The 72,089-nt window shown below is 35.2% G+C and overlaps 3 protein-coding genes across 4 annotated transcripts; 1 reads left to right on the forward strand and 2 right to left on the reverse strand.

Annotated features, from left to right (window-relative positions):
* Positions 1 to 19,642: 19,642 nt before the first annotated feature.
* LOC148802985 (cell division cycle 20.6, cofactor of APC complex-like) lies at positions 19,643 to 26,918 on the reverse strand. Of its 2 annotated transcripts, XM_088896502.1 has the most exons (6): positions 26,715 to 26,918; positions 26,460 to 26,596; positions 26,071 to 26,119; positions 21,902 to 21,960; positions 21,041 to 21,121; positions 19,643 to 20,088 (listed from the first exon to the last, which is right to left on the reverse strand). In XM_088896502.1, exons 1-6 carry the CDS (start codon positions 26,769 to 26,771, stop codon positions 20,004 to 20,006), a joined length of 468 nt encoding a protein of 155 aa, XP_088752628.1. In that variant the 5' UTR covers positions 26,772 to 26,918; the 3' UTR covers positions 19,643 to 20,003. The 2 variants fall into 2 exon arrangements, with proteins under 2 accessions (XP_088752628.1, XP_088752629.1); XM_088896503.1 differs by lacking the exon at positions 21,041 to 21,121 and having other exon boundaries at positions 19,912 to 20,088.
* On the reverse strand, positions 26,854 to 31,077 carry LOC104590483 (cell division cycle 20.2, cofactor of APC complex-like). Its single transcript, XM_088896501.1, has 4 exons — positions 30,753 to 31,077; positions 28,027 to 28,293; positions 27,626 to 27,895; positions 26,854 to 27,519 (listed from the first exon to the last, which is right to left on the reverse strand). The coding sequence occupies exons 1-3, from the start codon at positions 30,780 to 30,782 to the stop codon at positions 27,704 to 27,706; spliced, it is 489 nt and encodes a 162-aa protein (XP_088752627.1). The 5' UTR covers positions 30,783 to 31,077; the 3' UTR covers positions 26,854 to 27,519; positions 27,626 to 27,703.
* Positions 31,078 to 57,575: 26,498 nt separating this feature from the next.
* Positions 57,576 to 58,478, forward strand: LOC104590485 (uncharacterized). Its single transcript, XM_010249169.1, has one exon. It carries the CDS (start codon positions 57,576 to 57,578, stop codon positions 58,476 to 58,478), a length of 903 nt encoding a protein of 300 aa, XP_010247471.1.
* Positions 58,479 to 72,089: the final 13,611 nt, after the last annotated feature.

A 72,089-nucleotide genomic window follows, 5' to 3' on the forward strand; every position in this document is an offset into this window, starting at 1 on the left:
GCACATCTGAGATCACCGGCTCACCTGATTTGGTGGTGGTATCACACTTGGAGATGGACTCCATGTAAGCTAATAATGCTTATATGGTCACATCCGAAACAGGCAGGACGGGAATCAGCTCCATCGACGTGGCATCGTGATCCTGGGGGATTCAAAGACAATAATCTGTTTGAGAAGGAGGTCACTCGTCACATTAAGCAGTTCTCTAGCTGAATCTAGGCTCGATTGGCAGAGGCAAGTCGCCTCTTACGCTGGCCTGATATCTTTCGGGTTGTTTGTAGGTTGGCCTGCCGAGATGGGTCCAAGTAGGTCGAGATGGGTGTGAAGTGTCCGAAATGCTCCCAAAATCTATTTACATGGTTTTGAAATGTCATTTGAGGGTTCTATAGTGCCATGTGTCATGATGTCATTGGAGGGCCAAATCACCCTCCATCAGTGACCATGGTGCATGGAAGGAAATTCTATTAGTCATTGGAGGTTATTAGTTATAAGTTATTGCTTAATGAATTTTATTTTATAGTTTTTTCCCTCAAACATAATTCGATGGTCTACAACTTATTTAGGATCTGCAAAATGGCTAAACACACAAAGGTCTCATTTCTATCTCTGAAAACGTCCTAAAAAAGAGAGCATCAAACTTCCAATTGCTTTTTTCTTTTTTCTTTTTTTTTTTTGTCTTTTAACTTCCAATTGCTTTTTTCTTTTTTCTTTTTTTTTTTTTGTCTTTTAACTTCCAATTGTTCATCAAAAAGCAATATAATGGACAAATTATTAAAATAAATAACTAAGAGCTTACGAACAATTTATGTTGATGATTGCCAATAATGCAACAGTGGGGGTTAGAAGTAGAAAGAAATTTAACTTCTCTTTATTGTTTCTTAAAAATGATGAGATAAAGAGAGAAAAATTAAAAGATAAGTTGATATCTTTAGCTTTTCTAAATGGTCTTCTTAGAAAGACTAAAACGGTCTTTCTAAGAAAGTTATTTTACTTTAACAATTTAAACGCTATATATTCAATTTTATAATGTTGCTTATTCAATATGTATATAAATATTTATGTATAAACTTTATGCTAATATTTATCTATGAACAAATTTATATTTGGTATTCAATAATACAATTTTGTTTCTCAAAGTTTATTACTTGATAGATAATAGAGAGTACTAGTGTAGTTTTTAAATAAAAATTTTGTTTTAATTATATAACACATTCATCTCAACAAAGAAATTAATTTACTATTGACTATAAAAAAAATGGCATTACCCAATGTCGCTTAGAGATGTCTGGATGTCTGGAGTCTTGGGCAAGGTTGACTGGATATGATCCTAACCTCTGGGATTTTTTTATTCACACTTGAACTTGTGTAGGGCACTACAAGAAAAAAGGGCCAAAGCCGGTGATAATTGAATTGCCGGCTTAGTCATTAAGACCGTCGGCTTGGATCTAAGGTGGTGGTCATGCATCTGCCCCCTAAGCAGCTGCTGCCCTAGATCAGAATTGCCGGCTTAGGATAAAATGACCTCCGCCTTTGATGGCTGGTCGAAGACGGTTCAAGTTACTCTAAAGCAGCGGTCCATTGGGGCCGCCAGGTTAGCAGTAATAAGGCGACGGTTTTGACCATCAGCTTAATTCCTAAAAGACTGCCACCTTAGATTTTTCTCAAATGTCCCTCCCATCTTTAGGAGGTGGTTCGAACCGCCGGATTATATGCTATATGACTGCCGCCTTAGGTCTTGTCAAATTTTAAAGTAACAGTCTGAACCACCAGCTTAGATGTTATATGGCTGCCGCTTTAGATATTGTTTAGCTTACCGGTGATTGGGTAACTGCTGGCTTAGATCTTTATTTTTATATTTATATCAGGTTTATTCTGACAATTTTTTTTTTTACTAACTCATCACTTTAATACATGCTTAGTTAAAATCTCATGACAATTTATACATAAAAATAACTTGAATAAAAATGTAATTTGAAACAAAATTAATGTATTAAATTAAAAAAACTAAGTATTATTATTTCCAAAAGAATTATTCAAATACAATATCCAATTGACATAAAAAATACAAGGACTTTAAAAAAATTCAATTTGTCAAATAATATAGCACATCTTCCGATTCAAATCCACTAAACATAATGGCCAAACATAAAAATCATAACATATAAATGGTTAGAAATAATATATTAATAGAAAAATTGTATAAAAATATATATTTACCTGCACAAAATATTAAAATGGGCCCACTCATTCATTTCCCTCATAGTACAAGGACTTTAAAACCATCAATAATGGTACTTCTTTCGGGTATCTTGAATTCACTCACCAATCCTTGTTAGCAATAGATGTGCTAAATTCATAATTTCTTTCAACGCAAATCAAATAGATACCTTGATGGCTTCCTAGATGAAAAGAAATAACTCTATATTAACACGCAAAAAAGTTCCCATGCAATCCTTCCAAATCTAGTGATCACAGTGCAAGCATTGAATATGACAAGGAGAAACAAGGAGAACGTTGTCCAGATGCAAACGCTGAAAAGAGAAATTATCTTAGTAAGATCAATATGTTATATAAAATTCTCGAAACTTTGGTATGGAATTTTGAAGAAATTGCTTCCTATTACCATCCAACCCTAGCCAAGTACAAGGCAGTAGTTCTCCTGGGAAGCCTGGGCCAATCGATCATAGGGGGAACCATAAGGGACAATGATGTTAACATCTTAATGATCTATTCAGTCCCAGTTGAAATTGGTAACTTATTGGGAGCTGAACTTCTAGCACTACTATAAGGGTCATTGTGAGGAACATTTGCAAGAGGGACCTCTGTGCCTTAGATCTCTGCATAGAGAAGGATTAACTTTTTAGCTTACAACCTTTAATACTTCCTTTAAGAAGTCCCTGTAGCACCATACAACTGAGTCCGGATCTGCCAACCACCCCACAATGACTCTAGAGTCTCCTTGAATTAGAAGATTCTCCACACCAGGTTGATTTGAGATCCAAATACCTTGTATAGCTGTTAAATAATTCATCCCTATTAGAGTCTCCTAACCCCACTATGAATTCAGCCCAACATTTTACTATTACACCAAACAATGTCCTCTATTACATATCCATTGATGCACATCAATATTTTATTTCAATTATATATGGTGAATGGAATTATCTAAATCTGTTACAACCACTAGTAGACTACAACCAGTAAATAAGTTGAAGGCCAACAAATTAATAACCATAGAAAACGTTCTAAAAGCTAAGAAAAAAAACTGAATGTGTTCTCTTGATCAAAACAATTCAAAGAAGCAAGAATTAAACATTAGATCAAACAGTTATGATTAAATATGAGTTGAGCCAATTATTATTATCACATCAAAACCCTTAACAATGTTTTCCCTTGGAGATCTCCCAATCACCACCAACCTTTTGTCTCCGTTGTGTTTTGCGAGAAAGGAAGTATTCTCGTCAAAAGGTTCCTGCTGTATTAATGTCGAACGCTGGAGGTTAGGAGTTTTTTGGCTTTCCAGTGTTTTCCCTCCCCTGGCCCCTCTCTCTCTCTCTTTCTCTCTCTCTCTATATATATAGATCCGTTCAAATCCAATTTAAAGATTTAACCGCCTTATCTCTCAATATAGTGGTGGTCTTTACTTTAAACCGCCGGCTTAGATCATTTTTTTTGTAGTGGGGCCTAATTGGATGGAATTGAGATCTCATAAATTTCCATTCGTGGTGGAAGGGCATTCCCCCATTTGAGGGAATGGTCATTTCCTCTCCCTTTTTTGGGGATGAGATTAGGGGTGCAAATTGGGCGGGTTTATGGTGAACTTGGGACTGGCCCTAAAATTTGAGCTTAAGGCCTGAGCCTAGACCGAGCCTGAAGTCAAGTCTGATTTTTCCAACCTGAGCTTAACCCGCATTGTAATTTGTAATTTGATGCACTCGAGTTGGTCAATGAACCCACTCTAAAATTATACATACATACATACATACATATATATATATATGTATGTATTTATGCAAATATGTATATATATTTATGTATATATGTATGTAAATAGGTAAATATGTATACAAATGTATATATACATATATACAAATATGTATATATATATATATATATATATATATATATATATATATATATAAATATGTATGCAAACTTAAGATATGTGTGTGTAGTTGAGCCGGGTTTGGGCTATCTAAGGACTAGGCCCAGGCCTAGCCTGAAAAATAAAAAGCTTGATTTCTTGGGCCCGAGCCCAACTTGAGGACCAAAAGTCCAAGCCCAACCCATGTTGCACCCCTATGAGTTGGGCCTGCCCAAATTGCACCCCTAAATGAGATCTCATTCTAGTTGATTCCAATTCCAATACTGATTCTCATCAGAGCCAAACAGACTATGGAAATAAACCATTTTAATTTCAATTTTAAGGGATTTCAACTCTGATTCAGGAAGCAAACCAAACAGACCCTACCTTATCTTCTAAATGAAAAATCGACCATTTTTATAATCACAGAGGTTTCCTTGGTAAGCAATAAAGTTACCAAAATGCCCCCAAGTGATTTTGCCATGTGGGGAATCCTCTATCTAATTGGAACCAGTGTTTTGAGATTTGGACTGGACCAGACAATTGAACCACATGAGATCTGCTATGAACACAAACGTGAGAACTTTGCTAAGTAATTATGAATGGACACAACAATATTCTTTATGCATGTGTATATGTACCATTGGCGTGATTGATTAATGAACAACATTCCCACACACACACACACTTGTGTTTGTGTTTGTACTAAATCTGGACTCAAATTTAACAGGTGATCCTGGTTAATTGATGATTTTCATGGTCAGAACGAGCTGACTGCCTGACTCTGTGACACTCTAGATGTTGTTTCCATTGTCAACATCTCTTCGTAAGAGAAGAGAAGATACACGAGTCACGTTCGATCAGTTAGTTTGGCAAAATGCCATTTTGAACTAAAACTTGTCTATTTATTTATTTTGGCATCATGGGCTATACAATGGGGATATATGATGAGATCTGGATCTACCGGCAACAATGCCATGATCGACAAGGGGAGCAAACTGGGCGAAGCTTTCCTGCGGCTACCATGGAACCCATCTCTCTCTTTAATTCTTTCTCGGCTAGCTAGTTCTGGAGTTAAAAAGGCTCTGTTTTGAATTAGAAGTCTCGCTCCTTAGTTAGATTGGCCTCAAATACATCTGAGTTTGATGCTTCAGGTTCTTCCAACGATTCCCATGATTGGATTGATTCGTTATACAGAGGAGTTGGCTTAAAATGACTTTAGCATAAAAACAACAACAAAAAGTCCATAACTACTGAACGAAGAAGTCAGGAGCATCCCACTGAGATCCAAGAAATTGGGTTTATTGCCTTAGTCTATAATTCTCTCCTTTTAGAGAAGTTATTTATCTATTTTCTTTATTATTTTGTATTTTGTATTTTTTTTTGTTTTAAAATATAAAAAAAGTAACCATTACCTATTTTGATTAGATCAATAAAACTACACATTATTAGAGACAAAGAGAGACCTTTGAGTTTTCCATGGCATCTTATTTTAATGCATGTTATTATTACATTTAAAAAATGTATTTAAGAGAGCGAGAGAGAGAGAGAGAGAGATAGGAGAGGGAGTGGTAATAATAATTACTGTATTTTAAAATTTACAGTATTAATATTTTAATAATTAATAGTATTTTTGTTAATTAACAGTATTTGTAATAATTATAGTATTTTTATATAATTATCAGTATTTATTCAAAAATAGTATTAAATAATGTATTTATTTAGTAATATAATGTAAGTTATAATTTATTAAAAGCAGTACTAACAACTACAGTATTTATTTTATTAATTGACAATATTAATTGTACTTTCAATTAATATAGTATTTTTAATAATTACAGTATTATTAATTCACTAAAAGTATTTATTAAAATACTGAATTTATTAATTAACAATATTTTTAATTAATATAGTACTTTTAAAATTTATAGTATTTTAGTTAATTAACATTATCTATTAAAAATAATGTACTTTTTTTATTAACAGTATTTTTAATAATTACCTGTATTTTATAGTATTTTCATTAATTGTTGTATTATTAATTAAAATATTTATTAATTAATAGTGTTTATTAAAATACTGTATTTATATTAATATTTTTATTAATTCAATAATTAACAGTTTTTTAAATATAATTAGTTCATAATGTATTAAAATACATTTATTTTTCGTATAAATTATAAATTATATAATTTAAACATTATAATCCTTGCCTATGATGATATTAGTTCATAGTCTTAGATTGGAAAATAGAAAGAAATGTGTTTACTATTATGTATTTCCATTACTTCCTTTGAGAGAACCTATTTATCTATTTTCTCAATTTTTTGCATCTTTCCTATTTTCTTTCGTTTTAAAATATAAAAAAGAAATCATTGTTATTTTGATTAGACCAATAAAGTTCTATATACTGTTATAAAGAGAGAGAGAGAGAGAGAGAGAGAGAGAGTTTTGGGTTTTCCAAGTCCTCTTATTTTAATGCATGTCATTATTACATTTAAAAAAGGCATATAAGAAAGGGAGAGTGTGTGTATAGAGGGGGGAGGAATAGTAATACAACATAATAAAGTAAAATATTAATAAATCAAATAATATATGTAGATTGAGGTTAAACAATCAAACATAAAACAACAAAAATAAAATATATATATATATATATATATATATATATTTTTTTAAAATTATTAATTTAAAAATCTACTTATAAACTTCAATTCCACTTTAACAAAACTTAGTAAAAATTAAAAAATTTCAATTCCACTTAAAATTTAATAAACACTAATAAAAATAACAAATATAAATACAAATAGTATTAATTGATAGTTTTAGTAATATTATGATTTAAACATGGGTTTGATATATTGCAAATAGAACCCATGTTCTAATGTTATATTTTTTTGTTTATTCTTTTTATTTTATTAGATAACTTTGTATTAATACATTTTTAATTAATTAATTTATATTATTATTAAGATTAATAATTTTTATGAGTTGAGACCTTTACTAAGCATAGTTCCTATACTACACAAGAGACTTTTAAATTTTAATGAAAATTTAAAATGTAGAACCCATTTTATCACTCAAATAAAGAAGACAAGTTAAATGGGTCTATATTGACCCATTTTCGAAAACAGTTCCAGTTTATCTATATAATAAATTTATAAAATATTAATAATAATCATCTATATAATTTGAAACTTAATAACTATAATTTATAAAAGTTACTAAAGTTATTAAAAATATTAAAATTTAACAATTTTTTATCTAGAAACTATAAAAAGTTAAGAAATTAATAAAGATTAGTAGTTCATAAATTAAAAAAATTTAAATACAATATAATTATATTTGAATATAATTAATATTAATAAGATAATTAAAATTAATAATAAAAAGTAAACAATTATGAAAAATAATAAAATTAAACCATTTGCTTTGCATATAAAAATTAATTGTCATAAGACTCCTACTTAGGGATGACCATTTATAACTTAGCCCAACCTTGGTCTCAAGAAAATAATGTGGGTAGTAGGCTTGAAAAATTAATAAAATTAAAAAATTAATAAACATTAGTATTGATAGGATAATTATAATTAATAGTAAGAAGTAACAAATTGTTTATAACTTAGCCTAACCTAATTTGATCTATAAATTTCCATGCTCAAACAACTTTTTTTTTTTGAGTTAGGCCTAGCTCAGAGATGCACCAAGCTCACACATAATGTGGGTAATAGGGTTGTAAACAGATTATATACAAATCAAATCTAGCTACCACATCAACATCTGATTATGAAATTTCTAGATTTGCATCCACATCTAATTATTATTATGTTGGATTTTGAATTTTAAAGTATAATGCATATATTAATATCTATGTGTGTACAATAATTATACAATATATACAAAATAATAATTTTTTATTAGACATGGATTTTAATCAAATTGGATGGGGTTAAATCTACATCCAATTGAATTATTTACCAGATGCAAGTTCTAACATCCAAATCTAGGATAATCGGATTCGAAGTCGAATTGAGTATTGAACTTTCAAAGTCCAATGCTAGCCCTAATAGATAGGGCCCAAGCTAAACAACCTAGAATAAGCTTAACGTAAAAGTTATATGCACATATGGTAAATATTATTATATAATTCTTAGATAATGAATTTTATATTAATATATATATAGAAATGTAAAAAAATATTTTTTAATTTCTAAAAAAGTCATAGTTTTATAATTAAAATGGGCAAGCTTGTAGGCCAAGACAAATATTATTACACTTAAGGTGTGGGCTGGGCTAGTCCAAGCAACATTAAAAACTACTAACGCACTATCAAAATTTAACCCAAGATTTTTAGTTGTTTGGTTCATTGGGCTACACAATGGGGGTAGCCCATCCTTCATAACTACTTTAGCTTCAATGTTATATAAAAAATAGTTAAAAAAAACCCAAAAATATTGCATGCATGGATTGTACTTGGTTTGGTTCAGTCTAATTACGAATGTTACGATGCATGCAACTTGGGTGGGTTGGGTCAGGATGAGGATAAATCCAAGTCTAATCCAAAGTCTTAAACCTTAAGTTTGGGCTTAGATTGATTTAATTATTACTAAAAGAGTTCACTATAGAATAATTTTATTATGACTATGGCCTAATTTTATACATTTAGTAATATTCAAGTATTTTAAATATTTAAATGATATTTACAAACAATTGAAACATTTAATCATTAACAAAGTAAAATAAATAACATAGAACACTAACAAATAATATGGAAAAAATAATTATTTTATTAAGTAATTAGCAATAGTTTAATTTTTTGTTAAAAGTATTAATATAATTAATTCAAATAACTAAATTAGTAAAATATTTTTGTCACAAATTATTAAAATAAAGATTTAATTATTTTAAACAACATTGCATTCTTTCATTAGTTATAAGTTTTGGTTATTTCACTTTACTTAATAAATTCCATGCATTACACAGGTCCCCACTACTCTCCACTAAAAAGTATCCATTATTATTAATTTAATAATAATAATAATATTATTATTATTATTATTAATTTAACAATATTTTATTATTCTATTAATATTAGGATTTGGGGGGCCTTTTGTCATGAACTCTTTACTTATTGATTGGGGGACCATTCCCTCATAGGGGAATCCCATTCCCCCAATAATAAGAATCGGCATCCCGTTCCTACCAAACAACTAGTAGGAATCGGAATGGACCATTCTACTTCCAATTCCAAGCACCTACTCTTGGAAACCAAACAGACCCTAAAGCTATGATTGGTTTGAAGGAAAAGGTAGGGAAAGGAAGGGAAAGAAAGGGAAACCTATACAAGTTTTGTAAAGGTTTCTTTACCTTTCCCTTCCTTTCTCTACTTTTTCCTTCAAAAGCAAACATAGCCTAAGAGTTTTATACGGCAAATATTGCGGGCCCTGTATGCTTATCAGCATTAGAATGTTTCGGGCCATCTAGGTGCAACTTGGGTAGGCTAACATGGGCTCAGGTAGTCTTTTCCACTGCTTGGTTTGGATTTCTGGGCTTCAGTGGACCTAAAAAGATTGGGTACGTTTGCTTGGATAGAGACCTTGGGTAGCTACCACGGTTCAAAATTTTGATACAATATGTCCTGTATCAAGTGCACCGCATCGTATCTTTTGGATCTTGATACACCTGTTTATATGTGTTTCAGGACCCCCCTTTGTTTTAATAAAAAACACTTAAAAAATATGCCCAAAAATCAAGTTTTGAAAAAAATATATATATATGTGCATAGGTTTTCCTATTGATACACCTCTATTCCCTCATTTGGCATTGAGTCAATGACATAGAGACGTATCGATATTTTGAACCTTGGTAGCTATATAGTTTATGTCAATGACTCAATGCCAAACGAGGGAAGTTATGGACCCCTTGCCCAAATCTCCAAAGCCTCTACACTAGGGCTATCAAGTCTGAAATCCGATTCAATTATATTATAATATATATTGATTTTAATATCTAAAATTTATAGAATTATATATATATAACGCATATAATTTATATATTATATTATTAATAAATTTAATATTTCCTATTTATATTAGTTTATTATATATACGGCTTAAAAATAATTATCTTTATTAATTTTTCTTTATTTTAAAAATAAGTAAATTGAGTTGGATTAAATATGAATCTAGTTCGAGATCTTCAAATCCAATCGTATTTCAAATCAGATTCGGATTTTGCTAAATCTGATTCAAATCTGATCTCTTTAAAGCCCTACCCTTTACATAGGGTTGTCAATGGGTCAGGTCTACTTAATAGAATTGAATCAAACCAAACCAATTATAACAGCTCTGGTTCTGTGGTTTGTGTCCTAACTATAATTGGGTCAGAGATCGATTTGTTCTATTCCAAATCAAGGTTTTTAAAACCAACCTGGAGACCGAAATGGTCAGGGGTCTGGTTACTGGGTCGAATGGTCCGATTGTTCGAACCAAACGCTCGACCCGTTCTAACAAAAAAAATAAAAAATTAAAAAATTAAAAATGGTCAAAACCGTTCGAACGGTTCAAACGGTTAACCACCCGGTTCAGCGATTCACTGACCAAAATCAACAGTTTTAGGGGAAAGTCCAGTTTTTGGGGAAAATAGAACTGGTCACCTGACCGGTTCCCAGTTTTTCTAGTCTGACCGTCCGGTCCAGTCCAGTTTTGAAGACCATGTTCCAAACCATTTAATATATGATTAAGGATATATGGAGGTGTCATCATTTATTTTTGTTATAGTTTATGCCCGAGAGGGTAAGTTTCTTAAATAGTATATAAGATACCAATTGGTATCATAAAAATCAGCAGCCAATCAGTTGGTATTCATCAAAATTCATGGGTTTGATTGGTCAAATCTCTTTTAATATAGCGTTATAGATTTTTCCTAATTTTAGTTAAAAGATACCTATTTTATTAAAAGGTTTAAGGTTATATTATCGCAGATTAATAAAGTTTAAAGTTGATGTAATAGATAAAAGGTCCAAACCCGATTATCCCTATTAATAATCGGTTTGGGTTCTGGGTCTAATTTTACAGAAGAAATAGGGTCTGCCTAGTTTTCTTACTGGATAGGCAAGTCCATTTTGTCCCAGACCCGATTCGGTACGACCTATTGACAGATCTAGGATCTAGCTACCTAAACTTCTATGATATTTTTACACACTCAAACCCAATCAACTAACTAGCTTCTCAGATCCAAGGATCCGGGGTTAGGTTTGGGCTGGACATCTCATGCTTTTCCCGGGGTTAAGCATAATCCCTGGGCCCACAGGCCCATAATGTCCCAAACCTTGTTACATCTTGATTCTTGCATCTCCGTAATTGGAAGCTGGGTGTAGGTGGTGGTGAATCTGGTGATCAGGTGGTGGACAAAAGGAAGGCAGGAACGAAACTTCGTTGAGAGCCAATGCTTAGCCTTTAGCCTTAGCCAGGGTAGTTGCGTTACGATTGAGGATGCACAAAAATTTCCGTAAACGGTCGTTATTTTGTCCGTTATTTAGAGGCGTTATTGCTCACTATAAAGCATTCAAACTAGCTACCACCGACTATCCTATAACTGTCGTTCTCAGCAATCTAGGTTTTAGACCTCCATTAGTGGAGGTGAGGCTGCTGTCATCATTTTTCCCTTCTTCGATTGAGAGAGAGAGAGAGAATGAGCAACACGGGAAAGAGAGTTTACGACGGTAGAGACGATAATAGCAAGAGAATTCATGCAGAGAGAGAGGACGGCACTGGTTACCGAACTTACACTAAGGGAGTTCGATATGGTGAGGACGACAAAGGAGTACTGCGTACCGAAGGAGTTTCAAAAGGAGACCACGCCGGCCAAGCTGTCGGCGCAGAGGGAGAACGAGACTATAAGTACGAAGTCGGCAAGCGGATCGCAGGAATCCAAAGCGGTGCTGGGGACGAAACTGACAAACGAGTTCTCAGTGCAAAGGCTCTTGAAAACGGTTGGAAGAACAGCGGTAAGCGAGTGCAGAGAGAGGGAGTGCGAAAGAGTGGGATCTCAGTGAAGGTGGCGACACCTTGGTGTGTTGCTTTGATCCTTCCTGAGGATTGTCGGAGCTTGCCACCAAGGAGAGGGAACGTGAAGAGGAAGATTTTTGCTTGCATAACAAAAGCTTTGTGCAGTTCTCTTCTGCGAATAAAGTAGCTATTCTACTACTGGTAGTTAGCAGTAGATGTGTTCCTTAGATGCTTCTCTTTAATTAATTTGCTTCTAAATTAAAGTATTGATCATAGTTGCCGATCTTATCATACTTGGAGACTTTGAGTGCTCGTGATTATAAACTCATTTCAAGATCAACAATTATACCTGCAGCTATATATACCAGAGAATTAATTTTTTTTCTCTGTTATTTTACTTGAATTTGAAAAACATATGGGGATTAATTAATTTGTATTATCATCATCTAAGCTTTGTGCCAACTACATGGAGTCGTCTACATGAATAATCCTTCTTTGCCATTCAATATAAATTATCTTCGGTGCTATATCAAATTATGGGCTGCTAATGGTATCCAATTGTCTGAATTCGAATTGGAATTTGATTTGTTTATATGTGATATGAATTTGATTTGTTTATATGTGGACCAAATATGGATTCACCCCTTATGATCTGATATAATATAATATTTATCCGGTTCAATTCAATTTAAATGTATACGTTTATATATACTTTAAATTCATATTATATCTATCAATAAGCTTGGTTTGAATGTTGAGTTTTCACTAAATTGTCATAGGTTCAAGTTTCATACAAGTAATTTTTAATTCATCATTTTATTCATAAAATATATTATTAAAGTCATTTTTAGTTCATTTTATTAGTAATAAATGATATTTTGATTATTTCTACTGTTTATTATCTAATTATAATTTGAATTCGATTTGAAAACACTAGATATCCAATGGATACGATCCGATTTAAATTTGACTATAAACAAATAAAATTTAGATCTACCAATATCAAATAGATCCATTTCGAATTAACTTGTAACAAATCATCTTTTCCAACAAGTGATGTAAATAGCTTTTTATGCAGTAGCTAAATGATTTCAATCTACTTTCTCTCATTTTATTAACTATTGCTATTCCTAGGTTCCTGGGGTTTTGTACTAGCATTTGAAATTGAAATGATGTTGTGAAATTTCATTACATCTGATAGGAAATAAGTTATTTATCTAAAATGGGTCTATTTCCAGTTGTTAAAGGCAGGTCTAGTTGTTGATCTTGGACGTTTCAGGATCAAGAAAGTGAAGGATAATAACCTGTGGGAAATGAAGAAATGTGGGTTCTATCCTATGAAGGACTACACCATTGAATGATAGTTCCACAACTGTATTGCACTCGAATTGAACAAAATCCAATAATTGCTTCCAACTTTTCGTTGTTGGGTGATTCTAATAAAAGCTTTCGACTAGGTATTCTCAATTTCATCTATCAATCCATAGACAAATGTGGTCATTTTATGTTCTTAATTAGGGATCATATTATTGTTGGAAGGGTTAAGATCTATCATATGGATGGCTGAACCATGCTAGATGGTTAGGAAAATTTTCAAAAATTCCTTAATTCTTCTAGGAATCAAATTCACTATGTTTTGAAAAAAAAATTACATTTTTTAGGATTAGTCTTGCATTGAACCGGACCAAATTTGAAATCAAACAAAAAGGGAGATTTATACCTAATAAGGATACCAGAAATGCAGATCTAAAGGTGGAAGTTCATGCACGGATCAATCCTAAAACCAACCTCCATTGAAAATGGTGCAATATATAGGTGAAGCAGATTCAACAACACAGTTTTTAGCAAAACTGCAACCCAACTGCTTGGAACGAACTAGGGAATGTGAGCTTGAAATTCCTCTAAATTTTTTTTCAAAAAATCATAAGAAAACTAATCTCTATCAGTCCTTGAAATTCTACGCTGTGATAAGGTTTCTTGGAAGAGAAAAGAGAAGAAGAGAGAACAAGAAATAGTGGTATTCAAGTCTGATTCGCTCTCTTCGTCTTTTATCTCCTTATGGAGCACTCTCCTAATCAAATTAAAAGATTATCCAAATCTAATTTGGATTTAGACTCTAATAAGAGATAATCCTTATCCTCTTAGGAGGATGGTTGCTCCATACCCATTTCCAAACCTAGATTTGGCCTTGAGCACATGACAACTCATGTGACAGTTTACTTAATTTTATTAATTATGGGCCTTAGGCCCATTTCCTTTAAAGGCTCACGACCCAAGATGTTGCATGGTCAACTTAGGCCTGATTTTTATAGTGTGGGACCCCACAATGACCATACATAAATCCACATGGGTTCGGTGCAGCCTCTATGAAAAGGCTTAGCTAAATTTATTGCTAAACGTAGTAAACCCTTGAACACATCACTATGTGCTCAATATGGGCCCAACATTTACACTTAAATGATCATTAAATTCAACCGTCCTATGAAGACATAAGGATAATGGACTTAAGTAAGATAAAGCCCATTAGGTAATCAGCCCTGTAATGGTTTCATACACTTAACCTCTTGGCCCAATAGGAAATGACATCTCCTTGGGTGCAATGTACAGTGTCACACTCTTTGCTTGGATGGATCATGGGAATTAAAACCTTTTGCAAGCATTGTTTATAAAACATTAATATATATATATTGCAAAACCAAATCTCAAACATAGTTAAAATCCACTACTAGTAGTTTAGGTTTCCATCAAAGAGAGTATAAGCCATATCATTCGCTTTGTTCGACAAAGGGGCCAATCCTATCACTATGATTACCCACTCAAGTGAATTCTCAAGCTGCCCCAACATACTAAGTTTTGACCCTTAATGGATCTCATTGATTGACATATCAAAGATAACCCAATCTAACACCTAATGCAATACCATACATAATCAAATCTAGGGGTTATGTGTAACTTTTTAGTTTTTCCAATCAATCTCCAAGGTCTAGGGTATAACCGGAAAATGGTTTGCGTTTAGTGTTTCATCCAAACACACTGCATGTTCTTTAGGTCTAACATTAGCAGTTGAGACAAGTTGCCCCAACTTCTTTGGTAGCACATCAATGTCAGCCTTGGTAGGATAAACTCCCCAAGTCTATCCAATGATTAAGAACATTCTAAACTAGCACAAGTCTCATAAATATCCAGTTTAAGGGGTAGTTTCATAGAAACATAACAATATCAACATGAAACAATAATGTACTTTTATTCATTTACAATAAATGTACCTGTACATCAATCTGATTGGAGCTAAGGGCATACACCGCCTAACAATTATGTGAAACTTCTTGTGTATTGTGGGATTATATGATATTAATGGATTTATCATTTATGTGCTGGTTCTTGTATTCTTTTGTATCACAATGGGTTTAATCTTATTCTTTGTAGTCTAAATATATAAGATTAAATCTTAATATCATTCTTGATGCATGCTAGCTCTATATAGACACCAAGATATAGTGTGTTGCTGGCGGAATCGTGATTAATAAGGAACTTGCTTATCCATCCATTAATTCAAACAAAAGAAGATTTAAGGTAGATTATGTAGGTATTTGGCATCGGTGCTGGGAATATAGCACTGTGCATATCAGTAAGCGGTGCTTATTTTTTGTTTGGAAATGATGCTACCACATAGGTTGTTTAAAGTGAAAACAACATTGGTTTTGTTTGGTACCACGTTGTAAACTGTTTTGTTTAGTGTTTCTTCAAACCACACTTTCCTGATTTCCAAGGCATGGTCTAGAGCAACATTTTTTTCTAGAAAATTAAACGGTACCAAATAAGAGGTCATTTTTTGAAGCACTGTTTTTTTTTTTCTATGTGGCGCCTACGTGGCACTATTTTATCAGAAAATGACATCGATGCCAAACATTGCCTATGTTTTGTTATGGATTAGACATTCAACCAAACAATAGAATCGGAATTGTAATCCATTGTTCCACAAACCATTCTTTGTCGAAACCCTAATACCCTGGTTTGCAACTAAATTCCTGAATACTTTTCAAAGAAACATGATTTTGTCTGTCATTACTCATTACACACTTTTAATATTTTATTTAAAACAACCCAATAAATTGAAGGGACTAGAAGAGTTAGAGGCAAACTAAAAAGGACATGGGTTTAAGTCGTGATAAATCATTTAAGGGTCTAAAGTTTAACAATTACTATGCAACTAATAGAATAGAATGAAGGAACAAGATTTATGTAGTCAACCCCTAATAGTTGAAACAAGGCATGGATGATGATGGTGATGATTTAAAAAAACTCAATTTTTTTAATCCCAAATTTTATTCCAAGTGGAGGGTGATCATCTTAAAATTTTATTGATTAGGCTCCATTTGGAACGAGTACAAACACAAATATGTAGAAAATAAAACCATGTATTTTGTATGTATTTTCACCGTACATATTTGTATTTGTACTCCTTCCAAACACATGCACACTCCTCCTCAAGGTTTTAAAAAATGGACTGGATCAGATGGTCAGACCGGTTGACCCAGGAACTGGTCAGGCAACCGGTTCCATTTCACCCTAAAGCCATTCCTAGACCAAAAACTGTTGATTTAGTCAATGGCCCACTGATCCAGACAGTTGAACCGTCGACGTATCAAATCAGACAACAGTTTTTGCCATTTTTTATTTTATTTTTTATTTTTTAAATCAGAACAGACTATTTATTCAAACCGAGTGGTTGGACCGTTTGACCCGAAAACCAGTAGCCAAAACGGTACTGAACGGTAGAAAACCATATCAATTTCATATAATCTTCCCTTAGCAGTTTTAAGATCATGAGGAATACCTTGAGATGAGTTGAAAGATTGATACCTCTTAGCTGTGATGGTGATGTTAGCATATCAGCACATCTATTACTTTTACGGAGGGTATGAGAGAATTTATCTCTCATCTTACTGCACAACTCTTTGGTATCTCTTAAAACATATGTAATACTCCAAGGGTGGTCAATCATTTGAAGAAGACTGACCTTAGTAGTAGTTATTATTTTCCACTTCAACCTTAGTAATGTCATTATCGATACAGAGAGATAAACCATTATAGAGAGTGAGGCATTCCATTAAGATATAAGTGGTAATTCACAATAGTTGTGAAAACCAAAGCATGGCTGACCGCATGCAACAACAACACTTAGAAACAAGATGAATACTCCGTTAATGAAGCTCCATTTAACAACTTTCACATAAAAATTATGATTTTAGTGGGGAGACCAGATTTTCATACCTGGTTATACCAATGGATCTTTTGACCTATGATCTCTAATCATGTTCTAAGCTGGAGATAAAAGAGAATATTTCACCACTACTGGAGCTGCAACTCCAAATAACCTTGTCATCATCATTATTTAATAACTAAGAGACTTACAGATAAAAAGCACTAGATTTGAACTCAAATTGTAAGAGCATATACTTTAAAAAACTCCAGAGAGTCAAATCGACCTAGTAAACAACCTGGGTCACCAAGGAGCAAGTTGGAGCAAGACATAAATATTCCTAGATCAAGGGGGACCCGAACAACATTAGGGCAAAGCCCCTTTCTCCCCCTTTTTTCTTGGGGTAGTTCTCCCCCATACCCTCAAACATAGCAACAAGGGAACTAAGGTGGCCTAATCCCTCTTCTAAGGATGCATAGTGCAGCCCCTCCAAGCGGTTTGGCCATTTTTGAGCTTCCCCAACCAACTCTTTCTTAGACCTCCAAAGCCAACTATTAGTTCCCAATCCTTGGATTACACAACCAATTTTTTGAAAAGATTAATTGTGCCATGCATATCCTTTTTGAACATTTGTTATCTTTGATTTTGATCATGGTTTTATGTTTAGTTTCTTGGATGGTATAGATAAATTAATGGCAGTGATCAAATTTCTTCTTCAGTTCTTCCTCTTTCAGAAAATGTTTCATTCTTCTATAAAGCAAACTCCTTGAACTTGATGGCAAGATATCTATGCCACTCTCTTCACAACAAAAGAAAAATCCATGTTTCAAATTAAATGATATGTCATATCATGATTGGCCTAGTATCCTTTACAGGTTTCCGCAGCAGAATTGGAGTTAGCTGTTCTTTAACAGGTTAATATTAGTGTTTTAGGTTTGGAGGACTAACTGAAAGCAAGGTTCAAAATATTGATACGTTTGATATATCGGTAGAGGTGTATCGGGCAATTCAATACTTGTTTTTTTACTTTTTTTTTTTTAAACTGGTTCAGGGGAACCGGTCTAGGACCCCTCCATCCCCTGAACCGATCAAAGCCCCGATACACCCACTATAGGAGTATATCGAAAGGTTCCAGAACGATACATATCAGCCAATACAGGGCGATACATAACGAATCTTTGAACCTTAGCTGAAAGGAAGGGAAACATAAGATTTAGGTTTCCCTACCTTTCCCTTCAAGCCTAACACAACCTAAGTGATGGAACATGGAAGCTTAGGTACAAAAATAAACCCAGTTTGAGGATTACCTAAAAATGAAAAAAATATTAGTTTGTCTGTGGGAATGTAAAACACCAGAATTGATGAAGAAACTCAGTTCTCACACTTTGAGAGAGCATATAATTGTATTATATATAGAAGCACTTACAAGAATTTGAGTTACATTGTGAATGAAATTACAATTACGTATAGGACTATACAAGAAACAGAGTTGTAACCAAACTGAGAAGGAAAAATCCTTGGTATCCTTATCGTTCACATTGAGCTTGGACCTCAAAAGAGGAGAAGCATAGTGAAGGCAATCCCTTAGTCAAAATATGTGAACGTCAGATAACATTGTAGTCACACATGAAGATGTAGGGAGAGATATTCTAATTCACGGGGGTAGTGTGTTGTTGATAGACGTGGGCAGGAGATCCGGAGGTTGACGGGCTTCGTTTGGCATTTGCCACATGTCAGTCCCCACTTCATCCAAGAATTGCGACGTGCATTAATGTTAGCCTTCAAGGTGTATGGAGGGCGTGCCACCTCACTGTTCCTTGGCTTATCCAAACTTTGGACATGCAGAAGTCTTTCGTTTCAGCTAAGTGTCACTTTGTCAGGCTCCCACGTGGCAATTCAATCTGACCCGATTATTGAAAGGGCTTAATATATAAGAATCCATAACTATAGGTAAATATCGAGCTCAAGTTGGGTTGAAGGAAGTTACCCAAGGCATCAACCCTAACGTAAAATACCTGATCTGAGCGGTAGAACTCAACGAATGTTGGTTCCCAATGTAAGAAGGATGTTGTGTTCTTGGTCACAGACACATGATTTAGCCCAGAAAAGAAAGTAAGAAACTGTAGGAAATAGGATTAAAATATTTACTCCACCATTCCCTCCTTGAACCCATTATCCAAAATGCCCACCATAGTGTATTCACAAATTTAAAGCCCTACTATTCAAAATATTGTGTATCTAGACAATCCAATTACAACACAAAAGCTGGGACCATTGTAGAATAAGACATTCCTTATTATAAAAAATACCATACATTTTACTACAAAATTAGGAAAATCGCAACCAGAAGAAATCATTCTCATATAATATTTCATTGTATAATATTCAATCCAGTTCAGTGCTGAATAATATTTCATTGTAGAAACAAAAAGCTATGGCTTGGATCATCTAGCGCTCTCTCCACCATCAAGTGCGTTGCCATTGACCCCAAGGGCGTCCAACCTCTCCACCAAATGTAAGTCCAAACATCAGTTCAGCCAGGCTGACTACAGAGGGGCCTCCCAAGCTGTATCAACCCTCAGTTGAATACAGCCATGACATTCTTCACTACCTGGGTTCCTAGGTTGACCACCAGAGACTGCATGGTTTTGCCCTCCTTTATACTTCTGTTAGTTGCTGGTCTCCATATGCTAGAAAAAAAAAAAACCTACATGGTTCTTAGTTTCTGTAGCATCCTTCTTGTCCCTGTCCTGTTCTGTAAACTTCTAAGCTTCCTTGACCATTCTCTCCACCTGCACAATTTAAGTTTAAAAGCCAGAAGAGCTACAATTTATAGAAAATTAAACACCACACTTATCTGAAAGAAAACAGTTTAGCATTTATTGGCCCATTAGTTTTTAATACCTTCTTTTCTCTACTTTTTTTCTAAGATTTTAATACCTGCATTTTGTTACCTTTTAAGACTTATATTCTGGATTATAATGTTTCTTAGAGAAAATAGGATATGTAGGTATTTGAGATGTGTGCGTAATGATAGATTTCACGTTATGAAGAAGTTAAGACCTGATTTAAACTTTGAAGTTAGAGAAGAATTGGTACAGTAAGTGACATATTGATTGTAGATAAGTAAACATAGTGAAGAACTTAACGTGTATGGCCATAACCACAGCTGAACATTAACATAATAGCATTGGAAAATGGATATGTACAATGACAAACCCAGTCATGGATTATGAAGGTAACCTAGGTTGCTGTGAGAGCATTGACTATGACTTCAAGTTCTACGGAGAAACTTTTATGGTGGAGTATAAATAAAAGAAGAATGGTCAGTGCCACAGGTAAACCAAAATTCTCAATAACTTTAACACTGGAGTGCATGGAGAATGCTATCAATGCCAACTGTAACAAGCAAGTCAAGTTCTCCAAGCCTTAAATCAAACATAAATTATCTTATGCAGATTTAAACACAGTTAAGTTTCAGCCTGAGATATTTAACTGGATACAACTTGTAGGAGCATCAAGAAAGGTGTACAAAATATAAATCTTCTCCAAGCCTTAAAGCAGACATAAATTATCTTATGCAGATTTAAACACAGTTAAGTTTCAGCCTGATATATTTAACTGAATACAACCTGTAGGAGCATCAAGAAAGGTGTATAAAATATAAATCACATTAAGTGATGTATAATCCCTAAATGACTTAGAAGCATCATGAATAACTTAGAAAAAGTGTTCAAATCTTACCTTATTAACAGCTGATGGCCATCTTCCATTAAACATTCTCCTTCAATCCATGAAATCCCCATATCTAGATCCACAGAGGAGCTGCAAAGGACAAACACACCCCCAAACTTAGAGAAAGAGGAACCTCACCAGTAGATTTCCATCTTGAGCTTTAGACCAAACTCGATGAAATTTCTAGGTTATGTTTACGCTCTTCAATCAAAAGAATACTGGAATTTTGTTTTCCAACATTTTCCCTCTTTAGTTTTTTGTACAACTTTGTAGGCTTGGTCGGCATTATGCTGTGTCAAGGCCATGAAGAAAAAAAAATTCAAAACTATTAGTGTTCAAAGAGATTTGTCTTGCATTGTTTTCTTTTTCTTTTTACCAATTTTTCTCTTGACATTTTAAGTGAATTTTATGTACGTAGAGAGTTAAGGAAGAAAGCTTGAATTTCAAATTGCCTTCACATTTTTCTTTCAAGGATTGATCTGTTAGTATGACAAGTATAGCCCCTGATACCACTATGGGGAGTAGCTATTTTATCAACCCTGCCAAGGTATACAGGAGAACATGCAGAGATGAACCTTTCTTGGTGGTTAACCAATAATCAGCTAATCCATCTTTAGAACTTTGTTGAATTTGATTTTATTATTGCTAAATTCCTTGAAGCTTTGGTATGCCAGTTTAATTTACTTCATTGTCCACTGCAGAATCAGATCAGACAAGGTTGTATACATGACCTTATTTCCACATAAAGAATCAAGTAGGTATCAAACCTCTTACAAGGCCTTAAGGGGACTCAACTAATCATTCCCATAGTGGGTAATCTTGAACAAATCAATTCATTACCTGATGAGTTTTTTTTTTTATCAATATTACCTGATGAATTTTCTGTGGTTCGGACTTCCCAATGCATTCTTCTTACTACCGATGCTACTCTGAAGATCAAGACCATCGTAGAGGTGAAGAAAACATCAAATACTACAGAAGCTGCAAAGATGTTGAAGCTCATTCTGCCATATAATTCTTATCATGGGCAGATCAATTCAGTCAAATAAATTGTTATATTTATATATCAACTGAGAATATAAAGGGTGCATTTCAAGATAAAGAGGTGTAACTTCTTCAAAAGATACCATTCTACTAGAACTGGTTGCAGCTTAAAAGGACCTAGGAAACTCTCTATGATTTGGTCAAACCCATCTATCATCTTGATTTTCATGATAAAATGTTATAATCCATTATGATATTAATAAAAAGGTTAGTCCCCTTCCACCAATTTTGAGGGTGTGCCAGTGGCACATCTCTAGTGTAATAGGTTTAGCATATATTGAGTGCAAAATGGCACATCTCTGTTTTTTTTTTTTTTGTTTTTGATAATTCAAAGATAATTTTATTAACCAAAGGGTAAGACTACAACACCCCAAAGAGAGGCGCAAGATGCAACCTCTCCTTTAACAAAGATTACAGTTTCTCAAATAACTAAACCATTACAATGCAGCCCAGTATAAGAGTTCCAGAGTGGCCCCTTTTTTAGCAAAATAATCAGCTATTGCATTTACCAACCTGCCCAGCCATTGAAATCTAATTGCCATATTCCTTGTTAGAAAAATGGCACATCTCTTGTGTATTAGGTTTCGCAGATTTGAATAGGGTGTACCAATGGAACCATGGAGAAACTCACGCAGGATTGAGGCATTTTTTTTTCTTTGAAGAAAGTTTTTCCAATAGTTCGAGTAGGAGCAGGATTTTGAAGATTCTGGAGGGATGGCAAACAGAGGTATGGTTTAATGAAAAAGCAGCAGATTGGTTCAATGATTTCATAGAAGGGGCACTGCACTTTCACATTTCCAGGGTTTGGAGAAAAGAGTTCAAAGGAGGTAACAAGAGACTTTATCAGAGAAAAAAGAAAACAAAAAAAGGAGATCCCTGAGTATTATGAAGTTAAGAGAAGTGTGTAAACCTAGGACCATCTGTATCCCTGAAGGCTGGAGATTGTCTGGGTGGTTGCACTTCTCGGTTTTGATGCAGAAGTTTTCAGATTTGAAATTTCAAGATCTAAGAAAAGGGTTCTGGTTGGGCTCAAAGAAGGAGGGTTTAATTGAGAAGGAAGGTGAAGCCTGTGCTATAAGCATCCCTAGGACAAAAGCTGCAGTAGAACAAAGGTTCGAAGATTGGAATGCAACAATGGTAATTTCAAAAGAGAAGATTTCATTAAGTTGGAAGGGAGTAAGGAAAATCTTACCAAAAAAAGTTGAAGAGAGAAGTCAACTTGAAACCATTTGAAGAAAACAGGGCACTGGTAGTTTTCTCGCCTCCATTGGAGGAACAAGTTACCACTATTAACCCATAAGTCAGAAGTAGGTATATTTCTGTTAACAGGTTAGCATCCAACAGCGAATAAGGTTCAGATTCATCACCTGCTGAAGATCATTGAACTAGGTTTAGTAAGTTTTCCCTTGAACCTATGGATGGACAGAAAGTTGCTTTAGCATGATTGGGGAGGTGTGATGGATTTGTTATGGTGAACCAGGAAGCCTTGAAGCTAAAAAGGTTGAGATATGCAATGATTGGAGTGGTTGGAGACATTTTGCAGAGGATTCCACGAGTGGTAGATGTTCTGCACGATGGGTGTTGCTTCAAAATCTGAGTTCTGTCAACAGTAGAGCGGCAGCTCTGGAATTAACGTCTCAAGGAGGAATATGATGATGTGGCTAGCTCGCTGCCACAGGGACTGCAATCTTTGGATAATTTCTTTCTTTTTTCTTTTTTTTTTTTTGAGAAAAGGTAAAGTATTTCATAAAAGAAGAAAAACATTATTCCAAATCAAATACACTGCTAACTTTCTCTCTAAGGAAGATGAAGAAGCAGGGAAGTTGAAAGGTAGCTTGACAGAGTGTTGTTGTGTGGAAGACAAAAAGGTCAAACTTGGACCTGGAGGGATAGAGTTGTGGACTATTTAGGACTGTCAAATGCAATAAGAAGAGCTGATGCTAACATTAAAACCAGGGGGAGGGGGGGATGTGCCTCAAGCGCTTGCAATGGGAATGGTGGATTTGAACTTTGAAGGAGAGAAGTAATGTGGTGACTTAAGTAAGCACATGAAATTTGGGAATTAGAGGGCACTAGTAGACAATAGTTGCAATATATCATCTTCTTCATCTTTTAGGCGTGAGAGGTCTAATCCATCTCAAAAGAAGGGTTCAGGTAAAATCTGGAGCAAACTTCCAAGTCATCAAGTCTCATTGGGAAGGCAGATGTTCCAAAAGGTGAAACGTCCTTAGAGGTTAAGGTGTCTAAGAACTCAGGCACTAGAGAGGTGTGGGAGAAAGGTTCTAATGAGTTTGATGACGTTCAGCAGTCTATTCCAGTTGTAGAGGAAACAAGGTTCCAATTAAGAAAATCAGTTGAGTGTGGTGGTTCAAGAGGTGAAGGGAGATGGAGTGGTTGTTGAAAGAGAACAGTTTTCAGTTTAAAGGGTTAGAAAATCAATTAGAGATGGAGATTGATAGACAAATCAATGAACTGGTTGCAGCTGAGAGCCAAGTTGACGAATGAAGTTTTGTTGAAATTGTGGTAGGGAAGCTAGGGAATGATTTGGGAAGAAGGAAGGGCGGAGCAGATAAGGTAAGTTTGATGAAAAAAAATAGAGGCATTAGTAGAATCTCTTTGAACTCAAAAAGAACAAGGACTCAAGCTCTGGCCAGCTGGTCAATGTGACCAAAGTATTTTCTCAGCTGAAAGATGGTCTCTTTGGGGCTGGTCCTTGCAATAAATAAAATAGATTGTATAAACGAAAGAAAACAATAGGTAAAGCAAGACAAAATATCAAGATCTTTTGCAGACAAAGGATGCTGATCATGTAAGTGAGCAATCAGAGTTGGAAGATTTAGCTGATGATGATGAAAGAGTGGATCAGAATGGAGAAGATTCAGAGGTAGGGGGGAGTGATGATGGACATGTTTTAGATCAAACAAGACCAGTTGAAAAAATATGGATCTGGATAAAGTGATTGAGGTAGAGTACAAGTTAGCAAAATAAATGGATCTCTATTTTGTGGGTAGAGAAGAATTTGCTATTTTTCTTGATGTGGAAAAGGGTGAGCAGAGCTGATACGTTTTTTATGCTTTTTTTAGGCTTTGGTTAGTTTTGGGCACTGGAGGTCGGATCTGGGCAGTTTTGGGGTAGAGTGTACTTGGTTTCAGGTTTTTTAATTCTTGTTTAGATTGGGAAGGGTACCCTTGCGAGAGTTGGTTAGTTTGGTTTTATTGATTGGGAAACTGAGGTTTTATTGTTCTTTTCTGTTGTCTTTTCTTGGATGACTGCTCATCACCTGCCATTGTTTCCTACTTCTGTTTCTAAATAACTTTTCTTTTCTACTTTTCAAAAGAAAATGATATTCATAAAAAAGAATGGATAGTTTATTCCTTGCATAGAAAAAGTAATCACAATTACAAATTGGGAGGCTTATAAGCACTAAAGATACCAACTTGCTAAGTTGGTAAAGTCTGTGTAGGTTCAAAACCCATATTCAACTTCTTTTTGAAGCCCCATATTCAATTAATTGCTAACCTACTTTCCAACCAAGAAAATGTTGATTTTCAACTGTACCACAGTAATCAAACCCTTAAAATTTATAGAGAAAGCAACAACTATCAAATACCCTTTCAACAAAAGCTCACATTTTTTACTACACTCCCTAACTCCCATCATGATCAGGAAACTCATAATTAATTCGGTGCCACATAAAAGTCACAGTTTAAGGACTATAGACAAAAATACTATTGAGTTACAAATTAGAAGACGGAATTCTTCCACCAAGTGTAATTGACTCACCTCTGGAACAATTTGTAAATGTAAGAAAGCTACAAAACCCTATATAGCAAAACAAGCTTCAGACAACCAAAAGCACTCAACTCCTACTGAACAAAATCTTGCTACTTGTTACTAATCATATAAACTATTTAAGCCAAGTCAACCAATAAACATGGGAGCAAAAAATATACTAAAATTCATAAACACAAAACCTTAGAAGAAAATGATAATACCAGAAAAATAAGATGAAGAAATTGCAACATCCAAGCATAAAGAACAAAACTGCATGAAGAGAGAAAAATAGAACTTAACTGGTTTAGCTTAAATTGCAGACAATAGCAATCTTCATCAAGGGTCTCTAAACACTAGGTGGAAATATATAAAGGATAGCACCCAAAAACAGAAAAAAAAATCAAGAAAGGAAACCAAACAACTTATGTCAAAAAGATGTAAATAAAAAGAGTTCCAAAGAACATGAAAGAGCAAAGTGAGACATAGAGAGATATATGGGTGGAAATTTGGGGCATAGGATAGAATTGAAAGAAACTAGATGACAAAGAGGAAGAAGAAATGAATGAATGAATGAATGAATGAATGAATAGAAAGAAAGAGGACACATCACCTGATGCGATTTATGCTAGGAAATGGATATAGACCTGAATCTTTTTTTGGTGCACATTTATCAGGACTTCCAAAAACCTTCCAAATTCTCAAAGCTTCATTAGCTTCTGCAGATGCAACCATGCACCCATCTGGACTCTGAAATAAAGTCAAGGAAAATGAATTCAGAATACAATCACAACCAACAAAATGTAGGAAATCTCATATAAAGTTCCAAAGAAGAATCTTGAGAACTCTAATATAATTTCATCCATACCTGAGCCATGAACAAGACTCTTGATGCGTGACCATTAAGCTTTGTAATCTTTAACATTTCCGGGTACTTCCAAAGGGTTAGTTGGTTTTTAAAGTTCCAAAGAAGAATCTTGAGAACTCTAATATAATTTCATCCATACCTGAGCCATGAACAAGACTCTTGATGCGTGACCATTAAGCTTTGTAATCTTTAACATTTCCGGGTACTTCCAAAGGGTTAGTTGGTTTTTAAAGTTCCAAAGAAGAATCTTGAGAAATCTAATATAATTTCATCCATACCTGAGCCATGAACAAGACTCTTGATGCGTGACCATTAAGCTTTGTAATCTTTAACATTTCCGGGTACTTCCAAAGGGTTAGTTGGTTTTTTGGGAATCCACACATCTGCAGTAAAAGCTCTTGCCTGGTGTCCTTTCCAGGGTAATTTGCTTGCTTCTGGAGGAAGAAGAGGAGATCAGTGTATAAAATTCTGGAACATTCACACAGGGGCTTGCTTGAACTCAATAGACACATCTGCATTTCAATTTATGCAGCCACTTGGTTTGAGAATTTGAAGAGGCCAACAATTGATCCCATATGAAGAGAAGGTTATCAACTCCTCCACTTGCTAGTTGCTGACCTGAGTCTGACCATTTTAGCTGGCATATCCCCCTAATATGGCCTCTATAGGTCTGTACAATGTGCAATCTTATTCTGACATCATTATTTAGGATTAAACCATCCATTGACCCAGTTGTAAGAATGTTAATATTGTTCCAATCCAATGAACCAACCCTAGATTGGTGCCTACTTTGAAGAGTTGTCATCTGTAAAAAATAAATCAAAACACAGAGAAGAGAAATCAGCACAAGTAACTGAAGGAAAAAAGAAAAAGAAACCAAAACAGAGCTGAAAATATAAAAGAAGCCTAACCTTTTGATTGGCTATAGAATCCCAAATCTGGACATCTGAATTGTTCAACCCAATGGCAATGTGCCGTCCATCAGGAGATCAACTGACACTTGTGATGGGACCATTCTCATTGTTAGTTGTCAATAGTTCACTTACAGATTTATTTGAAGCATCCCACAAGTACACTGTGTTCTCAAGAGCAACTGAAAGAACATTACTGCTACTCCAATCCAGTAAGTTAAGTGAGTAATCATCTAAAAGTTCAGAAGCATCTAATACCATCTCTGGAGTCTGCATATACAACGAATGGGAATAGTTAACAGGGAGAAACCGATCAATATGTGAAATGTAAAAGTGAAATAATTGAAATTAGGTATTAGAAAATAAGATTAGTTAAAAATAATTAAGAAACAAAAACTTACTTGAGGTATATGCCTTTGAGTTCTTGTGTGTTTTAACTGAAGAAGAGAAAATGATAGTTCATGGGGAATCAGATCAACAGGAGTAGGTGGGCTTTCCTTGAAGGCAAGAATTCGACTCCTATTAAGACCAAGAATCTCAGCCAGGTCGTTCCTGTAAGCCTGTGACCTAGCATCCAGATTATCTTTTCCCTTTTTCATTCTTTTCATCAGCATATAATGAGCAAAATCAAAATCCATTGCTGATCGATTTGTAATGAACCTATCCAACTGTCATCACAAAGAAAAGAAAAAATAAGCAATCAGCTTAACCAGGCTGCTAATTAATCTATCCAGTTGAAGATACTGGTTTATGTATGCATTGTTGGAAAAATACATATTGATTACATATTTATTATTGGAAACAAATATACTGAAATTGAATAAAGTTGCAATTTACTAAAAAAGGTTGGCATCTGATAACTTAATGCACATCCTAGAGAAGATCCACTCAAGGGCAATAGTCTAAATGGTTCTATTCCAGGAAATAGCAAACAGGTTTACAGAACCTCCATATCATAAAAGTTAAAACAAGTTCTTTTTATATGGTTGAAATCCAAAAACCATAAGGATTAACCTCTAGATCCAAAAGGATAGGTCCAAAGTTTTCTGTAAAACCTACAGCCATTCTATCCCTACTGAAATTGTATCAATGAGTGAGGTATAGTTGCAGTAACAAATGACTTTAGGACCCATAATTTGACAACAGATATGGCACTGAGCAGAGAGGAATGGGGGAACAAGATTCATGTAGCCAACCCCATTTTTTTGGGACAAGGCTTTGTTGAGCTGTGTTGTGTTGACTGAGACTTGTTTTATTGCATTTGATCATCAATTATCTGACAGAACAAAAGTAAATATTTGGGATCAATCAAAGGTTGGAACATAATCCAAAACTTGATGGTAAAAAGAGTGATTTTAGGAGGGATATTTTGGTAACTGATCCTTCAGCTCAACATTTTTTATCTGCCATATGGTGAATATCTTGGCCACGTTGGAAAAAAGTGCTCTCTTGCAGTCATCTATGAATAAAATGTGAGGTGGCCCACAATTTGTGGCAATATTTTCTTGATCTCCTCTATGGTAACAGTTTCTTATAGGCCCCCCTAGTGCAGTTAGTGAGTTCATTAATCAATGATCGGGTGGTAGATTGGGTTGAAGGATGTCCTGTTTGGGAAGGCAGTTTGTCAGGTTTTGGTGTAGTGTGTTTGGGAGGAACATAGTAAGAAAATTTTTGAAGGTCAAAGTACAAATCTAGAAGGCTAGAAAGGGTGAATAACTTTCTTCGATTCCTCTTGAATGCTAGCCAACAAGCTCATTAGGCATTTCTCTTAGAGACCTGGAAAGGAATCTATTACAAGTGCTGCAATCTCCCAGCTTCACCCCAGTCTATACAAACAGATTACAAGTGCTTCAACCTAGGCCTCCTACTTAATTCATTCTCCAGTTTGCTGGCAGCTGTAGATGTTGGGGTAATCATATAGGTGAGGCTGGTATTGGGGGTCAAATTTTCAGAGCTAATGGTGATCTAGTCTGGGCCATTAGTGGGCCACTTGGTGTGACAGATGTTGTGGAAGCTGAAATTAGAGATCCGTTAGGTCTGAAGACTGCTGCTAGGCTCCTCGGTGGTGGTGGAAGGTGACTCCAGAAATGCAATCGGATGGATCATGAACTTATAACATGGCCCCTGGAGATTCAACAGTGTTCTAAATGACATCAAAGAAATTACTTCTTTACAGTGCATGCTTTAGGTGGATCCCTGGAGAGCTTAAGTTGGGGTGGATAAGGATTTTTTATGCGGTAATAGCATTATGCCTTTGTAAATCTGGGATGGGTATTTTGCATTTTGGTTTTAGTGGTATGTAGTTGGACAACCTCTCATGTACATCCTTCCCCCACCCCCACTTTTTTGCAATGAAAGTAACATTTTCTTCAACAATGAAAAGGTGCTCTGCTTTTCCTTTAGAAGGCAGATCCTGAACATGAACTTGGTTTAACCTTATACATGTCAAATGTAACCACAGTAGGCATTTTGGTCTGTTTAATTTGAAGTCAAGTTGAATAGAGGAACTATTGGTATTTTGGTCTGCTATTACATGCTGACAGCAACTAAGCAACTAACAGAAGAATAAGTGAGAGGTGGTTTTTGTCTTGCCATGTCAGCCTACGGGAAGGTTGGTATCTTTTTAGAAAAGATAGTGAGGTTTTGGTATTTGTTAGAAATCAGTTAAGGTTAGTAAGTAGTTAGAGAGTTAGTGGGTTAGCCATCTCAGTTTCTTGGATTCTATAAATTTATACTTTTTTTTGGCTTCAGTAACTCTGAACTTTATTCATGGAAATACAATGGAGAAACGATTACACCGGAGGCTTACCCTTCTAAATACAAACGATTAGTCTGAACTGTATTATTGAGTTCAGTTATGAATGAAGGAGGGTTCTATTTAAAGAGACCAAAACCCCCGAGATCCGACCACTAGAATTGATTTTCCCGCTTCTTTTTCTCTGAATTTCCTATTTTCTGTTAGTTTAAGAAAGCACTTACGAATAAACATATCCAATCACAAACCCTAGCATACATGAAAGCACGCAAATTTGATAAAAACAAAACCCTAGTTTACAAAAATTGAAAACTGAGGATCGTAATCCAGAAAAAGAAAATGGGTAGTACAGAATTTACACGATATACGTACATAGTCATTCCGCCTTCTCCTCTGAAGCATCTGTTCCTGCACGCTAAAACCAACATCCGTGGTATTAGAAAAGAAAATGAAAACGAAAACAGAAAACCCTGCAAAACGAAGTAATGTTAGTGAGACAAAGAACAACGACTGCAAAATGGAGAGAGGATGAGATAACAGATTATAGAGAGAAAGCAGAGAGATGAACAGATTGTTTCAGATGACGATCGCCAAAAGAATTATGGTTGCTAGGGTTCAACACGATCGCCAAGAGAACTTCAGACGACGATGCTGAGAGGAGATCTTTTTTAGATTGCGTTTCAGAGCTCAAACAGTTGAGAAATCCCGGCAGGCGTCGCTTTTAAGCTAAACGTCGTTCGCGCGTTGGGCCGTTGGATGTATTATTACGTTTTTACCCTCGCGGCAAGTGCTTTCCCGCTGGGGCTGTCAACAACTCGATGATACCCAATTATGCGACCGAGCCCGGGTTCCAAATCTGATGAGATTTGAATTCTCCAAATCCGATCTGGTCAAGATTCGAATCCAATATCTAAATTTATATTAATATATTAATATAAAATTATTAATACATAAATATCATATTTTCATTAGGCTGCTTTGAAAAAGATGTAAATAGAGTGTAAATCCTGGTTCAGGGTAAATTTACACTCTGATTCATTTTTGCTTGTATTTCACAATATTTCATTTTTGCATTGACAAATAGCAGATCAATGCATATTTACATTGATAATGAAATGTAAAAGTATATTAAGAAAAAAGAAGTAAATTTGCACTCAAGTGGGCTTTTGATAAAAAAATATATACATGCTTTATTGGAATTTGTGTTTGCATCCATTACGGCTAAAAATCTATTTGCTAAGAAAATAAATTTGTCGGTGCAAAACTAACCCAACTTTGCAATTTATATGAACTGTTTTACACTGGACATATTTGCATTCACACTTATTTGCATCGTTTTCAAACGCAAACTTAAGAATTATATATATAGATATATCTCCATCCATGACGAATGGGATTGAAATCCGAATACTAATTAGCATCTGATTTAAATATCTAGATAGTTCAAATCCAAATTCGATTATTGCTTTTTTACAATCGTAGTTCTTGCTCAACTTAGAACTAGATTTGACAGAAAAAAATACCCTCAAGCATGGTTTTAAGAACTCACATGCATGCATAGGGCTATACAGTATTTAAGGATATCGATGGCTCGCACAAATCCGAATTGGACCACCCTATTCCTGGTTCTATTTTATATAGGAGTTCAAATATGATATGATATCGGAAAAACTTGTAACCAATTAAACCCGTACTCATTAAAACGGTAACCAGAAACAATCAGATTGTATTTATCGAAATTTAGTGGGAGGGAGGGAGTTCCTCCGGTCTCATGTCATTGAATATGGATCAATAAAATTTATTCAATTTAAATAAATAAATTTGACCAATCAAAACCCCCCATGAATTTTGATGAAAATCCACCTGATTGGTTATGACTTTTATGATGGATACCTGTTGATTGGTTATAAGTTTTTCTGATATCATGTCTTTAGAGAATCATGGTCGAACCCAGCTTATATATATTTAAAATTTGCATTGTATTTAGTCATGTAGTTGGTTTGAAAATGTTGTATTTTTACTAAATTGTCATAGTTCCAAGTTTCATACATGTTAGTTTTGATTCATTTTATGAAATACAATATCAAAGTCATTTTTAATTTATTTTACTAAAGATATATCATATTTTTTAATTTATTATTATGATTGTAATCTAAATTCAATTTGAATCAAGTTTCATACATGTTAGTTTTGATTCATTTTATGAAATACAATATCAAAGTCATTTTTAATTTATTTTACTAAAAATATATGATATTTTTTAATTTATTATTATGATTGTAATCTAAATTCAATTTGAATATAATATAAATTTGATGGACATGATCCAATTGGCTAGGGCTAGGGTTGTGTATGTAAAGCAGTCATCCAAATTGGCCCCCAACCAAACTCCATATGGTGATGTGTTGTGCTTCATTGTACACACATAAGTCACGATAGCCTCTACTTGTTCTGTATGCATGGACCTGATGCCTGCATGTACGTTTATCTCCTAGCTCACCTGTTCGCGGCTCGCATACAACCAAACCATAGGCACATCCAACGCCCGGTACGGCCCGTTTTACCTCTCTAGAGTAAATTATGCTTTTCACATTGCCGATTCCACCACATAACCTTAACACTTTGTCTGCACACAGCCCACACCTAAGCCACATAGAGTCGCCTTTGCCTTAGCACATCAGTCCACCTACGTGGCCACAACCCATGTGCATTGTGGCTTGCCCAAGTCTGCCTTGTCTAGCCCAAGGTCCACCAAATTGTGCATCCAACAGCAATAGTCCACTATAGTCTAGCGTTCGCATCTATCCTATGCCTAGAACTAACCTTGCACCCACCAAGTCTTGGCTAGTCACCTATAGGACTGGCAAATCACCCTACTAGAATAACCCAATATCCTAGTCAGAGCTACTGGCAAGTACTCCTGGATCTACTTCCTAAATTGTCCTAATGTCACAATCCTCTCCCAAGTAGCCTTCTCTTACTTAGCTCTCTAGTTCTTCTTGCTCTATTGAGAGTTCTATGGTCCACTAGCTTCTCCACTTCCTTCTCAAACTACTTCTTAAACATTAGTGGAGCATGTCTTTATGCCTACCTTGACTGGACTAGCAAGTCAGGGTAGAACCTCATTCAGAAAGTTAACATAGAATGTGGGATGTATCTTCAGCATATCTAGAAGCTACAACCTATAAGCCACTGGTCCAACACACTACTACACTTCAAATGTTCCATCATACTTTGGAATAGGGCTGCAAGTCGGGCCAGGTTAGGTCGGGTTGAGGCCAACTCCAACTCAACCCTAAGTTCTAAACCCCAACCCTAAGCCTAACCCTAACTAAATTCCTTCAACCCTAACCCAATCCAACCCAATCCGAAGTCAATTTCGGGTTGGGTTGGGCTCGGGTTGGGCCCAACCCAACCTTCTTCCCATCCCTTAAAAACCTCATAGAATTTCTTGATTTTAGATTTTAACTCAGTTTTCACTACATATATTAATCTTATGTTTCATTAGTATTTGTTTGTTGACATTTTTTTTGTTCTTTTGGCTTAGTTTGGAAAGAGTACAAATGCAAATATGTACAGCGTAAATACATACAAAATATAAGGTTTTACACTCTACATATTTGCATTTGTACTCCTTCCAAACTCAGCCTTTAATACAAAATTCAGAAAAACAAGTGTTAGAAATGACTATAGTTTATTATGAGTTATGGCTTACAATAGATCTTTCTTGGGTGGCAAACAACATAAAGGAGAAGAAGAATAAAATTTTCAAAAAACATAAAATAATGTTATTAAGGTTTTTGTCTTTCTGATTAGGATTAAGTGAAGTGATTATCTTAAAAGAAATGCATGATACTATGTGGTGGGGGCTATACAAATATCACGCATCTAAACAAATCAATGTAACATATAACATATATTTATATATGACATGTACTATAGAGTCAAGTTCGGGTTAAGTCGGGTTGGATAAGGGGTCAACCCCAAGCTAACAATTTCAGTAGTGTTGTCCAGAAACTACCCTATGAACCAAGCATCTTGATCTCTAATATTGTCTTCAAATATGCCCCAATACTTTACAATATGCCTAAAGAATAGTTGTGTGCCATGTCCATCGTATAGGCATGTAGAGACAAGATGAAAGTGGCATACTTGGAGAAGCGATCTACCACGACCATCACATATGTAAAACCATTACCTTGGAAAAACCAATGATGAAGTCCATGGATAGGCTTTGCCAAGGTGTCTCAGAAAAGGCAACCACTCTAGTAAGCTTGAAGTCTTCTTACTCTCTGATGGTGCACAATCTAGAAGCTCCTACCTAGAAGATTACCTAGACACTAGTCGTGTAGTGAGCTGGACCGAGCTGCAAGACAAGGGATCAGAGAACCCAGGGTGGCTAACCCGGCGAGGTCGCTCTGATGCTTAAGTTAGTATTGTACTCTGATTGCAAGCTGAAAGCTTTAATGCAAGTAAACTAGTAAGCAAGTAATCGCGCATACCTGAGTCTTGGGGATTGATGCCCTTATATAGCTGGGCTGCTGTGAATCTCACGAAATGTTCCTAGGGACTTTGGCCCAAGCCTTAGGGGTCCATTTCACTCGGGAAGGTGGGAACCACACTAATTGATAGGGGTTATCGTTTCCCTCTGATTTGGACGGGATGAAGTTAAACCTAGCGGTTACGTGGCATGATCCTGAAAGGTTCAGAGATAGCTAGCAATCTCCTAGAGATCTGCTATGTGTCACTTGATTAGTCTTAATCATCCAAGGTGCTCGGAGCTCGGTGCCATTCGAGGTGATTGGGATTCCGCAGTAACTAAACTTGCCGAGGTGACCATGTTGCTGAGTCATCGTCCAGTTGGTGGGCTACATCACATGTCCTCTATTTACCAAGTCGGGCCAAATCACCCCTCATCACTCTTCATCTTGTCCTATTGAGTCTTTACAAATAACACAACATCCTTCATCTTTGGACAACCAATGTCCTCTCTTAACCTAAATTTTCATCCCAAAAAGTGTCATGGGTTTCTTTTAAGTAATTTGTATCGTAACTTGCCAATACTAGGCACATACACATGGCAACTTTTGGCATAAAGCACCCTATCACTCAACATCTCCACACCATCCCCTTCTGAACCTACTACAACAACTTTTGAGTGATAAGATCATGTTGAGTCTCAACCCCTTATCTAAGGGAGGAAATTAGTTTCCACTGCATTAATTGATGTCACCATCTCTCCTACTACCTTCTTGTTGAAAGCATCTTCAATCTAGTTGTGTTGCTTAAGCTTATGCTTAAAAGTCACACTGAATTGAACCAAGAACTCCTGCCACCGAGCCTATTTAGGTGAAAGCTTCTTCTATATAGTGAAGTAGGTTATCCCCACATTATCTATTCAAACCACAAACTTAGTCCCCACAATAGATAGTATCTCCATACCTTCAAGCAATGGATGATTGTAGTCATCTCCTTCAATGAGTTAATACTTCAACTTGGTTGCATTCAACTTTTGGCTTTCATAGGCAACTAGATGTCCTTCCTACACCCAAACCACTAATAGAATGGTTAAATGCATAAATATGTACTCAAAAGGTATGGTGAAAGTTGGCAACTTTAAAACAGGTTCTGGTGCAATTGCATCCTTTAGTTAATCAAATGCACGTTGGCATTCCATAGACCAATGTCGGTCTATTCTTATTAAGCAAATCTATGAACACTACTACTTTCTTTGAATACTCCTTGAAGAATTTGTGATATTAGTTGGAAAGGCAAGGAAAGACCATAACTCAATCATCCTAGTAAGGGCAAACTAGTCCACAATGGCCTAGACTTTGTTCTCATTCATGCACACTTGTCCCTTACTTACCTAATGCTTGAGAAACATGACTTCCTTATGAGAAAAATCATACTTCTCCAACTTGATATACAACTAATGCTCTCTCAATCTAGTTAGCACCTTCTTGAGATAGACCAAATGGTGTTTCAGAGTCAGGCTATATACTACAATACCGGTAAGATACACTACGACAAAAGAGTCCACATAGTCAAAAAAAACACATTTTTCATCAAATTATAGAAAGTAGCCATGGCATTACTAAACTCGAATGGCATTACAAGATATTTATAAGAACCATAAGAGGTAACCATAGTGTTCTTTGATTATCTCTAACTTTGATGTAGACATACCAATAACTAGATTGCATGTCTAATTTGGTGAAGTAGACTATTTGACTAAGATAGTTGAAGTAAGGATGGAAATTTCTACCCTACCTAGTGGGTACCCTCCCCAATAGGGCGAGTTTTGGGGGCAATATAGGTTTTGTGATTCTACAACTCGTATGAGTACAGGTAGGGTACAATATTTAGACTAAACCAAACCCCCTAATTTGCACATTGTTGGAAAACATATAAACTTTATGTACAAAGTGTTGAATTTAATAATATTTTGAATTTTATGTGAAGGATAATTGATAGTTTATGTGTTTTTACATGTCTTAATCAAATAATTGGAATTTTTCTTATTTGTTTATGTTATTTTACTTTTATTGCTGATATATAACAAGAAATAATAAGAAATTCTATGTGGTTTATGAATCCAACTCACCCCTATTCTTGAATGTGGGGAGGGTGGGTCGGGGAGGGTTTTGCATTTTCATGTGTGGAGAGGGTTTGGATTTTCAAAATCCAACCCATTACAGGTTTTGGGATGGGTATGGATTGAGAGGTTTAGGGAAGCAGATAGGATTTAGAATTTACAAAACCCTCTCGAACCCACCTTGTTGCCATTTATAAGTCAAAGAACTCTTGCACTAATGGATTATGGTTTTGTTCTTCATAATCACCTTGCTCAGGGTTGTTGACCCTATTGTGTTTTAATGATAACAAACTCATTAACAGTACTAATGGTATGCTAAGTTTGTAGCTAATCTAAGTAAGCTTCTCTAAGTCATAATTGTGTTAAGAATAATTGTTGGTGAAAGCAAAAGTGGAAGGATTTCTTGATTTAATTGTTTGAGCTTTACATTTCCAGCACCATCTCCAATCTCTTCAATGAAGATGCTCCAAGGAAATTCAAGCATGGAAAGGCTACAAAAAGTTTTAAAGGCTTTAGAGTTGCTCAAGAGTATTTATGCTATAACAACTCGATGAGGAAGAATCCTACATTAAACCTTGGTTTAAGAGTCACATTTTTAGGTTCTTAATGTAATCAGTTGCTTAAGATTCACTTTTTATAATGCTCAACAAGACCAAACTCGATTAATCAACCTTGGATACCAATGGATAGAATAAGTTTGATTCTTAGGCTTTATTGGACTTAAATAAGTTTTGGTTTCTTAAAATCAACATTGAAAGGCAAAAGGAGAATACCCAAACCTTTGGGCAAATGTTTCTAAGGTTTCTAAGTGTTGGACTGTCATTAGTCAACTAGCCAAAGTCATATAATCAATTAACCTTAATAGTAAAAGCATGAACTACTCAGACTCTAAAGTATGGTCAACTACACAAAACAATATAGTTAACTACTTGTGATAGCCAAGGCATAAAAATGCCCAAATTGTGTGTAGTTGACTACCCAAAACTATATAGTCAACTAACTTCAATAGGATGAGTTAAACCATATATCAGTCAACTGATTCAGAAGATTTAGTCAATCAAAGGAGAAAAAAGATTCCTATCTTTATCTAGTAGATGACTACTAAGATATTGTAGCTGACTACTTTAATGAAATGTGACTAGTTGAAGGATTAAATTACTATTGCTATCTTTAGTAAGCCTTTAGACAAATGTTTCTAAGGTTTCTAAGTGTTAAGCTGTCATTAGTCTACTAGCCAAAGTAATATAGTCAACTAACCTTAATAATAGAAACATAAATTGCTGGGATGCAAAAGCATGGTCAACTACACAATACAGTATAGTCAACTAGTGATAGCAAGGGCATGAAAATGCCCAAATTATGTGGAGTAGTTGACTACCCAAAACTGTATAGTTGACTAACTTTAATAGGATGAGTTAAACCATATACTAGTGAACTAATTAAGAGGATTTAGTCAACTAGAGAAGAAAAAGATTCCTATCTTCATCTAGTAGACAACTACTATGATATTGCAGTTGACTACTTTGATGAAATGTGACTAGTCGAAGGATTAAATGACTCTTAATGCTATCTTTAGTAAGCCTTCTATCATGTTAAAGGCACTTTGAATCATTTGTTTAGTAAGAAACCTATAATGGTTAAAAAATGGCCACTTGATTTCTAAACCTCTATAAAAAAGTCTCTAACTTAATTCAAAATAAGAAAGAAAGGAAAAAAGAAAGCAAGAAAAAAAAACCTATGTTATCACTATAAATAGTCTTTTTGTTGTTTTTAGGAAGCAAGCTAGCAAGAGTCTTTAACTTCTTTGAAAATATTTTTGAGCTCCAATAGCTTTAGAAGTGAGAAAAACTGAGAAGCCCTAGAGTTTGTACAATCTCACCCATTTATTGTGAGTCTCTTCATTGAGCTAAGCATCTAGAGACTAAACTCTTGCAACTGAATGGTTTAAGTTGTATATTATCCTACCACCTATTGAGAGGTTTTATATCCTATTATCTTTGCTCTAGTTGTAATATGTTTGTGTGTAAGAGGTGTTCTAGTTTAAACACCATTGAGGGATTGACTACGATCATGAAGGCCAATTAAGGTTTGGTAGAGACTTTGAAATTCTACCAAATTAGGTTTGGTAAGCACTCGTGAAGTTTTATTGAATTTGGGTAGCACTCAAAAGTCTATCCAATGTTATAGGAGCCTTGAAAACCTATGGTTGTAAAGCTTTGTTGGCACTCGAGAAGTTTAGCTAGTTTGGTTAGTTGAAATCCTCAAAAGGTGTTTGTGGTAGAGGACGTAAGCAAGGGTTTCTATAGAACCTTTATAAAAATCATGTGTACCTCCCTTGTGCTTTTATTATTTTATCTTTTCTTTACTTTCAAGTTTCTAAAGCTGCTTTACTACTAACATTTACTAACTTTATAACTAATTGCTTAAACTTGAATAATTGTTAATCTTGAAGTTATTACACTTTGTTTATTTTCTTTCAAATTGCAAGTATATAAATATATAAATTATTTATTTAATTTAAATATTATATGTAAAAATTATATATAATATTTAAATATCTTATATATTATATATAAGAATTAAATATATAATTGATTGAATTTGGATATTTATCGAATCAAATTAGGTCATATCCAAATTGGATTTGAATACTTAAATGGTATGAATAGGATATTTGAATTCGATCAATATGATATTTGAATTATCTGAATTCAATTCAATTATGTTGTATCTTAAATTCAAAATCAGATTTTCAAATATCATTGACACCCCTAACTATACTAACATTTTATTTTAGCAATTTTTGAGCATTGATTGTTTACTAACTCTTACTATTAGCTAACTACTAGCATTTAATTGCTTTGTTTGTACATTTCTACAATTATTTAGCTATTGCTTTATTTATTATTCAACTACATTATTTACTTCTAGCAGTTAAATTCTTCTTGAGATTCCAATAAGTAATTCTTTTATTTTGTTTATCATTCAATTGCTTAAATTTCAAATTAATACTTTCTAGTAGTTAGTCCTCTCAACTACCATATTGTGGTTGGTCTATAATCTCCACCTACAAAACTCGACACACACATTTTGTGTAATTGCAATTTACTTTTCAATTCATTTACTCTTAGTTGCCTTTGTATTTCAGTAGTAGTTTATTGTTGATTCTTTATTTAACTACCTATTCCACTAACTTTTACAATAGATTCTTTCTTCATTGTTCTATATACTTTTAGATGCTATTTACTTTCTAGCAGTTTCTTGTGATTATTATTCTATTTGCTTAACTACTAACCCCTACAACTATTGAGATTATATTGTGCATTTGTTTAAAGCTGCAATTCATCTTTTAAAATTTAGTTGATCATATTGACCAATCATTTGATTAACTATTGAACATTTCGATTAAGCCTTTATTTTGCTACATTTTATATCGAATCTTCAAGAAGGCTTAGTTTCATATATGGGGGAAGGTTTTAAGTTTGAACTAATGAGTTTTTAACTATACCCAACTCACTCCCTCTTAGGTAAGGCCATTAATCACAGTAAGGGCATGGGTAGTCCATGCACATCATTAGTGGCCATCCTTCTAGATAGGGGTGCAAATGGATCAAATCAAGATCTGATCTAATCTGACATCTAGTCCTATTTGTTCAAATTCGAATCACCTTAGTTTAGATCTTTGGATCCGATTAGAAATTGAATCAGATTCTGATCACCCCTATCCGATCCGAGAAGATCTGATCTGATATATATGCTATATATTTATTTATATAAATATATATAATATATATTATTTATTTATTTATATTGTATTTTTGTAAATTTTTTATAAAAAAACATGTATATATGATGAAAATAATTAAAAATACTTATATTTTTTGTTGTTATTTATTTAAATTGGTATATTTTATTTTTCTTTTAATAATTTATTAATTTTTAAAGAAAACAAATCGGATTAGATCAAATCCGAATATCTGACTTCCCGATCGAGATTTAGGATTTGCTATTGCAAATCCATTAGCATGATGGAAGGGTCTATGTGGGACCCACCTTGAAGTCAAAATTAAATTCAAATTCAAATTTGAATTACAAATCTTAGTGGTTTATGGAAATAATCCAATTAAAGCCCATCTCAAGTCCTAAAGATGGAAGCCTAGTCAATGATTGAAGAGAGAATAGTTGACTGAAAATCATTCTCTCCACAAATGGTAAATTGCTAAGTAAAGCCAATCAAATCTCTATGCAATCAAGGCACATTTTCCTATAAATGGAAATTAACACATGATTGAAGAGAGAATAATGGATGATAAATTATTCTCTCCAAGAATGGTAGTAATTACAACCTTTCAATCTCTAAAAGGGGTAAGAAGAGCTAATCAAATTCTCAATCAATGGGACTAAGAGATTAAACCAAGAAATCTATAAATAAGGGTCTTCATGAAGGAGGAGGGGACTTTTGGTCAAAGAGAAAAACTAAGTGAAGTAAAAAGGCTCTTAGGAAGAAGGAAGCACATGCATCATCTTCTTAAGAGAAAAGTCATAATACTATTGCAGTATTGAAGAATCCTTCTTTTGATCAAGCTTTTAAAGCCCAATTGAAGGAGCAAATCTCCATCATTTTCTGAAGTACAGGAACATGTCATCTGACCCTCATCTTCAATTCAAACCCAAATCTTTAAGTTGCAAGAAGTATCATCAAGAGAGAATCAAAGGTTTTATCTCTTTTGTAAGAGTTTCAAATACAAAGAGTTTGTATCCCATTTATTTCAAATATACAAAAAAATCAATTGTCCAACTACCACCAAACTTCTTCCAATGAGGGATCCATGTAGTATGAAGCACAAATAAGGGCTCTACTTCAGGAATTAGTTTGATTGCATGGTCTATCTCCTGTTGAGGTGGTAACTCTTTTTAGAAGCTTTATTGGAATAACATTCAAGATCTCTTTAAGCAACTCAAACACCTAGTCATCAATCTCTAGGGTTAAATCCATATTGACTTCCATAAGAGTAGCCAAATAAGTCATGTAGCCCTTCTGCAAACCATTTTTCACCAACAGAACGAACATAAGTTCCAATTCCTTTTCTCTTGCCTAATAAAGAATTAGCATAGTTTGAATAATAAATCCTATCTATGTCTCATCAGTTACTAACAAACCACCGAGGTGTAGCATCAAGACCAACTTAGCCAATCCCAAAAAATCATTCCTAAGAATAACAAACATCAAAATCATTAAAGGGCACTACCAAGAAACAATACCTACTCTTCCAAGGACCTACTAGTAGGTTCACATCAATAGCTATGCCTATAATAGACTTGGCTTCAGCATTTATAGCCTTAATATGTATATCACTTCTCATCAAAGTCAGTCCCAATTTCATCATATAAGTATATACAACAAAATTATGGATCGCCCATGTGTTTACCATGGTCAACATAAGGTGACCATTTACATATACACTTATATACATCAAACCTATTTGTAAAGGTACCTCCTCCTAGATAGCAACCACCAACTAAAAAAGGATTCACATAAGTTGGTGGTTCAGAATTTGAACTACTATCATCCTCTACTACCAATGCACTCAACTTCTCCTTAGGACAATTCTTAACAAGATGAGGATTGCCATACAAGAAATAACCCCATCTTGTAGATTTCTTTGAAGTTTAAGAGAGTTAATCTTGGGTCTTGGCCTTAGACTTCTTAGCTTTGTTCTTCTTACCATCAAACTTCTAAATCAAATAAGCCAATGAACTATAATTTTTTGCCTTCCACATCTGGCTAGAAACTACCAATAACTACTCAATCAAGTCATGACAACCCACGTGTGTGGCATATTCACAACCCGGATGCCTAAGGCCACTCCGCGTGTGCATCTACATGTGCACCTACCTATATATGTAAGCAATTGAATCCATCCTCATCACTAAGTACATATGCCCAACACCTTGTTCGTTTGCATGTCATCACCAACATTGTCTCTCACCTATGGTTTTTAAAAACGAACCGGTGACCGAATTGGTCAGGGGTCCGGTTATCGGTTCGAACGGTTCGACCGTTTGATCCGAAAGGCCGGCCCATTTTAAAAAAAAATAAAAATTTTTAAAAATTAGAAAACGGTCAAAACTGTTTGAATGGTTCAAACAATTAACTGGCCGGTTCAGCGGTTTGCTGACCTAAATCAACAGTTTTGGGGAAAAAGTGGTTTTGGAGAAAAACGGAACCGATCAGGTGACTGGTTCCCAGTTTTTCCGGTCTGGTAAACAGTGCTCTCACCCCACCCAATCTTGGGGCATGGGCACCCAACCTACCATTGGTGCTACCCTTTAAAGAGTACATTAAGCTTTTCAAACTTTGTCAAAAAAATACATCAGGGTCTCTAAAAAGTCATATTGTGGATGCCTCCGCATATCTTTTAGCACTTCACCCACAGATAGTCCAAGCCTAAAGCACATAAAGTTGCCTTCATTGCACACAGCACACCTTGCCTTAGCATCCCCATCAAGTGTCGAGTCATGACTGTAATACGAACATCAACTCGCCTACATGCCTACAACCCTTGAGCATTGGCACACCAAGTCCACCTTGTTTGGCCTATGGCCCATCAGCCTATGCATCCAACAACAATAGTCCATCATAGTCTAGAACCTATCTCTCCACAATGTGCCTAGCAAATTTTTACGTGTTGCCTATTGCGATGATACTAGATGGCTCCAAATAGTTGGGACAAGACTTAAATAATGATAGTGATGAATTAGGGGTGGCAAATGAGTGAATTGGGTTGGGTTGGGTTAGGTTGAATACCAACCCATTCATCCATCATCAATCTTTGTTAAAGGGTCATAACCCACCCTGACCCACTTGACCCATTCATATTGACCCTTAACCACCCTCACCCATACTAACCCACCTACATTCACTTATAAATACAAAAAATGGGTTGGGATGGCTCATATACCCAAAATAATAAATTTTGAGAGAATAATCTCATTCAAGACCACCACGTGACAAAAATGAGTCAGGTCAACTCGTATACCTAAAAATGCAAAAATTATAGATAAATGCAGAAAATAGTATAAAATTGCAGAAAATGCAAAAAAAAAAAACCAAAAAATTGTAGAAAAATACAAAAAAATTACAAAAAAAATTCAGAACTTTTGTAGAAAAAATCAGAAAATATGCGAAAAAACCAGAAAAATGTAGGAAATGCATGAAAACACCAAAAAAATGCAAAAGTTATGTAGAAAAGCACCAAAAATTTGTAGAAAAGGCAGAAAATACCAGAAAAATTTAGAAAATGTAGAAAAATACCAAAAAATTGCAAAAAATACCAAAAAATTACAGAAAATGCAAAAAAAAATCATAACTTTTATAAAAGTGCTCTCGCAAAAGTGCTTTTATGAAAGTACTTCTATAAAAGTGCTTTAATAAAAGCACCTCTGTAAAAGTGCTTTCATAAAAGTACTTTCATAAAAGCATTTTTATAAAAGTGTTTTTATGCTTTCATAAACGTACATTTATAAAAGTGCTTTTGTGTAAAAGTACTTTTGTACATGTGCCTTTATGCTTTCATAAAAGTGTTTTAGTAAAAGTACTTTAATAAAATTGTTTTCATGTAAAAGTACTTTATAAAAGTGCTTTTATGCTTTCATAAAAGTGTTTTCATAAAAGTACTTTCATAAAGTGCTTTCATGTAAAAGCACTTTCATAAAAGTGCTTTCATATAAAAGTACTTTTATAGAAGTGCTTTTGTGTAAAAGTATTTTTGTAAAAGTGATTTTGTAAAAGTCCTTTTCATAAAATTACTTTATAAAATTGCTTTTGTATAAGTGTTTTTGTATAAAATTGCATGTGAACACGAAATTTCATAAAATCAATTTTATTTCACTTTTAATCTCAAAATTAAATGTGGCATAATGGTTTGGAAGTGTAATGAGATGCGGGCATGCTAGGAAGCTTGAATTCGAACCATTGCAACTTCTTTTTTTTTTTTTTTGAGATTCGGCGAGTATAGAGAAATTTAACTTTGACCCAACCCATCTTGACCCGCACGACCCAACCCATCCTGACCCTAATGGGTACCCTCAACCCAACCCACCCTGGCCCTACTGATGATGATGTTAAGACCATATTCATTTTATCCCTTAGATAGCTAGGAAAATCATTGGGTGATGACTATTTATTACATGGCTTCATTTCAAGGATGGATTCTCCCTTGATAACGTGGGCTTCCAATTCAAAAGTCATCAAATTTACCCAAGATTTATGGCATCACGCATGACTACCATGTATAGATAGATTTGACTACCCAAGATTTATGCCATGATTGCAACTTCTTTTCTCTGAGATTTGGCGAGTATAGATAGATTTGACTTTGACCCAACCCATTTTGACCCGCAAGACCCAACCCATCTCGATCCTAATGGGTACCCTCAACCCAACTCACCCTGACCATTTTCCACTGACCTTAATGGGTTACTCGACCCATATTGACCCACCAATATATTGGGTGGGAGTGGATGGGTTCCAAGGTAGGTGGGTTGTTGGGTGGGTTAAATGGGTTGGGGTCAAGATTGCAAAGCTTAGTGATGATATTAGGACCATATTCATTCTATCCCTTACAAGACCGTAGATAGCTAGGAAAATCATTGGGTGATGACTATTTATTACATGGCTTCATTTCGAGGACGGATGCTCCCATGATAACGTGGGCTTCCACTTCAAAAGTCATCAAATTTACCCAAGCATGACCGCCAGTAAAGGTTATAGTGGCAGCCATTATTGCCACCATAACTCTATAACTGCTTGCATAGTTCAAAAAATGTTGATTCCCCAAATGTCTAGACTATCTCAAAACCCTATAGAAAAATATGAAGAATAATTATAAATGATATTTATTATATGTTTTATGAACTATAAATGGCTCTATCAATGATCTTTTAAAGTTAACTCATTGATCTAACAAAACTTTATGGAAAAATTGATTTTTTATTTTAGAAAAATTGAAAATGAAAAATAATTTATTTTATTTATCCTAAACGATTTTCATGATAAGGAATAGCTATAATATGGATCTACCAAATTCTTGTTCCAATAATAATTTGGGAGGTATTTGACAACATGGTTGATTTTGTTTTTGTAAACAAAAACAATTGTTGCATGAAAAATATTATATTATTTTCATTAATGTGGCAATTATTTTTGTTTTCAAAAACAAAACCATGTTCTCAAACACACCCTTAATGTGTCTTGTAGTGAAACTTTAGTAGAATGGAAGTTAAAACATTGTTTGATGTATTATCAATAAAGTTATTGTATGATATGTATATGTTCTAGTTCATTCAAATTTAGATTTATTATTATTCATCTATTTGTGGGATTTGTAAGAGTTTTCCCATTTATCCAAAGATATTCATATTTTTTCACCATTTTCATGTGTATCCAAAGCGTATCACAATACATATTTGTATCCAAGCATGCCAATATGATACCTGATACCAATACATTGACCCTTGGATTTACCTTTGATAGCTGCTAGATGGGGAACTCTGGTCCTTTTGGGATAGGTGGGGGAGCATTAAGAAAACATATAAACAATATAGCGAAGACATATTCAGTTTTGAGGCCTAGACAAGATTTCATTAAGGGAGCTTCTAGGCAAGATTTCTAGTTAGATCGTTCAAGTAGGTCATTTTAGGTTGCAAAGAACGAAGGGTGATTTTTTCTTTTTTCTTTTTTTTTTTGTGTGCTAGATAATAGGCTACATAGTGCTTTTCCCCCATGGGATCTGATCCCAAGTATTTGCTTCAACTAGTGAGATTGTTTACAAACAAGCTAGTTGGCGCTTTCAGATGGCTATAGTACTAATTAAGAGCTTGTTTGGAAGGACTTCAGCTTTTATTCAATTGCATTGATTGAGTCATTCTGAAGGAGCTACTAAAACTAGCTTCACTTTGAATGCAGGGATTATGTTAAAATTCTTGCTACTTTTCCTACTAATAAACTAATGAAAAACACAAGAAATTATATTGGGTGGAGAAAACTGGATAATGAAAAGAATGGATGGTAGGTGCGCAATAGAGGTAATTTTAAGAAATGAAGATGGTAGGATTCTGTGGGTCAATTGTAAGGAAATTGGAGTTTGCTCAATCAATGAAATTGAAGCATTGGCCGCAGTTGAAGCTCATAGGGTCATTTGCAAATTCCCCCAGCTCCAGTTCACTATTGAGGGTGACTCCAAACTAATTATTGACAGCCTAAGGACTCACGTGGAACCACCCTGGAACATCAACAATCTCATCAAAGAATGCCATGATATTCACACTCATTTCAACATCAACATCTCATAAAGTCATGTTCTTAGAGAAGCAAACTTTGTAGCAGACCAATTGGCCAATTGATGTGTATGGTCTTGTAACCCTTCTTTGTTTTAGCCCAAAAAAATATCTGGCTTCACTAGAAAGTCGATTTCTTAGCTTAAATGTGTCCTTGAGCTTTATGGGGTTTTCACTAAACATAGCTTCTCGGCTTTCTGTGTGAGGCCCAAGTTGTAAAGTAGAAGTTGCTGCATGAAATCCTTCCCAAACAAGCACTAAGGCTATGTTTGGATAAGTTGTTGCTTTTGAGCTTTACGTTGTTGTAAACAAAAATGTGACAAAAAGTGTTTCAAGCATTGGGTAAGTATTTCTTTAAAAACATAATCTAAAGTCAAAATACTTTTAAGCCCAAAAAAATTTAGGTTGTGTTTGGAAAGAATACAATGCAAATATGTAGAGTGCAAAACCTTATATTTTGTATTATTTTATATGTGTTTACCCTGTACATATTTGCATTTGTACTCCTTCCAAACTGAACCTTAAAGTCTAAAATTGGAACTTTGTACTTTGGGGCTTTAAAAACGCAAATCAGGAAGCTTATTCAAACACAACCTACATTGAATTGTATTCCTTGAATGCTTCTTTTTAAGAAAAACGGGCACTCCATGTAGGGAGAGGCATGATGAAGACAAGTGAGTTGTAGTTCAGCCCCCTTTGGTGGACACACTGTTCTCTTTGCGCCACTTCCAGTTAGAGGGATAATAATATTGGCAATTCACTACATATATAGCCCTCTAAAGTGGCTCCCATATGCTTAGTAGGGCTGCAACTTGGGTGGGTCAAGCAATTTTTGGTTGGGATATAGCCCTCTAAAGTGGCTCCCATATGCTTAGTAGGGCTGCAACTTGGGTGGGTCAAGCAATTTTTGGTTGGGCTTGAGTTGAGGCCTTACATTAGAGTATATTCAGACTGTATAATCAATGTAGGCCTATATTCATTCATACATAGGGTTCAAAGTATCGATACTTCTTTTTCAAGTACCGAGCGATTCCAACAACCAATACATGCACTTTTGTTTAAGTATCAATAAATAACATTCAGATAGCATGTATTAAGGACATTTTGCTTTTTTCTGAATGCTATATATATATAATACTTATCATTTAGTATTAATGTAAGTTATATGCCATACACGTGTGCAAGTAGAGAGTAAGATATAAATTAACATTAAACACTTAAATTTAACTTTTATGACCTGTACCTATAAGCGATAACATACTAACGTGCATGGCACATGCACCCAAGACTCCTACTTCATCCTGTAAACTCTTATTCCCTCTTATCCTATAAATACCTTTCCTATTGTATTTCTCCTTCTTGTAGATAACCCCTATCCTATAGACTTGTAGATTATCTTTGTAAAGGATAAACCTATCATAGTAAGATAAGGATTATCCTAATTAGGATTGCATCTAACCTATCCTATTTCAGATAGAACTTCTTGTACTCTATATAAATCATCAAAGAAAGGAGAATAGATATTCGATCATTCTTTGAGCAGTTTCTCCTTCAAGTTTTCGTCATGTCTTCCAGCATGTCTATTGGTTCGATCAATCAAATAACCTTCAGAGTATCAGGGAATCATATTCCTCAATTGATTTTGGTTCGGTTGGATGGTTCCAATTATATTGTTTAGCGTTTTCAGGTTGAGAATGCCCTTCTGAGCCATGAGCTCCTCGAATATGTCGATGGGACAAATCCTTGTCCATCTCACTCGTTGATTGAACCCTATACACAGTGGGTTAAATAGGATCATTATATTTTCAGTTGGTTGTTGTCTTCTCTGATAGAAATAGCATTAGCATAGGTCATGGGAAGCAAAACTGGCAAGGATGTTTGGGAAACGCTTGAGAGTCTTTATTCTCCTTGAGGAACGACCACTACAGTTGGTCTCAAAAATGAACTCGGAGCTCTACGCAAGAATGATCTCACCATGTCAGACTATCTACAAAACTCAAGGTACTTGGTGACAAACTAGTTGCAATTGGTGAGCCCCTGACAAATTCGTAGTTAATTCATCATGCCCTCAATGGTCTCGGTCCAGATTATGATGCCTTCTCTATAGCAATCATTACTTGGACAGATGAATTATCGTTTGCTAGCTTGCAAGGTATGCTTCTCACTCATGAAAATCATTTACTTCATTCAGTAATTGTGTCTACACAGACTAGCTCTCCTTCTGCGAATCTTGCCTCTAAAGGAAAGGATTCCAAGAAATATAATAAATTCGATTCCTCATAAACGGGTGATGGTCCTACTAAGCCCTCCAAATATAGCAATAATCCCTATAAAATTTGTGGATGATGAAATCATTCTGCCAGGTACTATCGGAAACTTATTGCACACATTGAGAGTTTAAAGAACCCTAAACGACCACAACCCCTAGAGTTTACGGCTACATTAGGACGTGACAAGGTATGCTTCTCACTCATGAAAATCATTTACTTCATTCAGTAACTGTGTCTACACAGACTAGCTCTCCTTCTGCGAATCTTGCCTCTAAAGGAAAGGATTCCAAGAAATATAATAAATTTGATTCCTCATAAACGGGTGATGGTCCTACTAAGCCCTCCAAATATAGCAATAATCCCTATAAAATTTGTGGATGATGAAATCATTCTGCCATGTACTATCGGAAACTTATTGCACACATTGAGAGTTTAAAGAACCCTAAACGACCACAACCCCTAGAGTTTACGGCTACATTAGGACGTGACAAGCAGAACACAGATGTTTAGTTCCCTGATTCTGGTGCGACACATCACCTCACTTCATATTTGAATAAACGGAAAATACATTCTGATTATGATGGATTTGATCGTGTATCTATTGGCAACGGTTCGGGTTTGCCGATTGCTCATTTTGGCTTTTCTACTATTTTTGCTTTATCTTCCCGATCACTGATTATGAATAATAGTTTACATGTTCCCCGGATCTCCTTCAATCTATTATCTGTGGCTCGGTTTTCCGCTGATAATGATGTCTACTTTGAATTTCACCCTCATGAATTTTTTGTGAAGGATCGATGCATCGAGATGATACTTCTTCGAGGGCCAAATAGGGATGGTTTGTATCAGCTTCGTCTCCCACTTAAGATATCAGCTTTGTCCCCTTCTGCATTTGTAGGTACTCGTGTCAGCTCTGCAATTTGGCACCATCGATTGGGTCACCTTACTCTTAGAGTGACTCAACAACTCATTTCTTCTCAGCACTTACCAATAGTACCTAGTAGTGATTTAACTTTTTGTTCAACTTGCTCTATGACCAAAAGTCATGTACTTCCCTTTTCCAGAAATCATGCCATTAGTAAATTTCCCTTAGAATTAATTCATTATGATTTATGGGGACCCTCTCCAATGACATCTGCTTCTGGCTATCGTTACTATATTTTGTTTGTTGACGATTCTAGCCATTACAGTTGGATTTTTCCTCTACTTGCAAATCTGAGGCATTTAATGTGTTCTTAAAATTCAAAGCCAATGTTGAATTGTTGTTTGACACTAAAATTAAATATTTTCAAAGTGATAGTGGATCTGAATTTAAGACATTTGAGAATTATTTTCATCATGTGGGTATCTCTCGTCGTATATTATGTCCGCACACATAGGCACAGAATGGGCAAGCTGAGCGCAAACATCGCCATATTGTTGAAACTAGTCTTGCTCTTATGGCTCATGCCGAGATTCCTCAAAAATATTGGTTTAAGTCCTTCTCCACTACAGTCTATCTTATTAATCGACTTCCTACTTTGGTTCTTGGACCGTGTTCTCCCTTTGAGAAATTATTTAGTTGTCCTCCAGACTACCTCAAACTCCATGCCTTTGGATGTGAGTGATTTCCACATGTTCGGTCGTATAATAAGCACAAGTTACAACCTCGCTCTCTTTCATGTGTATTTCTTAGGTATTCTAATTCTCACAAAGGGTATGTTTGCCTGCATCAATCTATGGAACAGATTTTTATCTACCGGAATGTCATTTTTACTGAGGATTCTTTTCCCTTCCTTATTGCGACTACTGCTACATCTTCTCCATCATCGACTTCACCTCCTCTAGTTGAGGCTCCTCCCCTTGTTGTTGCTTCTGACACTACATTGCTAGGTGAGGTTTCATCTTCTTCATCTACACCTCAAGATGTGCTCCCTTCAACTGCGGTATCTACTGATTCTGCCTTGCCACTTACCTCTTCCTTGCATCCCATGAGCACTCGGGCTAGACATGGTATATTCAAGCCAAATTCAAGGTATGCTCTTCTTTCTAGTCCTCTTCCGGAATCCGAACCTACTTATTATTCCCAAGCTCACAAGGATTTTCATTGGGTCCTTGCTATGACTAATGAATATAGGGCTTTAATTCAAAATAACACTTGGACTCTTGTCCCGGCACCCCCTGATAAAAATATTATTGGCAACAAATGGGTTTTTAAAATCAAGCGTAAGCTTGATGGTTCGGTTGAACGTTTCAAAGACCGCCTCGTTGCCAAGGGCTACTCTTAGGAAGCTAGTCTTGATTATGATGAGACATTCAGCCCTGTGGTCAAACCGGCTACGATTCACATAATATTATCTCTTGCAGTTTCCTTTAACTAGGATGTTCACCAATTGGATGTTAGCAATGCCTTCTTACATGGCCACATTTCAGAGGAGATATATATGAAGCAACCAATTGGGTTTGTTGGTCCCATATTCCCAACACATGCTTGCCGCCTCAATCGATCTTACTATGATTTGAAACAGGCACCTCGTGCCTGGTTTACATGGCTGCGTGATTTTTCTTCTTTCTCTAGGGTTTCTCAAATCTCGAGCAGATGCCTCTCTATTTATTTCTCGTTCTGGATCTGATATTATTTTAGTTCTTGTTTTATTGATGACATCATCATTATAGGATCTTCCTCATCTGCCACTAACATTCTCATTCAGCATCTTGCCTCTCAGTTTTCTCTCCAAGATTTGGGATTTGCACATTATTTTCTTGGTATTGAACTTCACAGATCATCCACTAGTTTTCATCTCTCTCACGATGCCAAACCCCTCTCCACTCCCATGTTTGCCTCCACTCGGCTCACTAAATCAGAAGGGGATCCTCTCGCTGATCTAGTCTTCTTTCGCAGTATCGTTGGTGCTCTCCAGTACATAACTATTACATGTCCAGAATCGCCTTTGCTGTGAATAAGGTTTGTTAGTTCATGCAAACCCCTACTACTGTTCACTGGGCTACTGTAAAGTGGATTCTTCGATACCTCAAAGGGACGATCAAGTATGGTTTGCTTCTTTGACCATGTCGTACATTCTCTCTTGTTTCTTACTCTGATGCTGATTGGGGTAGTTGTCTCATGGATCGTCGCTCTCAGAGTGGTTATTGTGTGTTTCTTGGCTCTAATTTAATTTCTTGGAGCTCCAAAAAGCATCCCACAGTGGCTCACTCTAGTACTGAGTCAAAATATTGCAGCTTAGCCACTGCAACTGCTGAGGTCTTGTGGCTTCATATGCTCCTTCAAGAACTGGGTATCTCTATCTCTGCCACTCCTTTGATATGGTGTGACAACATTGGCGCTAAATTTCTTGCTAATAATCCTGCACTTCATTCTCGTTCTAAACACATCGAGTTGGATATTCACTTCATATAGGAAAAAGTTGCAGCGAAGCTTCTTAATGTTCGATGCATACCCTCGGCTGATCAAATTGCAAACATCCTTACCAAGCCTCTCGATCTTTCGCACTTTGAGGTTCTTTGTCACAAGCTCACCATTTCTCCTCCGGTTGCGCTTGAGGGGGGTTGTAAGTGATAGCATACTAACGTGCCTGGCACATACATGTATTCGGTGCATGGCACATCACCCAAGACTCCTACTTCATCTTGTAAACTCTTATTCCCTCTTATCCTGTAAATACCTTTCCTACTGTGCTTCTCGTTTTTGCAGATAACCCCTATCCTATACACTTGTAGATTATCTTTGTAAAGGATAAACCTATCCTAGTAAGATAAGGATTATCCTAATTAGGATAGAATCTAACCTATCCTATTTCAGATAAAACTTCTTGTACTCTATATAAATCATCAAAGAAAGGAGAATAGATATTCGACCATTATTATCAATTGTCTCTCTCTTATTACTCTCATAGTACCAAAACCAAGGCAAGTATCCACTTTATAATAATATAGAATGAATGTCAGAATTTCCCTAGATAAAACCACTTATTTCTACCACATAATGTAGTCCATTTGGATCATCCATTTGTTATGAGGCCAACTAGATTGACAACAAGTTCAATCCCATAGTCCATATCAATTATATTGCTCACTTTGAATGATCGTTTTCACAACTAATTGATATTATCTCTTCAAAGTTTCAACAAGGTTTTATGGAACAAAAAAAAAAAAAAAAAAAACATGGATAAAAGGGATTCAGAGATGAATTTGGAGACACCTTTTGGGTTATAAGATAAGTTGAACCAACTCCCCATGCATACATGTATGATTTTTCTTTTTCCTCTATTCCGTATTGGAAATAGAGCCCAAACAAGATGAAGCCCGATAGAGTCGGAATAGAGCTGTGGTATGATTTAGCTTGGGCTTTGATCTCCGGTTGGGCTGAGCTTAGACCCAAGATCAAGGCCTTAAGGTTGGCCCTAAACCTAAACCAACCTGTCCAAATTGCAATCCTAATTTTCTTTTTAGGTCCCCATATGTTATAGTGCCTCAATGAAAACAATAAAAGCCAATCATGCATAAATAGATTGCCTAGCCTCAAAGCCATATTTTATATTGTCAGTAAGCTCCCCAACAGATCAAAATAATTCATGTGTACCTTCAAAAAATAAAATAATAATAATAATAATTCATGTGGAAGACACATTTTTGTTCACTTTTGTCCGGCCAAAAGAAGGGAAAGATGACAACCCATAAGTAGATATTGTTTCGATTTAAGAAATGATGTCTTTCTCTATATCATCATCTTGGTTTGGAGCATGATTTGAATGACATTGAAATTTTATAAAATTTTGGGTTTGATCAAGGGAGGATCAAGGTTCAAGTTGCCAATAAAATACACTCAATAGTATCGACAGGCCTTCAATACACAAAATAAAGGCTTTTTGGGATTTTTAACTGTTTCAGGGGTTAGGCAGGCTTAAGACTAACCCTTAAGTCACTTTTGAAAAAAAAAAACAAAAAAAATTGTAAATTATAGAAATGTGTATTAGATGTATCAATACTTTAAACCTTGGTCAGGATATACTGAATATAGTCAGTGCATTTATTTTGAAATTTTGACCATTTATTTAATTGAAATTTAAAATAGTAAATTAACAATAGCATAAAAATTAGGTTAAATTAGAGATAGGTATCATATACTTTTGGGATAGTGACAGATAGGTACCCTGAATTTTCAATTGCAATTCTTAAATATCCTAAACTCTCAAAAATAGACACTTGGGTCCATCCGTTAGTATTCAGTGAGTTAAAAATTACATAATGCCTAAAATGCCCTTCTTGTGTATTTTCAAGATCATTCTCAGGTAATTAAACGTCTCCTCACGATGACATTCTCACATCGACATCAAATAACATATTCAAATTTTCTGTCAACAACATTCTCAAGTAATGAATTTATTCTGTAGAACGATCTCAAAATTACATGAGAAGGGTATTTTTGATATTATGTAATGTTTAACTGATGAAATACTAACGGATGGACCCAAATGTCTATTTTTAAAAGCTTAAGATATTCAAGTATTGCAATTGAAAGTTCAAGATACCTATTTATCACATTCCGAAAGTACATGTTACCTATCTATAATTTACGCTAAAAATTAAGTACATTAATAAAATAATTAAAATGTAAAATATATATATATATATATTCAAAATTAAATACTAAAGTTTCAAAATTTTTCATCATTGTCCAAGGTCAGACATTCAAAGAAGTTTAAAGCCTTGGTTTGAAGTAACAAATTTTGGGCCACATCAGTTGTCACTCATATTTGTTGAAAAGTCAAAATATAATAACTGGGGGCCCACCATGAAAATTGGCTGTGGAGGATTAGCTTCAAAATGAGACAAGATATATTTCCAATGTTTACATTTCGACACTGGAAGAATAAATTGTACAGAGTATCTAGTAAAGTTTTAAAAGATCAATGGTGAAGTCATTTGATTAGGCTGATCTTTTGGTATGTACACTCAGAGAGGGCCCATGTAATGATGGGCCTGATCATCTGAACATGCAATCTGGTAAGTTACGAGCCCCACACCACAAACAACTAAGCAGATGCACCCAATTCCACATACAAAGATTCAGCATTGCTCGATTCCCTGTAAATGCAATGCCATTTGCTTTTTCTTTTTTTTTTCAAAAAGAGAACCATGTTGCAGATGTCACATATGCTGTGTCAATGACCGGAGCACTTTCCTGCAACCACCAACAAATCATGGTTCAGGGAGAAACTATCTCTGTTTATTTTAGCTTCAAATCCCCAGATAATCTGCCTTTTAGTTGAGTCGAAATAATATGTTTATTTTTATTAGACAGTATTAAGAAAATGATAGCTACCATTGTCACAGGAAATGTAAATTCTTAGGAGTAGGCATGAATCACGTCATTCTCGAGCCATTAGAGCTCATTTTGCAAAAAAGCTCGATTTGATTTGGGGCACTTTTGGCAAATCTTTTTAGGAAGATCTTCTGTTAGTTTTGATAGTTAAAGTATACAGCGATTTTTTGCATTAAGATCTTGATAGTCTGAAAACCGTTTGGTTCAGGCGTGTCTTTCCGTACGAAGATGAATAAAAAAATACTGAAAATCTTTATTTGGAGCTTCTTGAAATCAACCTAAAATGGGCTTTTCATGTCTTTTCGAGATATGATCTTTCGGTGGTTAAATCTATCATGAACCAAACAGAAAAAGACCCAATCGCAGTCTACCAGACTAGTTAATAGCCAACAGACCATACAGAAAGATACACCAAACGAGACCTTAGTCTAAATCATTCAAGCTTTTATAAGCTTAGCTCGAGTCTAATATTAGGCTTAATTGCTAATTGATCCAAGCTCAAAAGCTCAAATAGTATGAAGCTTCATAAGTTTAACCGAGGTTTTGTATATATATATATATAATACATGTGCTTTTGAGTGAAGCCGGATTTATGTTAATATTTCTAGCACGAAAATGTTAACTCAAATTGAGCTCAATCCTGAACTCGATCTTTATGCTTTTTCTTCTGAGCCAAACTCGGATATTCTAATATTTGACTCGGCTCGACTTGCATCACCTCTACAAACTCCTTATTTGCCAACATTCTGAAAGGTATTTGTTTCCATGAACTCCGTTAACATTCTCATAGAACGTTACAATAGGAGTGACAAATTGGGCTTTCGGATCCGAAGGATTTCAGTTACATTGATCCTGGGCCCATTCCGAATTTAACAAATGCTTTGCCCTACCTTACCTGACCCAAGTTGCAAGGAATGAATTGTTATATCCGATGATGTTGTTCTTTACCCGGAAAAGAAATAAAGACAAAAGGAAAGTGATTCTCTGTCTTGTATGGCAAGCAACTAAAGCTAAGACGGAAAGAGGGCAAAAGAAGATATTTGTCTTAAAGATAATCTACTACTCAAATGTTTCAAGCCCATCTTGTCATGCTGATATGGGCCAAGGGCCCAAGGCACTCTTGAGTCTTGGCTGGGCCCAGTTCAGATACCAGTTTCACACATTCCCATTACACCAAGGACCTTCTGGTTGTAGGCTGCTACTCAACAAAGAGACACCTTAAATTAACCATTAGATGTGTCAGATGTGATATCAACTTATACCAAATACAAAGGTGGACTGTGGGTCTTCATTATATTCCTATCTGACGATAGCAAGAACACCACCTAGGCACCTAATGTGAGGGTTTCTCTCATGGAATAGCTGGGAGGTTTTCAGGACGGACATGACAGTTAGTCAAATAACAAAAAGCAGCCACAACCAGTTCCTTCTCTGACATACATATCCGTTGTGCAACGGATTCATAGTTCTCAGCCCCGACCAAATTCAAACAACTGAAGAAAAGGGAAGAAAAAGTAAAAGCCACCCTTCTTTCCTTTCGTCTCCAGCAGCAATTAAATATAAACACCCAAAAGCCTAGAACCCTAAACCCTACCTTATTAGGTGTTCTTGTGGAGTTGTGATAATAATTTGTCTCTCAAATTCTGAGAGAAATTAAATCTTCCTAAATGGGGTCTTGTATTAGCAAATGCCGACCCAGATCAGCTGCCTACAAGGAATTTGATCTTCCCCAAGACAAGCTTGAAATCCCACAAGCTTCAGCTTCTGCATCTCCTCAAGTTCTTCTCCCCAACAAACCATCATCACATTCTCCTTTTGATTCCCCTTCATCTTCTTCTTTCTCCTATACCACTAGCTTCACTAATAGCTCTTCTTCTTTGTCAACCTTCAACTCATCGCCCTGTTCAACTTCACTGATTTCATCAAAAGATAGAGCATTTTCAAATGAATTCTTGTGGGCTTGTATCAAGGAGAACCCACAAATAGTTCAAACCAAGCCAACTCCCATTAAGGCCTTGACTGTTAAGCCTCCTTTGCGAAGGTTTGAGGCACCATCCAGATTAACAGCAATGCCACTGAAGCAGTCAATTCCGCCTAGGCGCATTGCACCGCAGCCGCAGAAGAGAGGGCGTGATAGCTCACCGACTCTTGTTCGACAGAAGAGTCTCAGAAGGGAACTTGCTGAGAAACCAAACTCCCCAATAAGCTCCCTTCCGAGCCGGACTTTCAGTTCTCCATCTCCGAGTAGGAGATTTAATGGCGATGAATATAGGGCAATTACAAGGAAATCTCCCCAAGAGAGCTGCAGACGCAATGGTGGTTTTAAGACAAACGTAGCCAAGCCCACCTCATTATCAGGGAGGAAGGAAAACCTACGGCCCAGAAGTCCGTCCAACAATGTATGTCCTGAAGGAACTCAGTCGAGGAAGAGAGAGACTTCCACTCACCATATCCGGCCTGGCATTGATCAAAATGCAGTTGGAGAATTGCTATCTCAGCAGGAGCTCAACTCTCTTATCACAGGCATTGATAATCCTTTTATCTCCCTGGATTGCTTCATCTTTCTCTAGAAGAGAAAGGAGTTGCACTTAATTTCATGTGTTTATGGGCAATTTTATATGTTTGCCTTGTTTATTGCTTCATGTTTGTAAACAGGTCCGATTTTGTTTGGTACTTAATTTGATTCCTCAATCAATATAACAAGAAGCGTTTGGTGTTCATTTCTTACATTTTTTTCCCTTTTCAAGAGCTGCAATCTTGTTTCAATACATTTGTAGCTCAGTGCTTCAGTAGACTCCAATCTGTTGCATGAGAAAGATCAGGACTGTATCTTATTGGGTTTGTCTCCAAAAGGGTTGGTCGCTTTGTCTCCTGTTGCCCACTTATCCGAAATGGCCTTGGTTTATATGGGTTTCAACTTTGAGGGTAGGTTTCTAGAACTGAACCGGTGAGCCCCAATGCCCAATAATATATTTGTCAGGACTCTTGGAGGTCCAGGGCCATTTAATATCATGAGACGAGTGGCTATGGGCTTAGGAATGGCAAAGGGAGGGGGTTCGGGGATCATGTTCTCCGTCCCCATCTTCGTTCCGCCAAAATAATTCCCATCCCCGATCCTATTGGGTCAGGGAAGCCAGGTCTCTATCGGGAATGGAAAAAATTGCCACTTATATGAATTTCAAAGTCTCAACGGATCAGTTAGGATTTTTGTTGGAGGTGGACTATTAATTTTCTTTTCTTAAAGATTGGTTTGAAGGAAAAAGGTAGGAAATACAAAGTTTGTAAAGGTTTTCCTTATTTTTCTTACTTTTTTTCCTTCAAACCAAACACAGCATAAATAAACCGTATTATATATCTTCTTGGGCCAAGGGGTTAATGACCCAAAAATAAAAATCAAATGCAAGAATTCCTGTTCTAATCAAACTTGTTGAACGGTTCCTTGAGGTTTACCGTTCACGCCAAACACAATCAGAGGGTATGACCTTGGCCGGATCAGGACCGGCCAAAGTTAAGTTATAACTGGCTCCTAGTTATACCAATTGTAATTAGTACGAGCATGGCCCCACCCAAACGGACCTGTGGCTGCGTTGGGTTGTAGTGCAATTTTATTTACCCTAGTAAATTCTGTTTTAATTTTGTTTTGGGTTATTTTGCTTTAGGTCTTATTTTATTTTTATTTGTACTGCAATCAAGTAAAATAAGATAAATTTTAAAGCAAACATAAATTCAAAATTTATATTCAAATCATTTGCACTACCGTTGTTTTGCATCAGTGCAAATAATTCATTGCAACCAAATGCAATTTAGGATGCAAAATGAGTCCGATAAATTATATATATAGGGGTGTTCATGAAAAACTGAAAAGCCAAAAAACTGAACCGCAAAATGCAGTTAATCGAATCAATCGGTTTGATTTCGGTTTGGATTTTTTGAAAAACCGAAGGATCGGTTCGGTTTTTGGTTAACCTATAAAAAATCGACGGTTAACCAAACTGACCGGTACATATATTTTTAATATATGTCACATATTTTCTATATATTATATATAAATATACTTATATTATATTTATAATAATCTATTTATAAATATATTATATATCATTTATTATTTATAATATAATATTATATATATTTATACAATATATATTATAAATATAAAAACCAAAAAACCGAAGAACAGAACTGATCAAAAACTGAAACCGACGGACCGATTAACCAGTGGTACCGATTCGATTTCAATTTGGAGAAATAAAAAAAAATGGTACTACCAGTTCAATTTGCAAAATATGCCCATGGTCCAATTAATCGAACTGTCGACACCTATAAATATATACTTTGAAATCCACATTGAGTCTCAGTGTTCGTATAGTAGGTATAGTAGTTAGGCTTTATGGCAAGCATGGGTTGATGAGAAAGAGAAAATCACAGCTGGAGGAGAGATCATGATGTTGAAGAGAGGAGAATAAAATTTCCATTGATCTTTTCAACATTATCACCTTTCTTCTCTACTCGTGTGGTGTCTCAAAGTTGGATGTCCGGCCAGATGCATTAGCATCAATTAGAGGAGATAATACAGAGTAAAGGACTTATTTCTTGTTGCTTTTTTTTTAATGATTTTCTTTATGTCTGTAGGGTAGATGTTCACCAATAGAGATTCTTAGCCTACTGGCAGTTAACTGGTTTATTTTTTCTACTATGTGCTATCATATATAAATAATAAAAAAAAAACTCATTTATTATTGGGGTGCGAAAGGTACAGGCTATACTAACTGGACCTATTCGTAGACTCTACTAATCCATTAACAGCGTTAAATTAATTAATTAAATAATTAGAGATAGTCTTTATTAATTTTGTGTTGATAATACATAAATTTTTATTTATTTATTTAATTATTTTACTAAATTATTTAATTAGTTATTAATTTAATAATCTAGCAAATTATTATTGCTAGCAAAGTAAGACTTAGAGTCATGTATATATTTATATATATTTACTCTCTCACTTGATTGTCTATTTATCTCATTTATTTTATTAAATTTATTTATTTATTTATTTATTAAATTAAATTAATTATTATTTAACCATTTACAATTATTCCACTATATAAAACAAAAATACAATGACAAAAGTCATCTCTCCCTCTTTTAGTCTATTGCCTGATGGATCTGATTATTTATTTATTGTTTTATTTTATTAAATTAAATATATTATTGTCCATAATTTTTATTTACTTTAAATAGATCTTTTTTCAATAAAATTTTAATTAAAAATTTTATCTTTTACAAATTCTTTTCTATATAATAATTTACCTTTGGCAAGCCATTCACCATCATGTTTTGCCCCTACAACTCAGTTTGGAAGGAATACAAATACAAATTTGTAGAGTGCAAAACCTTGTATTTTGTATTATTTTGTATGTATTTGTACTATTCATATTGGTATTTTTACTCCTTCCAAACTGAGCTATAATAGGGGCCCCTCGTAAATATCTAATATAAATATATTAAGCTGAAATGTGTACATGAGAAGGCCTGAGGATGAGGGAAATGGAATCTAACAGTATTTTTTGCCTTTTTTTCTTAGAAATTACAAGAATCCCACTCTCTACTAACTCTCTCTCTTCTTCTTACAAATTAAAAGAATGTCTCTCTCTCCAACTGAGGGAGACCTCAGCTTGGCATATCGGCTGCTAGGGGACCTGCAATCAAAGGTAGTCAAGTTCAAGTCGAGCCAAGTTCAAACTTCTGAGCACAAGCTCAAGTCTCTAATTTGAATCGAGCTCGAGCTAGACGATACCTTGACCACTGAGGGAGACCTCGGCTCGACACCTTGGTCATTGAGGGAGATATCGGCTTAGCACCTCAACAACTGAGGGATACCTCAGCTCGGCACCTTGTCAACTAAGGGAGACCTTAGCTCGACACCTTGCATGCTAGGGAAACCTCAGCTCAACACTTTAGCAACTGAGGGAGAACTCGGTTTGGCACCTTGGCAATTGAGGGAGGCCTCAGCTTGGAACCTCAACTGCTTGAGAGACCTATAATCAAAGATAGTTGAGCTCAAACTTTTGAGCTTTTGACTCGAGCCGAGCTCAAGCTTAATAGTTTATGAGCGAGCCCTTGCAACACACGGCCCCCTCCACTAATATATATTTAAAACAAAATGGGGCATGAGGAGGAGACGTGGCTGCTTGAGAAAGGAGTAAACAACATCTACATGTGTTGAGTTTGGGGCATGTGAAATTTACCATTACAATTTTAATTAATTATAATAATGCCATTGTATAAACAGAAAAGCAATGATAACTTGTCCCTTCTTCTTTTCCTCTTTCATATTTCATACTAAACATTTAATTATTTACAATGGTGCCACTATTAATTATTTACAATGATACCACTAAACTTTGACCTTTTCATATTTATTAAAAGTTGTCTTTCTCTCTCATTTTACTTACAATCAGGCCGTGCTGGGCCATGTCGTGCTAGTCCGCAGGCTGAACTAGGTTGTGCTTCCCTCCCCTAAGAATCGGGCCCAGCATGTGCCGTACCATAGGCCAAGTCTTAGGCCAAGCTTGAGCTAGCCATGAATCGGGCCAAGCCATGTTTTTTAAAAATTTTGAAAAAAATGAAAAATTTAACATAAATTAAAAAATTGACGAAAAAAAAGATCTTAAAATTTTATTTTATATCAATTTTGATGTGTATAATGGCCCGAGCTAGCCATGAACTGGGCCAAGCCATGTTTTTTAAAAATTTTGAAAAAAATGAAAACTTTAACATAAATTAAAAAAATAGACAAAAAATAAAAGAAAAAGATCTTAAAATTTTATTTTATATCAATTTTGATGTATAAAATTGTTTATATATGCAATAATAAAGGAAATAATATAATTTAATTGAAAATAAAATTTGATGCATATGAATATTATATATATAATATACATATTATATTATATATATAATACATATAAATATATCTACAACTTGGATTTTAAAACATTGGCTTGGACTAGTTCCAATAAAGTTGGGCTTGGTGTGGCTCGAGTCTGAGCCTAGGCCTAAATTCTTATCCAAGCCCAACCAACTTTGGAAGTGGAGCATGTGGAGAATGGTCGAGTCTGCGTGGGGGGTCTAGAATCACGTATATAATATAATAATCTAACAAATTATTATTAGTAGCAAAGTAAGACCTAGAATCATGTATATATTTATATATATTTACTCTCTCTCTCTCTTGATTGTCTATTTATCTAATTTATTTTACTATTATTTATTAATTTATTAAATTAATTATTATTTAACTATTTTTCTAATTTATTTTACAAAAGTCATCTCTCCCTCTTTCACTCTACTGCCTGGTGGTTCTGATTATTTATTTATTGTTTTATTTTATTAGATTAAATATATTATTATCCATAAATTTTTATTTATTTTAAATAGATCTTTTTCCAATAAAATTTTAATTAAAAAAATTTACCTTTCACTCTATAGCCTGGTCCATGAGCCAAGTCTTAGGCCAGGCCGTGCCGCGAGCTAAGACAAGCCATGTTTTTTAAAACTTTTGAAAAAAATAATGACAAATTTAACATGAATTTAAAAAATAGACAAAATTAAAAAAGATCTTAAAATTTTATTTTATATGAATTTTGGTGTATACAATTGTTTATATATGCAATAATAAAATGGAATAATATAATAAAATTGAAAATAAAATTATATATATATATATAAATATATATATGGTTTGTGTCGACACGCGGGCCTCGAGCAACATAGCACACTTGATTGTGTTGTGCCAGGCCAACCCATGGACTTGAAAACCCAGGCCCGACACGACCCGCAATCTGTCGTGTCGGGCTGGCTCAAAATTGTGTTGGGTCGCAGGCGACATGGCTCGATTTACACTTCTACTCGCAATCCCAAGGCAAAAACAATTCGGCCTATGGTTCGGTTTTTAAAAAATTGGCTGGACCAGTTCCAATAAAGTAGGGGTGCCAACGGTATTCGAAAATCCGATTTCGAATTCGAGATTCGACATAATCGAATCAAATTTGGATATAATTGAATCAAATTTGGATATCATATTCATACTGAATAGCTAATGGGATTCAAATTCGGATATGACCTGATTCGATTCGATAAATATCCAAATTCGACCGATTATTTAATTCTTATATATAATATATAAATTTTTTAAATGTTTTATGTAATTTATATATATAATAATTAAATTATATAAATAATTTATATATTTATATACTTTATATAAATGAAATATTTATTTTATATATTTATTAATTACCTAAAATAATTAATTAGTCGAATCGAGTTGAATATTCAAATATTTAATTGGATTCGGATTGAATATTAATTTTCAATATTCGTCGGATATCAAATCGAATTCGGATATTGAATTTTTTAATCGGATTCGAATTTGGATATTGCCTTATCCGATTCGAATTCAATATGTTTACACCCCTAGGCCCAAGCCTAAACTTGGAGGCCTAAATTCTTATCCATGTCTGACCAACAGTTAGTCGGGTAGCTTGATCTTTGGATCTAGAGCGTGTGGAGAATGGTCGAGCCTGTGAAAGTAGGGTCCAGTCTGTCTTGTTTACATCTGACCCGATGACCAGGTCACAGGTTACACACTAAATGTGTATGCAAAATTCAAAATTTTAATATTTTTTTATAAATAAAAAACTTTAAAATTGAACTAAAAAAATATATTTAGGATTGTCAACGAGTTAGGTTTGGTCCAATTGGTTAAATTGCTCAAACTATCACCTAGTCAAGATTTCGGGTCCAGTTTGAGTAAAACCCAAGGGAGGTAAAAAAACATTGACTTGGTAAAAAATTGTTTGACTCGGACAGTTGGAACGTTGCCCCATTCGACCCAATGAGCAGGTCATTGATTGCACACTAAATATGTATGTAGACTTTGAGAGGCCATAACTTTGCACTCTGATGTCCAATTGAGGTGATTTTTTTTTTTACTTCGGGTAACTATTTTTGCCAGAACCCCTTTTTTGCCCTAAAATTGTAATTTTTTATATTTTTACAAATAAAATACTTAAAACTAAATTGAAAAATATTTAGGGTTTCCAATGGTTGGGTTTGGTTGAACTCAATTGGTTGCACTACTCGAACCATCACTTGATCAAGATTTTGGGTATGGTTTGAGTAAACTTGGAGGGAGGTAAAAAATTATTGATTTGGTCAGTAAATGTTTGACCGAACGATTGGACTGTTGATCCATTCAACTTGGTGACCAGGTTATGGGTTGCACACTAAATGTGTATGCAAAATTCAGGAGGCCATAATTTTGCACTCTAATGTTCAACTGAGGTGATTTTTTTTTTTGGATAATTTTTTGAGATCTATGCAACCCAAAGAGCCATAGGTGTCTTGCCCTTCTATTTTCTGAAAAAGTAAAAAAAAAACCTTTTTAGCATCAAATTGTAATTCTTAATATTTTTTACAAATAAAAAATTTTAATAATAAATAATACATACATTACATGTATAGCGTAGTTATACATTATTTATTAAAAATATGAATGTTTATTTATTGAAAAAAGGTTTCTAATTACTCAAATTTCTTGCCATCATTAAAACCTATGTTCTTATTGCAGAATAGTACTATTGGCTAAAACAAATGCACGATGTGGACAGGTTTGTCAAGAGATGCAGAATTTGTCAAACCTCCAATGATAGTCCTTCTAAGTTCTAATGAAAGCCTCTATCTCCTTATCCTGTTAGCTTGGCGCCCCTGGTTTCTTGGTCTTTCATGCACCTCACATAATACTCATAATATCTTGATGGTGGTGGATCAATTCTCCAAAATGGCACACTTCATTCCCTGCAAGAAGACGAGTGATGCATTGCATGTGGCCTAACTCGTGATCGGAGAAGTGGTTAGGCTATATAGTGTTCTAGAGTCCATCGTCTCAAATCATGATACGAAGTTTGTTGGTCACTTCTAGCGATACTTGTGGGTCAGACTAAACACCAAACTCAAGTTTAGCAATTCTTACTACCTCCACACGGATAGCCAAACAGAAGCTGTGAGTAGGGAGACGAGAAACTTGCTAAGAACAGAGTAAATCGTCCCAATTATGGGATTTAGCACTTCCCCAGTTCCCCTTGCTGAGTTATACTACAGTAGGAGTTCCCACCGCAACATGCATCTCAGCCTCACTAGATTGTGTATGGGTTCACTCCCTTGGCGTCCCTTGAACTAAAAGCGCTACCCACTTTAGTGAAATGAAAGGCGGGCAACTTGCTGAGAACAGAGTTGAGACATCAAATCCAATGTTTTTGAAGCACCGTTGACCCGGAAGGTCGGAACGTTCGGCCTGGGAACCATTTAGGCAATCGGTTTCATTTATTCAAAACCTGAAATCTAGTCAAAACCGTTGAAAAAGTCAACAAACTGTTGATCCGGGCGATCGACCCGTTCAATGGTTTTTGACCATTTTTTATTTTTTAACTTTTTTAATTTTACTGTCAGAATGGGCCGTCCATTCGAAACATCTTTCAATGATGACATCATTGGAAACATGCACAGCACATCCCTGCCATGTATTGGAAACATCTTTCAATGATGACATCATCATTTTTTTATATTATCATCGAGAGATTTTCCCAATACACAGTAGGAATGTACAGTGGAACGTTGCAGCATGCATCTCAACCCTCACTAGATTGTGTATGGGTTCAGTTCCTTGGGGTCCCTTGAACTCAGAGTGCTACCCACTTCAGCGAAGCCTATTGTGAAGGTCAATGAAATGTTAGAGCATTACAAAGACATCTGTGAAAGAGTCAAGGTTCACCTTGAGATCTCCAAGAGGTACTACAAGGCTCAATCTGATAGGAAGAGAAGAAAGTTGTTATTTGTAGCGGGAGATTTGGTTTGTGTTGTATTGGATCCAAAAAATTTCCTAACCAATGGTTTATATCGGAAGATTGGTCCTTGTCGCGTCTTGGAAAAGATAAAATGACAAGCTTATGGCATTAAACTTCCCCCTCCTTTCAAGACCTTAGACGTATTCAACTTCAAGAATTTGTATCCATACCATAGAAAAAATGACGACCTTGACATTTTCAGCTAAGGTCGAGCTATCTCCAACCCAAGGAGAATGATGCAGCTCAAGACTATGATTATGAGCACCAGGTCTCCCAATATGCTACAGTCAAGGGGTGGCGGAGGGGAGTCATGGCCCCCCTATGCCTTGAAATTCCCTATAGTAGCCATTTAAATATCACATGTATTTTGTTCCTCCTACCCATGTTTCCTATCTTTTGGCCTCCTTATCCATGTTTATTATACTTAACCCCAGGGTGAAAGAAATTCCGGTGCACATCCAAAACTGTGATGAGACCCCAGCAGATGAGGAAGGTCCAGTACACGATATAAAAGTTGTGGTTTAATGAAGGCTAGGAGTAGATGTGATTTGTGTGTTAAGCATCGAAACAAGACTCATCACATGAAGTGTCCTAGTCCCAAACTAACAAACGTGTACAAATACACAATATATATTTATATGAAAACATCTTTTCATTTCAATTATATATATATACATGTTTATATGTATTTATTAATGCCATTTTTACGTATTTTTTTTAATCCATTCTACTTTTGAATTGGGCTACAAAACCCAATAGAATATGGATGTGCAAAATGTATTAATTAAAAACCATTTTCAAACCCAACCAACTTGCCCAAGCCCAACTAATCCACCTGAGCGTAAGTCTAGCCCAATTTGTGTTGGGTTAAGTTCAACTTGGGCCTTGGCTTGTAAGATCAAGCTTCATCTCGGGTTGAGATAGGACTAAGCTTGAGGACTACAGTTGCCAATTGGTGAGGTCTAGGTTAGGACAAAGTGTCCCAGTCCCAAATCAATTATTAATCGGAACAAAATCATATACCTATAACCATCCCTAATAATCAGGTCTAGTGCTAATATAAAATCATTTTAATGATGATTCTCGATTCTTGCTTATAACAGGCTACTAGCTACCAAACGTTCACAAAAACAAGTTTAATAGAGGAGTTTAAGTGGATTGATCCTCTACTCTTTCTTAGGTAGGGAGGTTGACCCTCCTCAATGCCACTACATGCATGATGCCTCAATTCACCATGAGAACTTTTAAAATCCCCAATAATGTCATAAATGTAACTGTTAGTGTCTATAAAATTTTCTTAAGCTGAGTTTGGAAGGAGTACAATTGCAAATATGTAGAGTGCAAAACCTTATATTCTGTATTATTTTCTATGTATTTATGCTGTGCATATTTGCATTTGTACTCTTTCCAAACTGAGCGTTATGGACAAACACTAACGGGAAAAAGCCTATACATCTAATTAATTGAAACTATGTTTGTACCCCAAAAGTTTTCTGTTTTTTTTTTTTTTTTTGGGGGGGGGGGGGATGGTTTGGTTTCAAAGAATTCCACAGGTCTAATGAAGCTAACATAGCTAAGTTGAGATGGAAATCTTAAATGAAGAGAACTTGTGGGTCAAGGTTGTTCAACACAAATATATAGCAAATGGGAATATTATTGGATGGAGGGTTGGAGATGCAAAATCAAGTAATTTTTGGTATGATAAATGAGCGGGGGTTTTTTCTCTTGCAGATGAGGTTAACCATGATAGAAACCATAATACTAATAACTTGTTATTGAAGTTGTAAACTAGAAGTGGAAGTTTTGGAGTGAAGATAAAGTTTGTAACTTGGTGCCAAATCATATTTGGCAAAAGATCAAACCTATATTTATTCCCTTTGAGGGGAAAAAGGATAAGATGATTTGGATGTTCAATGCAAAATGGTAAATTTACTATTAGATCTGCGTATTATGCCAAGGTTAATCTAATGTGGAGGAGTTTAAGTGGATATCCAAAGCTTGGAGACTTGACTGCCCTCCAAAGTTAAAATTTTTTATATTTCTCATTCTTAATAATAGGCTTCCTACTAAGGATTTGTTAAGGGAAAAAAGTATCAATATTGATGGATATCTCGCAAACAATGTGGAGAAGTGGAGGATACTGTCCACACATTTTTTTTAAAATTGTTGCAAAACAAATTTGGTGAATTGGCTGTTAAACCCAATATTGAGGGTCCTGATGAGTGTGACTCCTCGATGAGGGATTGGTGGAAAAGAATTTATGATAAAGATGTTTCAGAGTGTGAGAATATAATGGAGAAGATTGCTTGTATTTTACAGATTCTTTGGAAGAGTAGAAACCTAAAAGTTTTTAATGATACTAAACTCCCTCCCCCCTTAATCCTAGATCAGGCCAATTATTATTGCTTATCTAGAAAATATGAAATTTTGAATAACAATACTATCGATGAGAAGGCTAAATCCTGGAGGTAAAAGTTCGGTGACCACTATTGACAAGAACCATCTTGATGAGGTTATTGATGTTAAAGCCTCTTTTAGATAGGTGATTCTTCCATTAACATGGTTGAAGCGAGTTCAGATCTCCTGCCCACGTTTACACACAACACACTATCCCGTTGATTGGGAACATCTCCTCCTGCATAATATTATATGTGCAGAGGATGAGATGTTTTTCATGTGTAGCTACGATAAATGTGGGCAGAGTTTGTATCAGCAGGAGATTCGGACTCGGTTGAAGCATGGGCTATTTAGGAAGCCCACAATTTGGTACTGAATTTTAGGGAGCATCCCATCATCATCCAAGGTGATTCAAATTCATCATCTCCTACCTTCAAAAAGTGATAGGCGGCCCTCCGTATGAAGGACCGTTTTGAGAAGGGTATGTGTATCGTCATGTGTACTACGAGGCCAATCAAGCTGCTGACTGATTTGTGCTAATGATTTCTGGAGACGTGCTGCCCCCATCTTGTGTAACCTCTTTTGTCTTATAAAAAACAAAATGGGTCAGATTTCAGATTGAGTAGTTTCTAAAGAAGCTATTGAATAATTCCGAAAATAGGATTCAAGGTCATCCCTCTCGGCTAAGATTGAGAAAGCATTTGGTTTCCAAGACTAGAGTGGATTAAACCGAGCTGGACCTGGACCGGCTTTTAGTGCGGGCATAGCCTTAAGCCCTACCCATCAGACCTTGGACATTTTTTAGGAAGCAAAATGGGTCAGATTTCAGATAAAGAGTGGTTTAATACGATCTTGTCCAAACATATTACCAAGAAGGAGATTACCCACTCCATTAAGTTATCAAAACTTTGCACCCAAGAATCCACGTTCCTTTTAACAGAATGAACTCTCTCTCTCTCTCTCTATAAATATATGTAGCTATTATACACGAAACTTTGTTCGTGTTAGTAATGGTATGCATGGGTTGATGATCAGAGTTGTAGGAAGCGAGGAAGGCCATGACGTTGAAGAGAGTGGGGAACAAAATTCCCATTCATCTCTCCCCCGTCATCGTCCTCCTCGCTCCCTACTTCTCTGGTATATTGTAAAGCTAGCCGGAAGTCCAGCCGGATGCATCAGCATTCATCAAGAAGGGTGGAAATAATACAGAGTAAACAACTTCTTTTGTTGTCTTGTTCTTGCTTTATTTTAATTATTTTCTTGTTGTTCGTAGGTTAGAATAGAGTAGTAGAGATTCTTGGCCTACCGGCAGTTAACTGGTTTATTTCTTTTGGGTACGTGCTATGTCATATTTCTTAATTTGTTCTATGATTTGATCAAATGTCTGTGCTATCCTATTTCTTTGTTCATTTGACACCAGAATTCTTTGGCACAGGGACATTTAAAGAAATGGGTGATGCAGATTCTCTTCTTTTTCTTTACAGAGATTGCAGACTGTGTTCTTGGTATTGAGTCTTTTGATTCCTTCCGAGTATAGTTTCCAAAGAAAGATTTGGAAATCAGCTGCATCGTTTTTTACAGGATTGATCGCCATCACCATTGCTGCAAGAACCTCTAACTCGAAACCATTACAAGTACTTCAGGTTTTGCTTCAAACCTACGTTGATCTTCGTTTATTTAAGCTGAATGATTGTTTGCTTCAGATTTGTCCTCTTTTTATTCGTTCGTGTCTGTAGAATCTCAAGCTCATTTTAACAGAGCTTTTTTTTTTCTTTTTTTTTCGTTCAGGTTCCCATCTCAAACTCATTTTTACTGACATAAGTCTAGTTCTAACTTTTTCAAATTTTAATTGACATCAGTGTAGTTCATTTTAACTCACTTTAATTTTCAATTTTCCTTACCACGGCAGTTTGCTTATATGGGCCTCACTCATATATGTGGTCAATTTGTTTTGTTGTTTTCATCCTGTACGCCACGACTAGGGGTGTCAATGGACCGCTTTTGGGTTGGATTCGTCCAAATTAGTTGGATAAGCCAATAAGACATATTGTATTAGACCAGTCCAGATACTTAATGGTCCAACGTATGTATTTATCAGATTGGATTGGCCTGGTCGATCTGTAATGGATTATTATATTGGATTAGGCCAGATTGAACCAATATATGGTCCATTCATTAATAGAAGATAAGCTATGGGTGCCAATAGATCAGGTTTGGGTTGGACCCAATTAAATTAAAACCAATTTGAGCTACGGTTTAGACTAGTCCAGAATAATCCGAAGTATTCGTCAAATTGAATTGGACTTGACCCATCTGTAATGAATTCATGTTAGACCGGAATGAAGATCTTTTTTCTCTCATTTGTATGTAATGAAAATATTTTTTTTCCAACGATAAATGGGCCCAATTTATATATATATATATATAGTCCATGCATTTTATTCTATAATTATGTATAATTGTGATAAAATATATTCTTATTACAAGAAAAAGGGTTATAGTGACAGATCAAATTAGTCACTATAAATCTATAGTGACGAATAAATAACGAAATTTCATCCGTTATTACAACTGGCATCACTATAGCTTATTCGTCACTATAAAGTTTTTCTACAGTAACAAACATCATATGCCCGTTATTATAGTCTTCCTATAGTGACGGATTTTAAAATTTGTCACTAATTTTGTGCTTATAGTGACAGTTATATTTGTCACTATAGAGTCTTCCTATAGTGACAGATAATACATAACCGTCATTATAGATATTTATAGTGACGGTTCTCTCCGTCACTATATTAGATTTAAAGCATTTATAGTGACGCTTTTATCTGTCACCATATTGGACTGTATTTCTATAGTAACAATTTTGTTGGTCAC

This window comes from Nelumbo nucifera, chromosome 1 (assembly GCF_055504915.1).
Source record: "Nelumbo nucifera cultivar China Antique chromosome 1, China Antique-T2T, whole genome shotgun sequence".
Taxonomy (NCBI): domain Eukaryota; kingdom Viridiplantae; phylum Streptophyta; class Magnoliopsida; order Proteales; family Nelumbonaceae; genus Nelumbo; species Nelumbo nucifera.

Coding starts and splice junctions, on each gene's coding strand:
- LOC104590485 (XM_010249169.1), top strand. CDS start 57,576: ATGGGGTCTTGTATTAGCAAATGCCGACCCAGATCAGCTGCCTACAAG.
- LOC148802985 (XM_088896502.1), bottom strand. CDS start 26,771: ATGTTAAAGATTACAAAGCTTAATGGTCACGCATCAAGAGTCTTGTTC. Junction 21,961..26,070: donor TTCTTCATCTTATTTTTCTG/GTATTATCATTT, acceptor CTTGATCTTCAG/AGTAGCATCGGTAGTAAGAA. Junction 20,089..21,040: donor GGCCATCAGCTGTTAATAAG/GTAAGATTTGAA, acceptor TAAATTGTGCAG/GTGGAGAGAATGGTCAAGGA.
- LOC104590483 (XM_088896501.1), bottom strand. CDS start 30,782: ATGCTTCAGAGGAGAAGGCGGAATGACTAT. Junction 28,294..30,752: donor GGAGAAGGCGGAATGACTAT/GTACGTATATCG, acceptor TTGTGATGACAG/TTGGATAGGTTCATTACAAA. Junction 27,896..28,026: donor CTCAAAGGCATATACCTCAA/GTAAGTTTTTGT, acceptor TTGTATATGCAG/ACTCCAGAGATGGTATTAGA.